The sequence below is a fragment of the Neophocaena asiaeorientalis genome, unplaced genomic scaffold (assembly GCF_003031525.2).
Source record: "Neophocaena asiaeorientalis asiaeorientalis breed wild unplaced genomic scaffold, Neophocaena_asiaeorientalis_V1.1 scaffold19, whole genome shotgun sequence".
NCBI lineage: Eukaryota > Metazoa > Chordata > Mammalia > Artiodactyla > Phocoenidae > Neophocaena > Neophocaena asiaeorientalis.
This window is the reverse complement of record NW_020173388.1, coordinates 6785709-6857797: the sequence shown is the minus strand read 5'-3', so window position 1 is coordinate 6857797 and position 72089 is coordinate 6785709. Positions and strand designations below refer to the sequence as shown.

The 72089-nt window shown below is 44.0% G+C and overlaps 2 long non-coding RNA genes and 1 other non-coding gene across 3 annotated transcripts; all 3 read right to left on the bottom strand.

Moving 5' to 3' along the window:
• Positions 1 to 6547: 6547 nt before the first annotated feature.
• Positions 6548 to 12738, bottom strand: LOC112400736 (uncharacterized). Its single transcript, XR_003003467.1, has 2 exons — positions 12601 to 12738; positions 6548 to 7478 (listed from the first exon to the last, which is right to left on the bottom strand). It is a non-coding gene; the product is annotated as an uncharacterized LOC112400736 (long non-coding RNA).
• LOC112400809 (small nucleolar RNA SNORA26) lies at positions 12232 to 12352 on the bottom strand. Its single transcript, XR_003003471.1, has one exon. It is a non-coding gene; the product is annotated as a small nucleolar RNA SNORA26 (small nucleolar RNA).
• Positions 12739 to 31143: 18405 nt separating the features above from the next.
• Positions 31144 to 48141, bottom strand: LOC112400737 (uncharacterized). Its single transcript, XR_003003468.1, has 3 exons — positions 47986 to 48141; positions 47615 to 47729; positions 31144 to 31393 (listed from the first exon to the last, which is right to left on the bottom strand). It is a non-coding gene; the product is annotated as an uncharacterized LOC112400737 (long non-coding RNA).
• Between the last annotated feature and the right edge of the window lie 23948 nt (positions 48142 to 72089).

Below are 72089 nucleotides of genomic sequence, written 5' to 3'. Positions count from 1 at the left end.
GGAACTTCATATAAGTGGAATCATGCAAGATCTGGCTTATTTAACTCGGCATGACGTTTTCAGGGTCCATACATGTCGCAGCATCTATCAGAATTTCATTCATTTTTAAGGCTGAATAATATTCCATTATATGTATATACCACACTTTGTTTATCCAGTCACATCCATCTGTGGGTATTGGATTGTTTCCATCTCTTGGCTCTTGTGACTAACACTGCTAGGAACATTGGTATACAACAGAGGCATATTTTACTACTAGGCTATACAAACCTATTTAACCAGAATTTGTGCAGGGTGAGAAACAGGTTTAAAGTCTTCCCTAATTAGTGGTTATAAAATTTGGCCATACATTAGAATCACCTGGGGTGTTTTAAAAACTTTCCAGTGCCCATGCTGCAGCCCAGACCAATTACATCAGATTACCTGGCAGTGGGAGGCAGGCATCAGTATTTTTTGTAAATCTTACTAGTTGATCCCAATGTGCAGCCCAGTTTGAGAACTAGTGCCCTAAACAGTGAGCTAGTAAACACTGTTTCATCTAAAGTATTCTTCCTTTCCCTACAATATCTAAATCACACTTAGATTTCCCATACTTTCAAATCCAATTTAGCTGAATTAAATTCATCTTTATATTTTTAGGGTCTTTTAAGGTCTTCTAGCCAGAGCACTTATAATTTAAGTTTGGCAGGGGGGTGGGTGGGGGGAAATCTCAGATGTACCTACCATTAGTACAGAAATGTGTGCTCCTATCAGACAAAATGAATACGTTCAAGAATACAAAAATTAACTTTTATGCAATTAGATCTAATAACAAAACTAGACACATTTTCTTTCATTTCAGGCATAAAAATTAGCTCCCACTTACACAATTATTTAATATTGCTTTGGAAATCCCATGCTAATGTAATTACACATGAAAAGAGAAAAGCACCATTATTTGCTGGTGATGCAATTGATAATCCTAGAAAATCCAAAGGAATTAGGTTTAAAAAAAAATCCTGGAGGTATAAAAATAAGTTAATCGTGAGAAAAAAAAAGTCAATAGGATCCTTGTATAACCAGTCATAACCAGCTGAAAAATAAGAGATCCAATTGAAAACAGTCACAAAAATATATAATACTTAAAACAACAAAAGATATAGTACATATTTATTTGTTTAGTCATCAACTATACTGGGTAGTGCTACAGAGAACAGCCTCTGGAGTAGGCTGCTTGGTGCCCACCCTGGCTTCCACCCTTAGTAGTTGTGGAAATTGGGAAGTTATTTAACCTCTCTGAGTCTTAGTCTAACCATCTGTAAAATGGAGATGATAACAGTATCTACCTCATAGAGTTGAACAGATTACACGATGTGAAAATGTAAAGTGCTTAAACAGTCCCTGCTACATAGTAAGTACCATTTCCGTGCTAGCTTTTAACTTTATTACTGGCAGTCTTTTGAAAAAGGAATTGGACAGATGGAGAACTATAGCATATTCTTGAACAGAGTGAGTTTACAAGCATAAAGGATGAAGGAAGACAGAAAATAATGAATCATTGGGTGCATAAGAAATGAAATCTGAACCTTGAGACTAAGTATTTATATGTCTGTTTACCCTATTTAATTTATAATTGCATAAATGTGTAAATTATAGCATTTAGATTTTAATATAATTCTAATTAAATATAGAGAGAATACTAAATATAAAATTATTTAAATGGAAAAATAAATGGATTCAAATATAATATATATTATACATAATATATGTGAAAGAAAAGGGCTATTACCAGCTTTTATAGCCTATTATGCAGCAATTACAGACTAGTAATGGTATAGTAGAACTCTACTTCAATTTAGAAGAATTCAGAAACAGGCACAACCCCAAGAAGTTTAAAGAAGAAAAAAACAGAAAACCTGGCTGTGTAAGTTTTCAAAATCAAAGGGATAAAGGAAACTCATGAATACATTTTGATAACTGGATAGAAATGTGAAGAATAAGAATTTAAACGTAAAAGCTTAAATTAATGGAGAATTATTAGAGAATGATTTTTTGAAACACATCAGTGGAAGAAAAGTCAATTTCTCTCTTCTTTGAAGAACTCAATAGAAAAAAGACATCTGAATTTTAAATATCTGTAAAATGGAAAACAAAAGCACAATAACAGAATAGGAAGTTTAAAAATCAAGTATGACACAGAGTTAATCGATCACTTCTCCCAGTCTTCACTTCGGCGATCCTGGCTCAGAGTCTCTCTTACCTTGACCTCTGAAATAGCCTTTCCTCTAACTTGTCTCTCTGGTTCCACCCTTGCCTTCCTAAAAATCCATTCTCTGCAATGACAAGCTGAGTGATCCTTTTTAAAGATCTTAATAAGACCTGGTCAACTCTCACACTTAACACTCTCCCTTGCTTTTCTGTGGCTTTTAAAATTTAAATCCCTCGTCAGGCTCACATGGCTGCATGTGATCACTCACCTCCCCCCAGTCTCTGCTCTTGAACGGTCCCACCTGAGTCTTGTACCAGCTGTTTCCTCTGCCTAGATTGCTCTCCTCAGCCCATCTTCACGAGGCTGGGTCCTTCTTGTCCTTTAGGTCCAGCTTAAATATGTCTTCCTCCAAGAAACTTTATCTGAGTCCCCAGTTTAAGGTAAAAAATAAAAAACTAACATTTGAGAAGTGTTTCTCTGTATGTCAGGCACTTTCGGACACTTTACATGCAAAATTCAAGCACTCTCACGAGAACCCAACAAGACAGACTCTATTATTATCATTCCCATTTTACAGTAAGGAAACTGAATCCCAGCAAAGGTATGTAAATCCCAATATACTGCAAGAAAGTAGCTTATCAGAGTAGTAGTGCCAGCTACTCACAATCATATCACTACCGCACTTTCCACAGTGTGATTCTGTGTGGGCTCCAGACTCGCTCTGTCACTAACACTAAATGTGCTGGTTTTCATCAAACATCTGGAGAAACTTCTGTACCTTTCTGTAAATTCTCTTTTAATTTCTCAGAAATGTCTAAAAGGGGAAGAAAAAAGTCCATGAAAACTAAAACTTCATGCTTTTAGCCAGTGAGAAGGTAATAAACCCTGCCTACAGAAGGTGTGTTTTCATGCAAACTATAAAAACAAACACACACATTACATTACATTCTGTCACCTCTTGACAGAATGTATACCTATGTCTGCCTCGTTCACTGGGGTATGTTCAGCTCGTAGAACAATGGCAGGCACATGGGAAATACTCAACTAATGTTTCCTGACTGTTGAACAAATGGATGAGTACATAAGGGAATAATTAAGAAATCAACTTGATAAGAAAAAAAAGACCAGGAGAACCAAAAGGTCACTTTTATTCTTTTTTTTTCCAACATTTTTATTGGAGTATAATTGCTTTACAATGTGTTAGTTTCTGCTTTATAACAAATTCACTTTATAACAAAGTGAATTTTATAACAAAGTGAATTCACTTTATAACAAAGTGAATCAGCTATACATATACATATATCCCCATACCTCCTCACTCTTGCGTCTCCCTCCCTCCCTCCCTAACCCACCCCTCTAGGTGGTCACAAAGCACCGAGCTGATCTCCCTGTGCTATGTGGCTGCTTCCCACTAACTACCTATTTTACACTTGGTAGTGTATATATGTCCATGCCACTCTCTCACTCCTTCCCCCTCCCCATGTCAAGTCCATTCTCTACATCTGTCTTTATTCCTGTCCTGCCCCTAGATTCTTCAGAACCATTTTTTTTTAGATTCCATATAGAACCATTTTTTTTTTTAGATTCCATATATATGTGTTAGCATACGGTATTTGTTTTTCTCTTTCTGACTTACTTCACTCTGTATGACAGACTCTAGGTGCATCTACCTCACTACAAATAACTCAATTTCGTTTCTTTTTATGGCTGAGTAATATTCCATTGTATATATGTGCCACATCTTCTTTATCCATTCATCTATTGATGGACACTTAGGTTGCTTCCATGTCCCAGCTATTGTAAATAGTGCTGCAATGAACATTGTGGTACATGACTCTTTTCGAATTATGGTTTTCTCAGGGCATATGCCCAATAGTGGGATTGCTGGGTCATATGGTAGTTCTATTTTTAGTTTTCTAAGGAACCTCCATACTGCTCTCCATAGTGGCTGTATCAACTTACATTCCCACCAACAGTGCAAGAGGGTTCCCTTTTCTCCACACCCTCTCCAGCATTTATTTTTTGTAGATTTTTTGATGATGGCCATTCTGACTGGTGTGAGGTGATACCTCATTGTAGTTTTGTTTTTTTTTTTAATTTTTATTTATTTATTTATTTTTAGTTGCATTGGGTCTTCGTTGCGGTGCACAGGCTTTCTCCAGTTGCAGCGAGCGGGGGCTACTCTTTGTTGTGCTGCGTGAGCTTCTCCCTGCAGTGGCTTCTCTTGCTGTGAAGCATGGGCTCTAGGTGCGCAGGCTTCAGTAGTTGTGGCTCTCTGGCTCTAGGGTTCAGGCTCAGTAGTTGTGGTGCACGGGCTTAGTTGCTCCGCGGCATGTGGGACCTTCCCAGACCAGGGCTCGAACCTGTGTCCCCTGCCTTGGCAGGCAGATTCTTAACCACTACGCCACCAGGGAAGTCCTCATTGTAGTTTTGATTTGCATTTCTCTAATGATTAGTGATGTTGAGCATCCTTCCATGTGTTTGTTGGCAATCTGTATATCTTCTTTCCCACCAGCCATTTTTAAACCATCTGCTAGCTGCAACCTTATCTCAAGGTTGTTCCCCCGTGTAACTGTGCAACCATTTCAGACCCCAATTAATCCTTATTTAACAAGCACCCTTACTTCCTGCCAGCTCCCATTATAATTCTTGATAAACAAGTTATGTAACAACTGTAACCTTGCAGTTTTTGCCTTAATAAGTCTTCCCTATTTGGTAGTCTGGTGGAACACAATTCAAGTGCTTCTTGAAGCTGTCTCCCATCTTAATTCTATTTGTAGATTAAGGTGTTCAAATCATTTATCATTGTAACAAATATCATTCAAAGGATTACTCTTAATTCTAACAGAATTGATTACAATGGCCCCTGCTATCTGGCATCTTTCATTGAGTCTTGGTAAATGTTGATAAATAATTCAATGAATTGTTAAAACATCTTGAGGCTTTTCAGTTGGCGAATAAACTCTTTTGCCAACTAATCTTGTGCTCCATCTGTTACAAAATGATGGAAAGAGAGTATCCGTCCTACAAAATAACTTAAGATCGAAGTATCAAAAATGTGTCCATTAATAATTTTGAAACTATTTTCTATAACTTTTCATGCCCTACGAACTTTACATAAGGAAGCAGAAAAGGTGCATATCCTTTAACGCAATATTGTGTGGCTAAACACACCTCAAAATCACTCATGCCAGTTGACAGAGTAAGACCTTATCCTTCCAAGAGACTTTTTCTAACATTCCAATTACTACACTCTCATTTCACTTTTCCTCCTAACTTTGTTAGAACTCAATGGTGTGAAACAACGGCTGAATAAGTAGATTTGCATATATGCATAAGGTTTCTAATACCCGAATACTTGAAAAGGGAAACAAAGCAAGCCATGATCAGAACTCCAAAATGGCATATAATCACCTTTATTCATAAGTTTTTGGAAATTTACATCTGACAACAACGAGTGCCAAAGTTCAAACCTGCTACTCATATTGGCTGTAAGTGAGCTCTATCTTACGTTTAGTTAAGCAATGCCCAAGGTCAGCTTTACATGCATTACTTAATCCTCACCACAACCCTCTTCATTGTGATTCAACAAATATGCTTGTCCTCGTGAAGCTTACATTCTACCAGGGAACAGACAACAGGTATACGAATAAGTTTATAATCTAGTGTGTCTCAAACCTCTTTAAAAATGACCCTTGAGCACTGAATCCCAAGGGTCAGTAGCTATCAATCTTCTCCTGAAAGGAAATTCGTTAACAATAAACTTTATATCAGTTTTTGTCAAAAAGGCCACGGAGAAAGCAGTGGTGGCCTATCAACCCTTTACCGTTTTTCTCCATTTTACAGAAGAAAATTGACATTGTGTCAAGAATCTAGATTTCTTTTCCCATCACTTCCCCCAATTGCTTAGAACACTCCTGCCACTCTAATTCAGCATCCCATGACCCTCATCTATCCAGGTACCACAAAATACCCAATACTGAAAGCGGAACGCTCATCTTTTAATGGTTTCTCTAGCTTCAGTGCAAGAGTTTAACTACTGTTTGCTTACACACACAGGAAAGGAACAATAGAGGAGTTCTGCTCAGGAGGCCCCCCTCTTACTATGCCCTGTATCACGGGAACAGTTTTCATATTTTATCTTCTTTTGATACCAATATCACTATGAACAATAAACCCGCCTCTAAGGATGTACCCAGAATCCTGTTCATTTTTTGGCACAGCTTGAAATAACTTTTGAAATCATTTTCTCTATGTGAAGTTGTCAATTTGCTATAACGTTCATTAGTTCGTTTATGTTCAACTTTCAGTTGTCTTTTTGCAAAGCTAAGTATATGGACGTATACATACAGGCATACCTCGTTTTATTGCTTCACTTTATTGCACTTTGAAGATACTGCATATTTTACAAATTGACGGTTTGTGGCAACCCTGTGTGGAGCAAGTCTGTTGGTTCTGTTTTTCCAACAGCATTTGCTCACTTCGCATCTGTGTCACATTTTGGCAACTCTCGCAATATTTCAGACGTTTTCATTATTATTATTATATTTCTTACGGTGATCTGTGAAATCACTATTGCAAAAAAGATTGACTTGATGAAGGCTCAGGTGATGGTTAGCATTTTCTAGCAAGAAACTAGTTTTAATAAAGGGATGTGCATTGTTTTTTAGACATGTGGCTACTGCATACTTAATAAACTACAGTATAGTGGAAACGTAACTTTTATTTGCACAGGGAGACCAAAATATTTGTGCGACTCCCTTTATTGCAGTGGTCTGGAACCAAACCCGCAATATCTCCAAGGAATGACTGTGTAGTTTTTCTTCTTTCCTCTGCTCTATGAAAGGTTGCACACTAGATACCAGTTCTGCAGCTTGCTCTTATTTTCAGTAATGGTATAGTCTTAGTTCCCCAACCAGGGATTGAACCCATGCCCCCTGTATTGGGAGTGCGGAGTCTTAATCACTGGACCACCAGGAAGTCCCAGTAATGGTATAATCTTTAGCAAGTTATCTACCCTTCCAATTTATTCATCTGTAAAACGGGAAGAACGCTGTGTGAGAATTAAACAGAATAATGTAAGGACAGGAGCAACGGAGTGACACGTACAATACGATAAATGCTACCTCCACTTGGTTCCTACAGCCCCCCTTGCTGCTGCTGTCCATAATCATAAGACAGCTACAACTCATACCAGACAAACGACCCTTTAGACCGTAGATTAAATGCTCACGGGAAATCAGGAGAGTACAGCAGATCATCCCAGATTAAATGGTCTACAGCTTTCTCCCTAAGGGAAATAAAGAGAAAGTTTTCAGTCAGTTATTAAACACACTGAGACAAATTTAAAAGGATTTCCACAGAGCCTGTGTACATGTACAGTGGATTCTTTCACCTTCCAACAAAATCAAGGTTTCCAAATTCCCTTGTATTTGAACACATTCTCTGGTGTATCCAGAAAAGTCTAAAAAGTGTTACTGGGACGAAAACTTTTTCTTTACCAACTTACGGTGAAGTACTTGGGGGCCTGTGAATTAACAGACGGATTAATAGGAGCCAAGATTATTATACATGTAGGCAAAAGCATGCTGTAGGGAGTAAGGATTTATATACCAGCTTAATAGGATGGGGGCGGGGTGGGGAAAGGTATTAAGGCCTCAGTGGGAAAGTATGGAAAGTTCTCCCAGGATGTATTTACACAGTTCCTTGGCAGGTCCTGATGCAAGACAGGGCTTACAGCAGCTGAATACTTAGAAAGACCTGCTTTACTTATCAAAGGGAAGTTCAGAGAAAATTTTTTTTTTGGTGTTTTTCTTTTTTTTTTTTTTTTTCCAGCAGCTGCTGTTTGTTCAGATGGCCTCAGTTTCAATAGTCATTATGCCATTTTGGTGAGGTTAGTCCCTTCATTTCCCTGTTATAACCTATCATGAAGTTTCACAAGCAAGGAGCTGGGGAGATTGCTGTGGGGAGACATGGATTAGAAGTCGGGAGGTAAGAGATCTGCGAACAAAAACACAAGATAACAAGGATGAATACGCATAAAAGAGCAAATCCCAACACACAGCCCCATCTTTCACTGAACCAGTCTCTTATTCTCGAGGTCAGTCCAATTAATCAACGGTGCTTCACTCATTTTATGTAGGATGTCAACCCGTTCCTTTATACGGTTCAAACTGTCCTGTACTTCTTTTGATTTATTTACATACAAGCAGCACTGTCTGCCAATGATGGCACAGTGTTCCCTGTTGGGCAGCCTGTGTAGCCAGGAGACGGCGATTTCAGAGCACAGAGGCGAAACTGCTAACCCCTGACAGGATGTGCTTTCAAGGTCTGCGGGGTGCCAGTGAATCCTTGTTCCATGACTTTGGAAACGTTCAGAATTGCTTCTTCTAGATCAGAAGTTTTCAAGCTTGGAAAAAGGGTCCTTACTGAATCAGTATTGCGATACATGAGTGGCTTGCCTACAATGTCTGGTTGGATGCGTCTACGTGGTGCTACTTCATGCCTGAAGGAGCCCAGGTTTATAATCCGGCTAGCATTTAAAGTGGGATAACTAGTGAGGGAAGGTACCAGGTAGCTGAGTCCACAACGCCCTGACCATTTAGGTGGGAACCCTTGATATACCTTATTGCCACATAAAATAAACAGACCAGAAGTGTTCACAAACAAGGTCAGAGCGGAACCTGTGACCCACCAGGTTGGAGTTTGGTGTCCATGGTGGCCTTTGTCATTAGTTATGTTGGCATCTGTATATCTCCATTTCCCATGTGCCTCTGTCAGGCTGTAAGAGCAAAACAGGCTACGAAATATCGGGTAAGAGGAGACCTTCAGTCTGGTTCTAGCAGCTACCGAGCAAGGTCATTCCAGAATTTTGGTCGACCCATTTGTGGCCTGGGGTATCAGGCGGGGAACGGCTGAGCTGTTCCAGGTCCTATTTTTGTGGCCTGCAGGCCAGGAATACTGTCCAGTGACTATGCAAACATTTGTATCATTATAATAATCAGTCTGGAACTCATTTATAACGTCTCTGGAGGATTTGAAGGTGTCATCTGTGGAATCAAACCAGTGTTTGATTACAGTATTGTTTTGGTATGTTACCTAGGAAAGGTCCAGTGCCGTTTTTATTTTCAATGCAAAGAGAAAATTTTCCCTCCAATACCCTCACCTGAGTGAAGGACAGACCTCAAGCCTCCATGGGGGTTCCCCAATGCCAAGTCACTCTGCCACAGGAGGAAGCAGAGTGCCTTCCATACATCCGCTGTCCAGAATGGGTCCACCAGGTGCTTGCACTGGCAGGGACAAAACCTAGTTCAGGTTCTGGTACGTTATTTAGACACTGACATAACCAGCAATTAGACTGATTAGTTAAGATGGCCAGGGTCTGAAAGATTGGTGTGAGTGGGTGCTGTGGCCATGCTAAAACTGTTGAAAAAGCAGTAAGAATTCGCTGAAGCAAGACATAGTCCGAAAGGGAGCCCGCAGTGGGGGAACAGAGGGAGGATAGGTTTAGACAAGCAACCTCCAGTCAGTCCTTCTGTAACTGAAAGAGGAAGAGTTTTGTTTAAATTTCTGTGTCAGAAAATTTTGCAGGTCAGGCAGAGGTTGCAAGGGAAGATAAACGGAAACAAAATTCTTGATCAGAGATCTTGGGTAAAGCTGTCTACTTTGTGGTGTCGTCTGCTTCTGGAGCCTGAGTAAGCTCTTGAAATCCTCAATTTGAGGTCACGCATAGGGATGGCCTTCTAATTGTCCGGGGCGGGGGGGTGATGACATGGATCTAGCTTGGTATCGCATGCGAATGCAGGAGGACTTTTATTCTGATGACAGGGTAGACGGTTAGCAGTACTTCCTAAGGCCTCTCCCAGCAAGGTGACAATGTACGTTTTCTTCTAAAAATGTTGATGTATACTCATCTCCTGGAAGAAAGGGATGGCAAGGCCTGTCAGTGAGGACCATGCTTTTTTTCCACCTGTTGATGAGATGCACCAAGTATAGACGTTCTTGTACATAACTAGTCAGAGTACTGAATAGTTCACTCAAGTCCCCATGTTGCTTGCCCAATCCAGGAATGGAAGGTTTAGAGATGCCAGCTGGCACTGGGGTGACTAAAAACTATTTCAAAAGGGATCCATTTGAAGTATACTGGATCTGTATAAGGGCCAGGGATAATGCTTCTAGCCATATAGGTCTAGTTTCTAGATAGATTTTTTTTTCCCCTCGGCATTCTTTTTTATGTCTACATTTTAAGGTCTTCCTTCCCCTGAGGATAAGGGATGGTAGGGACTATGAAATGTTAACAAATATCGTCTCAGAGTCTTTGTGAGCAAGTGATTTGTTTCTGCTGTAAAATGAGTTCCTTGGACAAACTAATGGTTACCAGTGGAGGCGGGGGGAGGCAATATAGGGGTGGAGGACTGGAGGGTACAAACTATTGGGTTTGTAGGCTGCAAGGATGCACTGCACAACGCGGGGAATACAGCCAACATTTTGCAACAACTGTAAATGGACTGTAACCTTTAAAAATTGTATGAAAAATTAAAAAAAAAAGTTCCTTCGTCAGATTCAATTCATAAAGAAATGCCAAAACAAGGAATAATCCAAGGTACTAGTTTGTTACATCTGTTGTGGCATCAGTATGTCTAGTTGGCTAGCACAGACCATCCACTAAACATGCAGACAATAACTAAACAGTGAAAAGAGCCTAGGGCTGGAGGTAAGTCTAAAAGTCCACCTGGAGTGCCATAAAGGACAGTGTGGGTCTTGGAGGACTTCCTGAGCTACACTGGTTCCCTCCAGAAACTTGGTAAGATTTATAGGTGGTACACTGGGAAATAATAAGTACCAGTACCTGCAGAGGTCAAGAATCTGTGGAACTGCCAAAGTGTGCTAACAGCCTGACAGACCCTAAAGGCTTATCTAGTCGGTATAAATGTTTGTAGCCTTCCCTTTTGCCAATGTATCAGCCCTAGGAAGAGCTATGGGTTTTGTAGCTTGGGCTGATTTTCTCGTGGGCAGCATGCAGCAAATGTTTGCTCTGGGATAGCCAGCTTCCCTGAAAATTTTGTTTACAAGAACCACCACATAGAAGAGCATGTCTGGCTTGCTAAAGGACACGTCCAAGAGGTCTTCTTGTGGTTTAGAAATCATCTCAATGGTTGTAAGGTAACCATGTGGAATGGCTCTTTATCATGAGGGGTTTAAGAGTATTAGAGGTCCAAGATGATGGAGGGGTAATTAACGGGCTTGTTCATAGGTGGTCTGTCATTGAGTAGAGAGGTGTTGTGTTTTACGGACTTGGAAGGACTGATACAGCATGGGAACAAAAAGGTGAAAAGGGGAAACTTGTGTAAGGCTACTGGCTTGTGAATCAGGGTGGCAGCCAAGTTAATGAACTTAGGCACAGGGGTATGTCTGATCCCATAGGGTCCAACTGACATGAGAAATATTCTATGGGGTGTATGTGAAAGGGAAAAGGTTGTCCTGGAATACCTGCATCTATCCCACTCTTCTCATGGCAATATAGGTGGAGAGGTTTGTCAAAACTGAGTAATCTGAGGGCTAGGAGATGGACAATGTGAATTTCAATGCTTCAGTAAAGGATTCTGTGGTGTATCTGGGAGGAAGGCATATAAGGGTTTGGCAGGGGCAGCAAAGTTGGTAATCCACTGGTGGCAAGAGCCAGCTACCCACAAAGATTTGCATAATTGTTCATCTTTGGGAGAGGGATGGACAAAATTGAGTCAAAGCATTTGGGGTGAGTTTTTGCATACCCTGAGATATTTCATGACAGGAGGAGGTAACTCTTGTTTCTACCCAGTGAAGTGTGACTCTGGAGGTTTTATGACCTTTGTCAGCTGGTGCATTTAGATGTTCTCAATTTATAGTCTTTATATCATTCTAGTGGGTTGTCACTGCCTTCAATGACAAATACCAACACTTGTACTATCAATGCTAAGGTTAAGTTTGAATCCACCGCTTCTGCTCGGAGCTGTGTAAAAATATCACAAAGGTGCTCACAATGAAAGGAAATTTTCTTCTGGTTCAGCTGTGACTCCAGACAGGATCCAAAGAGGAGTTCTACAATCTCTTCTCTGGGTTTTACGGAGACTTCTTTACCCTTCTGTGTTAGCCTCTTAAGGCACTGCGTCAACCTTAAAAGGGCACAGGAAAGGGTGATTTGGTTTTTCACAGGGTTCTCTACACTTTCCTGCATTCCTCTCTCGTCAATGTCCGTGGACCTCAGCAGTTTCTTTAACCGAGTCTGAAAACCCACTAGAAGCAGCTGTTCTGCTTGTGAACGTCCGTTTCCTTTGTTAAAGGAGAGCCGGAGACACGTGCTTGGGAATCCTCCGGTGGTCACTGACCACGTGCTCGAGCCCGCGTCATTTCATTTCACTCAAAGACAGGCACACCTGCGCTTAGAACTCAGGCCGCTGCACCCGCAGTCGCTGGAGACAAACTCCCCAGGCTCACGGTCGGTCCGAGACCTGCTGTTGCCGCCGCAGGCTGGGCCTGGCCCGAACCCGCTGCAAAGTAGCCGCGGCTGCGCCCTGGGGAAGCAAAGCTTAAACTTGTTACCACACGCGGGCCAGCAGGCCGGGAAGCCTCCGGGAGGCTGGGCGCAGTGTGTGTGCTTCGCGCGGCCCCGGGACGGGCACTGCCGTCCCCTCCCTCCCACCCCTCCCCGGACCGCCGAGGGCTGCTCTACTCCTGCGTTCTGACCGCCGGGAGCAGCGGAGCTCCGGGTGGGCAAAGCTCGAGGGGACGCGAGGCGAGCCCAGCCCCACCCGGGCCCGCGGACCGGCCGGGAATCCTCCCCGCCGCAAGAGGCCAAGAGACCGCATACTAGGTTAACACTCACCGCCCAACTCCGTGGGACAAAGAGACCCGCAGAGACCCAGCAGGTGGGGCGGGACCTGGAGGAGGGCTGCGGGGCGGGCAGCCAACCCCCGGGACGGTTGGGGAGGGGGCAGGACGGGAGGAGGGCCGTGGGGTAGGCAACCAATCCCAGGGAAGTTTCTGGCCGAGAGGGGCGGGGCCCCCGGCCTTTCGACTTTGGCTGCGGCGGGAGAGCTAGCTGACTGTGAGCCGAGCGTGCTTTTTGGGGCCTCAGGGAGTCCGCGCGCGGAAACCGCATTTATCTGGCGCTTCCCCAGGCCTTAGCCCTCGTGCATCTGGTTCTCCCAGGCCAACGTTCCTTCCACAAGAACTCTCCCAGCGAGGCCTTCTCCTGTATCCTCTCCTCAGGTTAGCGCCTGGTCCAGGGCTCCCGGTCACACAACCCCCTAGAATGCTGAGCTGCTCGTTCCTATGCCACAGTTTAATTTGAGTGCCTACTATGTGCCATGCACCCTTCTAGTCTTTAAAAAGGCGAAACAAAGGCCTTAGATATTCTAGTGGAGAACAAAAACAGAATCAAGTTGTAAAAATAAAATGTCGTAGGGTTAATAAGTGATAAGGAGAAAAACCTAAGTATTTTATTACAACTTGGAAAACTAAAGATAGAGACAGTAGTCTTTGCTGTGAACAAATGCCCCTTACGGCACTAAGAAACAAAGAAGCAAAACTTATCATGACTAGCGTTACTGTGCTGCTTTGGAAAATATATTTCACTGTAGAAATAACTGAATATGATGGAAGGCTCTTTACCAGAGATCCCGAGTAGGGTCCTATTTGGATCCATATTGCAGAGGGGACCAAGATGGACAAGGACAATGGCCCTGGGCTGCGGGACACATGGTCCACAGTCCTGGTGGCAGTCACTAGTGAGGGGCTGCTCGGGAAGGAGGCTAACTGTCATGGGGATGGGATAGTGGTCTTCAAACCCTTCAGATTCCCAGGTCTCCTCTCTCAGCCCTGAATAGGCCTGCAGCCTGCTTTATCCTTCCCAGTGTTCTCTCAGCTGGGGGGAACCCTTCTCCCAGAGCAGCACCAATCCCACTGCTCTGGTCTGGGCTCCAGTCCTATTGGCTTCCTCAGCCCTCCCAGGCTATTTATTTTTTATCTCCTGCCTCTTCAAATTTCTCTTTTGCTCTTCAGTCTGGCTCAAGAAATGGGTGTAACCACTATTCACACTGCCCTTTGCTTATGCTGATTCACTGCCCCATTTATAACTGTTTATTTCATTGATGTCTCTTTTCCTCCCTCTCCCTTCTAAATTAAATTACCTTTTATTTTCCCCAAGCTATTTTTACCTTCCAAAACATGTGTGTTTTCACAGTACAGCTGAGTAAAGCCAGGGGTGAGGGGAACAGTGATTGTGAAATAAAGTGGAAAGAGAGAAATGCTCAGTCCTTGGAAGGAATTGCCTCCTGTTGGGCTGTGTTTATTCATTTATAGAACTCATGTGTATTGAGAACTACCATATGCCAAGCCCTGTGGTAGACCTAGAGGCACACAGTAAGAAAAAGAAAAACAAACAGAACAAATCATGGACCTTGCCCATGTGGAACTGTTAGTCTAGTGGGTAAAACATATTAATACAAGAATCACCTTCTTAAAATGTGAAATTACCACTTAAGAGCTAAGATGGAGGTCAGAGACTCAGCTGTGAGGTTGAGGAAGGGGTGATTAAGCAGAAAATTGAAGATGAGTTTATGAGGCAAAGCAGAGGAGCCTGGGGTTTAGTTCCATGTAGAGGGAAGAGCATTGTGCAGAGTGTGGGCTCCAGGAAGGAGCTCAGTGCATTGATGGGAATGTACGAAGGCTGCTGTGACTTCTGCACAAAAAGCCAAGGGATGGGGATGGAGAGAGATGCAGGATAGGCATGATATAAACTGGGCTTGGGGGTAGGGGACTGGGGTGTGGAGGGCGGGGTTATCTGGAGATGCTGGTGGCTGCCAGAACTTGTAGACCATAAAATTGCCCATATATTAATGCTCATTAACAATGTGTTGTATACATGCAGGTCAGTAAAAGTTGATGTTTGCAAGGCTGGCATGTGTTCGGGCCAGCATGTTGAAGACAGTAAGAGCTAACCTTTATTGCCCACTTACTACATGCTCTGAACTCCTTAAACTGCTCTATACAGATTAGCTTATTTACTCCTTTCAGCCACCTACCGGGTACACAATTTCTCATTTTGTACCAGAGGACCCACATATTGCTAATATTTTTTGAGAGCTGTTCTCCTGCCACTCTAATAGTTTAGGTGGCTGGTAAACATATTAGGAATTGTGAGCACATCCAAACAGTGGGTCAGGTTCCTCCCCAACACGTGTACACAAACATAACCTTAGGGAAGGAAACTGAAATCATAGCTGCAATGGCCAAATGGTGGGCACAGGATGGCAGCATGGAATTCTCAATTTCTGTAACTTTGAACGTGCTTTTCCCTAAAAGTGATTGTGGAATTTCAATTAGAACTCTGAGAAAATCTAGAATTATGTTGATAGCCATATTAGAAGTTGCATGTTGACGAGCTGAACCTGAACAATGGTACTTGCTGTCCTATAGTATTTGATTATACAGGATTTTAAATATTGCTTTTTCTTAAAAAAAAAAGCGCTCTTTAAAATAATTACATGTTATCCATGAGAAATGGAGTATTGCCTGCCATTTCAGTAAACAAAGGATGTCACAGTCATCAGCGATTGCAGCCGCAGCCGAAGGTAACCTGGTGAGCCCCGAGGGAACTCAAGAAGGAAAAGAATACCTGCCATCTAGCAGCCATCAGACTGCAGCCACTCCCTATGGTGAGTCCTGAGGAAACACCGATGTGAAAACACTGGATACTGGCCCGAGAGTTGAGCTGCATATCAAAGGAATGATTTCAGTGAGCCCAGATTCTTGCATCTTACTATGCATAGAAAAGCGCTAAATTCCTTAACTTGAGATATCTGGTTTTCTTTAATTTACAATCATCTTTTGACATTCAGACTACCTGCCCTTTGTTGCAAAACTCCTATATGTCCTGGCCCTTACCTCATCTCCTTGGAGCAGTTCTCTCAGGGTTACTTGAGATGCTACCTCCCGGGCTTGAAGTCCTAAAAAGTTCCACCAAATAATACATAACTCTCAACTTTTAGGTTGTGAATATATATTTTTAGTCAACATCCATTATGCTTAGCATCCAATGTACTCTATGAAAGTAGTATATAAATTATATTTGGCCAGTTAAACTAATTAGCATAATGTATCCAATTGAAAGAACAGCAAAAAATGGACTATTTAATTCTATTAAAGAAAATGGAGTGAAGAGCTAGACCTGCTTCTTCAGTAGCACAATTTAATGAGACTGCTTCAGATGAGTCCTGTTCTACATCAGAAAAGGAACACAAATCCCTCCAGCTTCTATTTCTGGCTCTACCACACACAGGCTTTGCTATTATACCCAGAGCAAGATGGAACCTGCTTTTTTTCCATCTGCAAAATGTAGGCAATGCTTTTAGCCTTTTTCACAGGAGGGGCAGGATTAATGAGAGCCACAAATGACCTTGACCTGTTTTGGAACTGCAGATGCCTTTTTATTGCTACATTTTCATGAAAAATGAAAATCTGGATTTTTTTTCCCTGACGAGTTAATATTAGGCTAAAACTTTAAAGTCTGGAATATGTACTTTATCAGCTGCTCTTTAAAATTCCAGTATCCAAATTTAAACAAAAGGAGAATAAGATAAATCTTTCAAGTGATAATCAAAACAGTAGGAAGTGAAAGGGTTGCCTTATAAATTGAGGTCTATTTGTTTTTTCAAAACTGTTATTTTCAGTAAGATTAGTAAGACTGAAATACATTATTAAAGCCATGTTGAATGAGGCTAGCTTGCTGGAAAAAACATGCCAAAAGTAAGTTGGCGTGTCAGGATATGGTCCACGTGTTTACATGTCAAGCCAGTTGAGAAGTTTGTGATAATCTGCTTTAAAATGATTGTTGATCACTGTGAGATCTTTCCATCAATCCCAATACTGATGCCGCAGGCCTGGGATTGATGGTACATGAAGGAAGAAAAATTCTTAAAAGTGGTGCTTTTGCAGAGCTCTGACTAGTCAGAGAATATCTTTTCCATCCTAGGCAATGTTACTGGTCTACATCACTGTAGGAGAACGCAGTCCTTATTTCAGCAATTAGGTCAGACACACATTATGATTTACTTGTTTTTGAAAGACAGAATCTAAGTCAGAATCATAAGGAACAAAACCAACTATTTCAAAATACACAGCTGGTTAGTGGGAAGTGCTTAATTCCCTATGCCTATAGGTTCCAGGTGGAGGTATTTCTAGTAGAATAACATGCTTGTCTGTCTCTGCTCCCTTCCTTCCTCTTCCCCAGGGAAGGTAGGGCTTCTCTCCTGGATGAGTTTGAAGAAGGAGCAGAGCAGGAAGGGGCAGCCTCTCCCTACCTCCAGGGCTCTGAGGCCAGCTGAGCTGCAGTTGCTGATGTGAATTCTGTTTACTGCAACTGAGTCCATGTAACATATTTGCTTTGTGCTTCTGGCCATGCTATTATTAACCCCCGCTAGGGGTTCTCCTTCTCCTTCCCCAGACTCCTGGGGACTCTCATTTTCAGCCTCATGGGTGAAGGGTGGTCTCACTTCCATTCATGCACTTAATTGGGCAACAGGCACTAACTGAGCACCAGCTGTGTTGAGCACCGGGCTACATGCCTGGGATACAAAGATGATCCAAACATAGTCCTGGTTCTCCAAGAGTTCATGGATGATGGTCAGACAGTAAGTGATGTGGTCGAGGTAGCACCAGGCACTGTGGAGACAGAAATGAGACACAAAACCAGCCCCAGAAGAGTTCCAGGAGCAGGGCCTCCTTCCTCAGGTTGCCATGTCCCAGAAGAGATGGAGGTGGAGGTAGGCTTGAGAATTTTTTTTTTTTTAATTTCTATTTTTTTTTTTTTTACAATAGGTCCTTGTTGGTTATCTATTTTAAAAATAGCAGTGTGGGGCTTCCCTGGTGGCGCAGTGGTTGAGAGTCCCCCTGCCGATGCAGGGGATACGGGTTTGTGCCCCGGTCCGGGAAGATCCCACATGCTGCAGAGCGGCTGGGCCCGTAAGCCATGGCCGCTGAGCCTGCGCGTCCGGAGCCTGTGCTCCGCAACGGGAGAGGCCACAACAGTGAGAGGCCCGCGTACCGCCAAAAAAAAAATAGCAGTATGTACATGTCAGTTCCATGCTCCCTAACTATCCCTCCCCCCCCCACTATTCCCTCCCCACCCCGGTAACCATAAGTAACCGTAAGTTGGTTCTCTAAGTCTGCTTCTATTTTGTAAATAAGTTCACTTGTATAACTTTTTTTTTAGATTCCACATATTAGCAATATCATATGATCTTTGTCTTTCTCTGATTTGCTTCATTTAGTATGATAATCTCCAGGTCCACCTATGTTGCTGCAAATGGCATTATTTCATTCTTTTTAATGGCTGAGTAGTATTCCATTGTGTATATGTACCACATCTTCTTTATCCATTCCTCTGTCAATGGACATTTAGGTTGCTTCCATGTGTTGGCTATTGTAAACAGTGCTGCAGTGAACATTGGGGTGCATGTATCCTTTTGAACCATGGTTTTCTCTGGATATATGCCCAGGAGTGGTATTGCTGGATCATATGGTAGCTCTATTTTTAGTTTTTTAAGGAGTCTCCATACTGTTCTCCATAGTGGCTATACCAATTTACATTCCTACCAATAGTGTAGGAGTGTTCCCTTTTCTCCACACCCTCTTCAGCATTTATTGTTTGTAGATTTTTTGATGATGGCCATTCTGACTTGAGACTTGAGAATTTTGAACAAGTTCCAGATCCAGAACAAAAGGCTTTGTGAAGCTGAGTTTGTGCTCAGACGAAGAGGAATAGTTAGATGTGGGCTCAGCAGAGGAAGGAAAGGAAAGTTCTGCAGACGTTACAGAAAATGTCAGTTTAGATTTGGGGGCTTAGAAACAGCACTCATCCCTCTTTTTGATGGGGCCTTATTGGCACTTTTTTAAAATTGGGGTTAGAGAATCAGGGCTAAGGCATAAAAAGGGTCCATTTACTAAAATTCTTATAATACATCAGGAAAAATTATGTGTGTGCTTTAGGTATTTTACTGCCATTTTAGAGGAGGTTTATGGTTTCTTAACAAGCTTCATTCATTATAACGTGCATACTTGTATAAACAAGTTGAGGAGAAAGCTTAATTGACATTAATCCCAAAGGTGTTGATGGGAAGGGCTTTTTTTTGTTTGTTTGGTTGTCTTTGAAGTGAAGATCAGAGGTGATTCTTTGTCACCCACAAAACTTTGATGTTTTCCTGCCCTAATGCTCACAGTCAGGATGTAAACACAAATATACACTGGCAACATCCACAATCACTTTATGACTAGGTGAGAAATTTGTTAAGGAAAATATTTGTTACTGCTCAATGTGGCTTTGAAATGTTCCTGGGCCCCCTGGAGGGAAAGCTGGTTCTAGAATAGAAGTATTAACATCCATTAACAAACAAAGTCTACGTAAAAAGCCAGTTTAACACACTGCAAATGAATGTATCAAAATGGCAAAGAAAAAATAAAAAGGTTGGTGGGGGGATGGGGGGGACACTTGCTTTAGTACAGTTGGAGTGGGAGTGTATAAGGATGTGAATCTGACTGAGTTTTGGAGCCGGACAGGCTCAGCTTTGAATCCTGGCTCTGTTATTTGCTAGCTGTGTGCCTTCAAGCAAATTACATCTTCTCAGCTTCCTCATAAATAAAATGGAGATAATATTGCTGTTAGGATTAACTGCAATTACATAGTTAAGGTGCCTAATATATAAGTGCATGCTCAAAATGGTAGATATGTCGATCTTGAGCAAAACAGTCATTTCACAAAATTTTAACTGATGTCTTAAAGGATATGGTATGAATTTTAAGTGTACTAAATGCCCCCAAATGCCCTACCTTGCCAGCTCTTCATGGTATGATATTGGCTTATGTGTTTCATTGTTGCCATGGATGCTGAAGATGCCAGAGAGGATTCATCAAAGGATATGGATGAAACCTGGTAGAGAACCTGAGGACCAATTTATTCACACACATAACTACAATTATTCCATATGTTGTATTAACACAAGCATCGATGAGTTCTGGTTATATCTGGCTGTCTCTTACAAATATTATCCTCTGCTTAATTTATAACCTGATATACCTAGGTGGAAGTAGTACTTTTGTTAGGTAGTTAGACATTAGCAGCAAGGAGGTGACAGTGGTGAGAAAACCAAGACGAAATCAAGTCACACACGCAGTCATCTGGGGACTCTCCCTTGACACCACCCAGACAGGTAAAACTATGGTCGTGTGGTGGGCAGTTTATCCTGATAATAGAGGGGCACAGTAACACAAGGGGAGGTCCCCCGGCTGCGCATGCCCAGACCAGATAGGCGTATAACCTATAGTAAACCCAAACTCATTATATCATAATTATAAAAAAATCTACATGTGGTTTTGCCGCCCCACCCCCACCCCGTGGGCGTTTCTTAGCGATTCAAGGGTGAGAGCATGCGCAGCAGTAAACTTGTTACATAGCTCGCGACTGTCAATCAAATAATGATCCCCTGTCACTCACCCCCGCCTTCCTGCAAAATGCTCCTTAAAAGCACCCTTAAGCGTGTATAGGAATGCTGTTTTCCATTCGCAGAAACAGCCCGCTCTCTCTCCCTCTGAGAGTGTACCTCTGGGTCGATAAAATTTGCTTTGGCCTTGCTTCACTTCGCTGAAACAGCCCGCTCTCAGAAACAGCCTTCTCTGTCTCTCTCTGTCTCTCTCTCCCCTCCTCCCCCTCCTCCTCCCGCCTTCTCTCGCCCCCCTCCCAGAGTGTACCTATGCTTAAATAAACTTTGCTTTGTGCTTAAGCTTAACGGGGTAGTTTGCAATTCTTTGCTTACTATCGTGAACCGAGATTGCTGGTCTGGGCCTTCCGTTGACCTCCTCGGCTCAAGCTATTTTGTTATAACGTACGTCCACCCCGTGACACTGCTTTTACCGTCCACCCCGTGACACTGCTCTTACCGTGAGTCGAATCCGCAACGGTACGTTTGGGCCACGGCCTGGTAGCTCCCCCGGCTTCCTGATCAGAGGTATGTTTGCGACGCCTACTTTGCGGCTTCCCCATGCCTACTTTGCGGCTTCCCCGCGCCTGCTTTGCAGCTTCCCGCAGCCTGCTTTACGGCTTTCCCCGCTTTCATGTTCGCAAAAGGTAGGATTGCGGCCGCCGGCTGAGTACCACCTTCCCGGGGTTTCGTCCATTTGCATGTCAGTTGCCCCGCCTGTCTTACATGCCTCTGCTCCTTGCCTCATTCACCTGAGAAGGGACTACTCTGTCGCTGCTAACGTGAAATGGCCCTAATGCTGTTTTATTTTCCTACAACTCTCCTTCCCGGCCTCTCGCTTGCGTCCTTCACCACTGCCGGCAGCAACGGTGGACGAATTGCCACCTTCTGACTCTGTTAAGTGTTTACACCTCTCCTGTCAAATCGACCTCCCTGATCAGCTTCCTTGAATCACGGCTATAGAGAAGGCTTCACACCTCTCTCTGGCTCAGCTTACTAGACCTCCTAATCATTTTTTCTGTCACTGACTGGAACCGAGATCAACAGTGGGACTCTGGGAGGTCTTTTTCCCACTTTCATTTCGGGGCCCTTTTTTCCTCTTCTGAGACTCGAAGGAGCTTTCTTCTGTGGATAGGTCAGGCTGATGGCCGCCCCAAACACCCAATCTGTTATATTTGTGAGGACTTCCAGCAGTTCCATACACCACTTTTTGGCCAGACCGCTCTAATTTGGGATCCCCTCATTCTTTTCCTTGTCGTCTCAAACATCTGTTTTACATGGTCCCTAAGGAAAACCAACTCTTCCTCCCCTCAGCCACCCAGAACAGTTTCCATCACTTACCAGACCTTGCCGATCGCCAGCCTGTCAGGAATCTCCAGGGACTTGCCTTTACGGTCCTGATCACCTGCATAGGAGCCTTGGCCCACTGGCAATGGGAAAGAAGGAATAGCCACGCTATTATGAGATTCAGGAGCCAGAGAGTACAAATAAACGGCTCGTTAAGGAGAGGGAATCTCTCTTGGTGACACAGCCTCAATGCGGTGTATTCCCTCTACCTAAAAACCAATTGCTCATCCAGGTGAAAGAATCTCTATAGGTGACAGAACCATTGGCACACGGTCTGTTCCTCTTCCTGAATGTTGTGTGTCCTCACTGCCAGCAACGGCAAGGAAAATGGAGTGAGATTCCCTATGTTCAAGACTATTTCGCTCTTAGAGATAAGGAAGAACTCTGCAAGACTTGTAAAATTGACTCTGGTGTGCTAGTCCTGATGAGACAGCCCCCATCCTCTCCTCGAGAGGATCCATCTGAGTCGGGGCATGCTAAAAGGGAACCTGAACCAGATAAGAGCCATAGGGAGAAAATCTTTAAACCTGGGGATAGCACTAAACCCACCCCATTCTCCATCTATATCCCCCTTTGCCACTGACAGCCCCCTGAACGCCTTACCTGGGAGATCTGACTCCCACAAGGCCTCCCCCTAGAATTTGCCCTTTGGTGGAGACAACGGGTGAATTTGGACCCCAACTCATTCAGAAGACTTTTACTCTTCTAGAGTTAAAGCACATCAGACAGAAACTAGGTAAATTTTCTGATGATCCTGACCACTACATTGACAACTTCGGCTTTTGACTTAGCCTGGAAGGATGTCATGATAATCTCAGAGCGAACTCTATCAGATACTGAGAAAGTAAAGGTCCTAAAGGAGGCCTGCAACTTTGTGGACAGCCTCCATTTATCCAGCTCAAAATATCCTGTGGGGGAAACCACCATTCCCCATAAGGGCCCTCACTGGGATTACAATAACCCCAATGGACAATGGGAAAAGGAACATTTTATAATCTGTATAAAAGCTGGACTCAAAACAAGCAGAAGGAAACCCATTAATTCCTCAAAGTTTTCTGCTGTCAGCCAGGAACCCAATGAAAACCCTACAGCCTTCCTGGAAAGGCTCAAGGAGGCAATAATTAAATATAGCAACCTAGACCTGGACTCCCTTGAAGGAAAAAACATTTTAAAGGATAGATTCCTTACCCAGTCTGCACCAGACATCAGGAGGAAGCTCCGAAAGCTTACGCAGGAGCCCAATGTTAATCTAGATGAATTTCTAGCTACAGCCACCACTACCTTTTATAATTGGGACCAGGAGAAGGAGGTCAAGGCTCAGGAGAGGGAAAAGAGAAAAAAAAATAGGCAGGCCCAATTATTGGCAGCCCTACAGGGGCAAACCTCATCCAGAGAAGCCCGGACCCGTCCCAACGGAAGCCAAGACCAGTGCCGGGTCTGCAAAAAGCCTGGCCACTGGGCGAGGGAATGCCCCAACAAGGACAAGCCTCCTAAGATACCCTGTCCAAAATGCCACAGAAGTGGCCATTGGGGAGCCAACTGCCCCTGGGCTGAAAGGCCGAGGGGCCAGGGGCAACCCCTTGGATGGCTCTAGATTGACGGGGGCCTTCCACTCCAGATGGACCCCCTGTTTAATGTCAGTATTACTGGACTGGAGCCAAGGGCAAACCTGGATGTGGCAGGGAGGACCATATCTTTCTTATTGGATATGGGGGCTGCCTACTCTGTCCTAGTTTCCTTCTCTGGACCCTTCTCCTCCGACTCCTGTCAGGTTACAGGCATCTCGGGTAAACTTACTACTAGGCCTTTCACTCTCCCTTTGTATTGTTACTGGGAAGGATATACATTCTCTCCTTCCTGGTCATACCTGAATGCCCCCACCCACTGTTAGGTAGGGGCATCATTAACAATCTGGGAACCAGACTGCTATTTGGGGGAACCACTGCAGTAACACACCTCCAGTTCTTAGTCTTAGAGACACAGCCCCCTCTGAGGACTGGCACACCAGCTTTAGCTGAGTTGCCAGTAGGCCCCCAGGTCTGGGCTGATGGAATGCCAGGGGGAGCTATAACCGCCTCCCCAGTGCTTAGCTTATCACCTTAAAGGAGCCAAACTCTTTCCCCAGTCAGAAACAATATCCAATTCGCCCAGAAGCCCCAAGGGGACTGCAGCATCTCATATCCAAATTTTTACAACATGGGCTACTTATTCCTTACAGTTCTCCCTGCAACACCCCTATCTTACCTGTTAAGAAGCCAAACAGAAAAAAAAAAAAAAAAAAAAAAAAAAAAAAAAAAAAAAAAAAGCCAAACAGAGAATACAGACCGGTCCAAGACTTAAGAGCTATCAGTGAGGCAGTTGTCCCACTCCATCCAGTAGTCCCCAACCTGTACAACTTGTTGGGGACCATCCCAGGCACAGCCTCCTGGTTCACTGTGTTAGACCTAAAGGATGCCTTCTTTTCCATACCTCTGGACCCGCGGTCCTACTACCTCTTTGCCTTTGAGTGACATGGGGAAGGGAATAGAGAACAACAACTCACCTGGACAGCCCTACCCCAAGGGTTCCGAGACAGCCCTCACCTTTTTGGCCAGGCCCTGGCCTAGGACCTCCAAGATCTACGCCTGGAAGAAGGGACTGTCATCCAGTATGTGAATGACCTTCTTATTTGCTCCCCAGACCACAAGAGAGCCTTAACTCATGCTACCCAGACCCTTAACTTTTTGGCCAAATGAGGCTATAAAGTCTCTAAGTCCAAGGTCCAATTGGCACAGCAGGAAGTCAAATATCTGGGAGTAATCCCCTCCCCAGGGCAACGCAGGATCTCCCCTGAGAGAATACAAGGGATTTTAGATCTGCCAGAGCCAGCTACCCAAAAACAGCTCCGAGCCTTTTTAGGCCTCACAGGTATTGCAGATTATGGATTCCTAATTATGGACTAAAAGCACAACCTCTTTATGAGGACCTGAAAGGAAAATCTGACTCTGAACTTCTGCTCTGGGGCCCTAACCAAACCCAAGCTTTCCAGCAGCTAAAGACATTACTGTCTCAGGCCCCAGCCTTGGAAATCCCAAGAACTGATAGACCTTTTCAACTACTTGTGGCAGGAAAACAAGGGATGGCTTTAGGAGTCCTAACTCAAGAACTTCTCCCTGTCCGGAGACCTGTAGGATATCTGTCAAAGAGACTGGACCCGGTGGTCACTGGATGGCCCAGCTGTCTTAGGGTAGTTGCTGCTTTGGCCTTATTGGAGGAAGAAGCCTCCAAGCTTATGTTGGGGCAACCCCTGACAGTATATACCTCCCATCAGGTTACCTCTCTCTTGGAAGGGGAAGGCCATTTCTGGCTCACAGATAGCAGGATCCTCAAACGTCAGGCATTACTGTTGCAGAATCCAGACCTCCGTGTCACGGTCTGCTCCTCTTTAAATCCAACTACACCCTTACTTTTCCCTGAGGAAGGTCTACCAGTTCATCAATGTGAAGATATAATATTTCATTCCTTGTTGCCCCGACCCGATCTAACCGATACTCCACTACAATACCCTGAGGAAGTTTGGTTCACTGATGGAAGTAGTTTTGTTTCCGAAGGATGTAGAAGGGCAGGGTATGCAGTGGTCTCCTTGACACAGGTTATTGAGGCCCAGACTCTTCAGAACCTGGAGGGATGGGGACACATCTTGGGTTGGTTAAAGGATTCCTTTTGTAACTATACCCTCAACTTTAATCAGACTAGCCTGGGGTGGGATTCCTGGTCAGAAGAAGATGAATACAAAGTGTACGAAGGTAATTTCACTTTGTATTGGGGAAACTCAAGGAAAAATGCAACGATGCATTTTCCCAGCCGCTCCGCGGCATGTGGGATCTTCCTGGACTGAGGCACGAACCCGTGTCCGTTGCATTGGCAGGCCGATTCTCAACCACTGCGCCACCAGGGAAGCCCGTGATGATCATCTTTAATCTATTTCCTAGAGCTAATCATGGCTCAAGAATCTTGGAAGGCTACAGCAGCAGCCATTGAGAAACAGTGCAGGAAACACAACGACCTTAGGGTATTTCGAGAAGAGAGGCATTTAATATAGTCGGTACTCTCACTGCTGCGGCCTCTTCCGTTGCGGAGCACAGGCTCCGGACGCGCAGGCTCAGCGGCCATGGCTTACGGTCCCAGCCGCTCCGCTGCATGTGGGATCTTCCTGGACTGAGGCACGAACCCGTGTCCGTTGCATTGGCAGGCCGATTCTCAACCACTGCGCCACCAGGGAAGCCCGTGATGATTATCTTTATAATCTATTTCCTAGAGCTAATCATGGTTCAGAATCTTGGAAGGCTACAGCAGCAGCCATTGAGAAATAGTGCAGGAAGCACAACGACCTTAGGGTATTTCGAGAAGAGAGGCATTTAATATAGGGAGTTAGTTAACCATTAACATTTTGGTGTATTTCCATTAACATTTTGGTGTATCTCCTTAAGGTCTTCTGTGTTTGTGTGTGTGTAACAATAGTGAAATAATGCAGTACATAATTTTACGTCTTGTTTTATTATTCACTTAACATTATATCATGAGCAATTTCCTGTGTAAAACTTAAAAATATTACTTTTAGTAGTTGCTTGATGTTCCATTCTATAGATCTATTAAATTAATTTTTGCTAAACATTTAGATTGTTCGTTTTTCCCTTTTTTTTTCTTTTAATTAATACTAAAATAACATCTATAAACCAAAAATTGTACCCAAATCTCCTTAGGATTTCCCCTTAGATCGCTAGAAGTGTAATTTCTGGGTCAATGGATATGAAAGTTTTATGGCTTTTGCCCAATAGCTTTCCAGAATAGGAAAGATTCCATTCTAGAACATCTGGAAAATTTTAAAATCGTTTAGCTCAGTGTTTGCTGTCATGCATATCAATCACAATGCCATGTTTGGCTGAATGACGGTGTCTTCTTACAGGTTTGGACACAAGCTTTTTAAATTATAGGTTTTGAGAGGGTGACTTTGAATGAACCATGCTGAAAACAATGGACGTTTTTGGTGTTTTTCTCTCTCTTTTTTCTTTCTTTTTTTCCATTCCTTACAGCTCACCTTCCTCATTGCATTTCTTACTCTTCTTACTCATATCATTTCAAACCCTCCACCCCATTTCCATGCCTCCACCTATGCTGGTAACCCATCCTTCCATGTTTTTCCTCAAGCTCACATAATCAGATACACATTTATGCAGACACATGCATGCACATGTGTGCACACACAGTCTTGTTATTTTACAGAAATGCTATCGCATTATATTCACTTCCACATAAACGAAAGAAAAAGAAAGCAGTGCCTCTGGTGGTGAGTTCAGCAGGGTTTTCTGGGAATCATTACTGGAGGTCCAGCTTAGAGCCAACTGTCCCAGCTCTTTCAATAATAACTTCTGGTATTAAGTTTCTAATTAAAGCAGCTAGAATGGTGCCTCTTTCTAATTAAAGCAGCTAGAGTGGTGCCTCTTTTCTTCACATGAATCCTGGCCTTATTCAAATACTCTCCTGCCAAATCCCATGATTAATATATGTCACTGCTCTTTAAAATTCTTGCCAGTATGATGGGTATTAGTGATATCTTGGTATTGCTTAATTTTGGATATGAGTCTAAGCATTTTTTTTCTTTCTTTGTCTTTGCCATTTGTGTGAATTGCCTATTCATATCCTTTGCCATTTTTCTTTTGGGTTGTTTAACTTTTTCTTATCCATCTTGAAGAGCTCTTAATAATATATTAAATTCTAAGTCTTTATTAACAGTAATTTCCACCCTCAATGTATTGCTTTTTAAATTGACTTTGTTTCCTAGATATAGTCAGGTCATTTGATGCACAGTAATAATTCCTAACCCTTTCTAAATACTTCCTGATCACAGGAGCTGGAAAGAGAAAAACACATTTTACGGACTCCCTTGCAGCTAGGAATGTGATGTGAATTAGGTTGAACCAATGAGACGTACTCATGCGAGGTCTGGAAGATAGAAGTGCTATTTTTGCTGGAAAGCAAGTTGGAAAGACATGAATATTTGTAGCCTTACTTTGCATTCTGTTGTCTGATCACCAGCTTCCTGATCATGAGAGTTGAGGAGGCAGTAGTGGTAGCAGCAACAAATTTCTCACATCTGGATTGTAACTCTGTTAATGTGCCCTTGAAATCAGTCACACGGTGGCAGCCACCTTACGCTCACTGGTTCTCCTGGCCCTCTCGATACTTTTGTAAACAACTAATTCCCTATATTAAATGCCTCTCTTCTTGAAATACCCTAAGGTTGTTGTGTTTCCTGCACTGTTTCCTGACTGATACACTTTAAGATATCTTTTACCTTGAGAAGTTTAAAATTTTTATATGGTCAATATGTCTACTACTTTTATTTTATGAAAGTTTATGAGATTCCTGACTTGGTTAAGAAACATCCATGACCCTAGATTACGTGGAGTCTCCTGGATTATCATTTAAGATTTTTATGATTTAATTTTTATAATTAAGTTTTTCTATCTTATTCTATAAGATAAGGGTTGAGTTTTACTTTTTAAGGTGGTGTTATGGACTGAACTGTGTCCACCTCAAAGGCATATGTTGAAGCCCTAAGCCCCACATGTGACTGCATTTAGAAATAGGGCCTTTAAGGAGGTAGTTAAGATTAAATCAGGTCACAATGTGGGTCCTAATCCAATATAACTGGTGTCCTTATAAGAAGAGGAAAAAATACCAGAGATTTGTGTATACAGAGAAAAGGCAATGTGAGGACACAGGAAGATGGCCATGTGCAAACCAAGGAGAGGGCTTAAGAGAAATCAAAGCTGCCACCACCTGGGTCTTGGACTTCCAGCCCCCAGAACTGTGAAAAGATAAACTTCTGTTGTTTAAGCTGCTTGGTATTTTGTTATGGAAGCCTTAGCAAACTAGTATAGGTGGATAGACAATTGTATCAACATTACTTATTACTTAATCAGCATTCCCTCATTGAACTGAAATACCATTGTATCATGTATAACTTTATATATATATAAAGGGGTCAATTTATGGATTCTCTAGTCTGTTCTTCTCTTCTGTTTATTACTATGTCTCTTCAACACTGATTAGATTATACTGGTTTTATGGTATGTTTTGATGTTTGATAAGGCAACTCCCTGCTCTGTTCATCTTTCTTCCCCCCCCCCCATGGGTTACTCCTTGAGAAATATCATGATACATGTATACAGTTGGAAAAACCAAATAGTGCCATAAAGCTTGTAACTGAAAAAGGAGTCTCTCTTTGGCCCTTAGTGGTATGCTTGTGAATGTTTAGCAACTGACTGACTGGAAAAAGAAAAAAAAAAGCTTTGATGTATAGTGTTTTCTGTTCCACTGATACAAATACTACTACCATGACTGATTTCAAGGTCGCACTGTGATACCACTGAATAGGGAATTGGGAAGAGATGTGCCCAGCTGGCTTCTCAAGCCAGAATTAAGTCAGCTGTAGCACACCACAGCCCACTCCTGAATTCCTCTTCTGAAACTCTTTCTGGCTTATATCTGTACCTTTAAACAGTGTGCTTCCATTACTATTCCCAGGGTATACATTTTAGGCTTTATCTATTGATATCCTATGATGGATGATGGGATACCATCGAATACTTTTCTATCCCCATGCTCTCACATCCTCTCCCAGTAAAGTTCTATCACAATTTTTGTTTAAATGAATAGTCAGTGTTTATTTTATTATAATTACCTATTTATATGCCTAATTACATTGCTGAGTTACAATGTGATTATCATGACTACATCCTACTTGGTGAGGCAAGTAACTTACCATGATAAAATTTCCCTTCTTATACATTTCTTATTTTTTTATTTTTTATTTCTTATTTATTTTTTAATTTTTTTTTTTTGCGGTACGCGGGCCTCTCACTGCTGTGGCCTCTCCCGTTGCAGAGCACAGGCTCCGGATGCGCAGGCTCAGCGGCCATGGCTCACGGGCCCAGCCGCTCCGCGGCATGTGGGATCTTCCCGGACCGGGGCACGAACCCGCATCCCCTGCCTCGGCAGGCGGACTCTCAACCACTGCGCCACCAGGGAAGCCCTATACATTTTTTAAAGCTCCTTTTTCCTGATGGCTAAGTTCCTCAAGTCCATAACCTGTTTCTCCCAAACTTTCCAGGAGTAAAACCTGTGGTAAAGCTAGGAGCTTGATAGGCTGACATTAAGTGAGAATGAGGACTCACCTGCTTGCTGCTGCTGCCACTTGAGGTTATGAGGAGAACCATTTGTTTCTAATCATTATTCTGGGTAGAAAAAATTAAAAAATTATTTCACGTGAAAAGTGACAGCACCTCCAACACGCGGCTGTGGGATGTAAATTTGAATTGCTAGTGCAGTCAGGGGGAACCCCAAACTCAGAACTGACGTTATGCGGCTCGCAGTTTGCAAAGGCCTCCAGGCGTGTGGTCAAGCCTCTGTAGAGGAAAGCACCTCCCACTGGGCTCAGGGTTTCCCCCAGATCAAGTGCAATAAAATAGAGGCTCATAATAAAACATCACCCAGCACAAAAAATGACTCCTCAGAACGAGAGGCAGCAAAAATGCTAACAAAAAAATAGACTTCCCAGAATTTAAGATATTGGCATTATTAGCTGCAGAACATACATGATGCATAAACATTTAAAGATAAAAGATGAAGTGAAAATTGAGAAAGAGAAAATTTTAAAAATTAAACTCTGTTTGAGGAAGAATCAAATAGAACTTCCAGAAATTAAAAACTATATATATATGTATACATATAACCATTGAAATTATACCCATCCTCTTTGAAGACTTCCTTCTCCTTCTTTGTTATCTTCCCCAAGGCACTGCCCTACAGCCTTCTCCAGAGCTGGCTGTTTTTACTCCCATACCTCTCCGATGTGTCTGAGTATCACTGCCACTCTTTCTCCCTCCTCCCCAGATTTTACCACCCTGCTACCGTTTGCGGTTGGTATCTTCTACTGATTCATAGGTTTCCCCCCTTCATTTAAAAATTATTTTACCTCCTGCTTCCTTGATACTCTCTCCAACACTACTCCTATCTTAATTCATGGTATGTCAGTATCCATGCAGGCAGTACTTCCAGTATCCTCACCTCTTAGTGTTCATTTCTTTCAGTTGCTGAGTTGCATTTCATTGTATGTATATAGCATCATTTGTTTATCCACTTACCTGCCAGTGGATCTTTGGTTTTTTTCCAGTTTTTCACCCATTGTAAATAAACCTGCTATGGACATTCATGTTGGTCTTCACAGTCAGATACAGTGATAAACAGACTCAGAGGTCGTCCACAGATTCCAGCAGGCCCTTGCTCTTCTTTGCTCGGCTTATGGCTGTTTTTTTTTTAAATTGAAGTATAGTTAATTTACAATGTCATGTTAGTTTAGAGTGTACAGCAAAGTGATTCACATATATACCTAAATCTACCTATCTATCTATCCATTCTTTTTCAGATACTTTTCCAGTATAGGTTATTACAAGATATTGAATATGGTTCCCTGTGCTATATAGTAGGTCCTTGTTTTTTACCTATTTTACATATAGCAGTGTGTATCTGTTTAATCCCAAACTCCTAATTTATCCCCACTATCCTCTTTGGTAACCTAAGTTTGTTTTCTGTGTCTGTGAATCTATTACTGTTTTGTAAGTAAGTTCATTTGTATGCCTCTAGCTCTTTGAGAGCTAGTCCTGCTAGCTGGCAGTAGCCCCCAGACCCACCGCAAATGCTCGGTGGTGGACTCACAGCAGGGATAGCTACATAAAGACAGCAGCTTCCCACAGACCTGTCCACAAGCTCCTTCTTTATGATCCCATTGCAATAGCTGGCCATGTTTAGCTTCTCAAGAATTACAGACTTGTCTACTTACACCAGGGCACAGAGCAACTGCTTGTGGCTTTTTCTCTGATCCACTAACTCCACCTTTTAGACTCTCTCCCCAATCATTAAGATCTAAATCCTATAATAAATCCCCTATTCCATAACACCTACGGTGGCTTTGCTTCCCTGACCAATATATGCCCCCAAAGCTGAAATAAACCTTATTTCTTTGGTGTTCATTTCCTTTTCCTTCTTCTTTTTTAAAATGAGAATGATTTTAGCAGCTTGATTTGTGATAGCCTCAAACTGAAAATAGCTCAAGCATCCATCAATAGTAGGAAGGGCAAATAATGTATATTTTATTCATAGAACGAGATGCTACTTAGCAACAAAAAGAATTACTAATATCCTCAGCAACATGGATAAATCTAGCAGACAAATGCCGAGTGAAAGAAGCCAAACAATAAAGAGAACATACTGTATGATTCTACCTATATGAGGTTCAAAATAGAGAAGAGTGATTTATGGTGACGGAAGTTGGGACAGAATGTTCTTGGAATACCCTTTGAAAAGGGCTATGGACTGGGAAGGGACATGAAGATTTTTTCTAGTGCTTGAAATGTTCTATTACTGTGGTCTGGGTGATATTCACAAGGATATATACATATGTTAAAATTTTAGCAAGTTGTTCAATGTTGATTAGTGTACTTTGTATATATGTGGAGAGAGGGAGAGACAGAAAGGGTAGTCTCCTAGTCTCTTGTCTGGACTCAAGCTTGTTTTTAAAAAAAAAATTTTAGGGGGCTTCCCTGGTGGCGCAATGGTTAAGAATCCATCTGCCAATGCAGGGAACAATCAGGGACCAGGGTTCAATCCCTGGTCTGGGAAGATCCCACATGCCGTGGAGCAACTAAGCCCATGTGCCACAACTACTGAGCCTGCAAGCCACAACTATTGAAGCCCGTGCACTCTAGGGCCTGTGCTCCGCAACAAAAGAAGCCACCACAACGAGAAGCCCGCGCACCACAATGAAGACCCAATGCAGCCAAAAAAGAAAAAAAAAAGGCAAATTTTTAATTTGAAATTATTATAGATCCACAGGAAGTTGTACAGATAGTACAGAGAGGTCTCTCGTACTGTTTACTAGATTTCCCTCATTGGTTACATCTTATGGTGTTCATTTCTTCAGAATCATTTCCATCATCATCATTTGGCTGTCCACTACCAGTGGATTTGGAACAGCAGTGTCATTTCTTGAAAAAAAAGTCCAGAAAAGCTTGTTTCATCATTTATCAATAATGGTTAACATTTTTTAAAATACATATTTTAATTCCCTAATTTAGTTAATAACAAATAAGTTATAAAACAACCTTGATTAAAAATTAAAATGATTGTAAAAATAATGAATTATAAAAGTAAGTAAATGCTTACATTTTATCAGATTTTTATACACATTTGTGTTACCCTTGACAACCTAGCCTCAAAATGTCACATATTGTCATATGGTTCTACTGAGCATGCCTAATACTCGGCTCCCTCACATGTGGCGGAAATCTGACAGCTCCTGACAGGTCTAGACCATGCTCACTGAGATACGTCCACAAGTCACACACCTAGATGTAGCAGCAATGTCAAATTGCTATAAAGTTTCTTAGCGCTTACTCAATTTCTTTACTGGTAACAAAGAATATGCAGACAGGGCTGGTCAGTAGACTGATCTAGAACATTGTTAGTTCTGGTGCCAGAGGGGAAAAAAAGGCTCCTGATGGGTTGTGCGAAGTCAATGAAATGCATGGCTGAAGTGACAGGCAAAGCTGTGGTCACTGTTCTACCTCCAAGCTCCCTCTGTTTTTGGAACTTTCTTTCTTTTGAGGATGGCCATTTTAAAGTGCTCTTTTTATGTTTATCCACCATATCTATGTCTTTGTATTTTGGATTGGGGTCTGCATTAGCTCGGTAGTCAGATTGCCTGGGCTCTAATCCTAGCTCTACTAGATCGTAGCTGCATGACCCAGGGCAAGTTACTGCATCCCTCTGGGTCTCTGTTTCCTCACCTTTAAAATGGGAGAGAAAAATAAAGTTATGGTAGAGATTAAATGTGTAAAGCACTTGGAACAGGGTATGGGACATAAGTATCAATGAATACATTATTGTTATTAATGTTATCAGAAGTACTACCCTTAGATATGTTATGTCAAGCCCTTGGAAAATTATCCAAGTGTTAACTTTTTAAAATCTAATTTGAAGGAAAAAGCTGAGAATGTCTCTTCTGTACTAGATTAGGTTTTGCCTTTTCCAGGAGCCAATGAATACTGTTGGTTTAATGGAGGGTGGTGGGCGGAGCTGTGGGAAGCTAAGAACTAAGGACTCTTGGGAATAAGATTACATAGGTTTAATATCCCCAGCTATCTTCAGAATATCAATGTTTGTTTGAAAATTTTGGATACACTCATCTTTATTGACTTTGTTAATTTTTTTTGCAATGCATGATTTAGTAAAATATTAATTTAGACACAAACAAAATAATAAGGTGTAAGAAGGGATGAATGACCTCTGTAATCAGATTGGGCTAACATGAAAATGGAAAGATTTTTGCTGTTGTATCTATCAAGGTAAAATATGTGAACATCAAAGCTAAGAGATGCCTTTTGTTGTGGTGTGGTAATCTTGGTTCCACTCTCCGAGAAATAATAACTATCATTTACCCAATAGCCTCCAAAGTCAAAGACAATCCTTCCTTTGATAGGGTTTTCCCATGCAGTCGCTAGATGTGTTCCTGATAATATCAGAGCTCTGATCTACATACTGTGTTTCTTTTCTGTGTTTCAAGAAGTTGGCACTCATATTCCCTTTGGTTTCCTTGTATCTGTAGCAGTTAATTCTCTTTACTCTAAAATGATAAAAAAAAAATGCCCCCAAGTACTTAGTGTGTTTTTCTGGTGAGATAATAAATCAATGAAGTATCTATGACTTATACCAAGGTTTTCATTTGGTCACTATTCATTTTGCTTGGGTACTTTTCATTTTTCAATGTGGTAGAGCCTATTTAAATACATTTATTATTTTTTAGTCTCTAGCACAGCATAAAACTCTAGCTATTTAATGGGAAGTGGGTCAAAAGAGTTATTCTTTTAAATTATCTATCTATCTATCTATCTATCTATATCTATCTATGTATCTATCTATCTACTAAGGAAAGAATTTGCAATAAAGGTTTAGGGAAATCCTCATGGTGATTTTTGAACTGGAAATTGTAGAAAATGTGTCCAGTTTCCTCATTACTTTTAATTCCCCATAACTTCCAAATGCCTCCTGAAATCTTCCCTCTCTCATCTTCAGGGAGGCTTCGCAGAGTAATTAGGGGAAGACAGAGCCGCCCTATCATATTCCAAGTTCCTACAAAAGCATTGATCTCTTTAGGAGCTTCCTTCTTTTTCCATGGATATTTTGTCTAATACTATTATAGGTTTAAAATACATCTTCATGTCCTGAAGAGTGATTCTCCCAACTATCTCAGAGTTATCTTGGCTCTTCTCAAACATTTATTGTTCCATATAAATATTATTATCAGTTTTTCAAATTCCCCAGAAAATCTAACAGGAAATTGGATTGGGATTGCAGTGAATGTATAGCTTAATGTGGGAGAATTGAAATATTTGGAACAATTTTATAATTGATGATTTGGCAAAAGTTGCCCATAAAAACCATTTGAACATGCTGTCTTTTGGGGAGAGGAAGAAATTTTTAAATTTTCTTTAATATATATTTTTTTTGTTTGTTTTGTGGTACGCGGGCCTCTCAGTGCTGTGGCCTCTCCCGTTGCAGAGCACAGGCTTTTTTTTTTGCCATCCAGCATCTGAAATACCTTCCTTTTGGGGAATTCCTTATTGTTTGAATCTTGGCTAAAGGCAGGACCTGTATTCCATTGTAAGAGTTGAAACAATCAGATATACACTTTCCTCTGCCCTCTAGCATCTAGGACCTGGGAATATGTTTTTGGCTCAGCTCATGGGACCATCGTGCCCAGGATTTTAAGTCTGGAGCCAATAAGCAGAGAATCAAGGACATTCTAGAGAGGTTTTTTTTTGTTTTTGTTTGTTTGTTTGTTTGCACGTGGCAATGGTATGAGAAATAGCATCGAATGTTTAGGAACAACAGTGCCTAGTGGTATCCTGGTGTCCTTTCCAATTATGGCATGATTTACCTTTGGATCCTTTTTTTAAAAAGTTCATTGCTGCATTCAGTGAACTAATATTTTATTTTGGCTATTTGTAGGTATGTTCATAAGAGATATTGGCTGGTAACTTTCCTTGCACTATCCTTTTTTCATTTTTTTTTTAACAAAGCAAAATTATTTTCTGTTGTTTGAACATAGGAACCATGACTAACAAAGTATTCTCTTCAGATCTTCTTTTTCACATTGAATAAATTTTAGTATTCATATTTTTCTAGAAAATTATTCCACTCTGGGAGGAGACGAGTGTGTCCAGGTGGAGGACTGTCCTTATGACTGTATGATTCAAGAGTGGTGGTCACACAGAGGATTAATCCAGCGAGAGTGTCCCCACGCTCTGTGTTCCCTTCTCCTGCCCTGGTCTAGCTTTGTTGCCTCAGCTTCTCCCCTGCCCCACATTGAGGAGAGTCGTGTCTTGATTTGTTGATTTCTGGGTCTTTGGGATTCTACATGGAGAGAGTGCGTATGGGCGATAGGGCAGGAGAGGAGGGAGGAAAGACAAAAGAGAATGAAGCTTCCAAGAAAGAGGAGAGCATCAAGATTCTGAAGCAGTGTCAGCATGTGAGCAAACAAAATCCCTTAATGACAAGGAAGTGTTGCTGTGGGATATGACTCAGACTCTGTTACTGATCTTTGAAAATACAATCAATGACTAGAGTTACTTTTTAACTATTTCTGGTCTTCAGACTTTTTCCTTCGAATGTGCTTAATGTTTAATTTAGCAATATGAGCCCCACCTTACATCCAGGTTACAATTGTATAACCACCCCCTTTATTTGTTCGGGTCATTGACTCTTATCTCTGACTAGTTGATTCTTCTCACCCAGCGGGGAGCTGCCCAGTATTAGGGGGTAGGGAAGCACCTTTAAGGAGCCGAGAGTAGACTGGCTCCTCCTTACTTGGCTGGCACTTTTAAATTTTTATTTGGATGAACTTTCCAGTGAGGCTCAAGAATTCTAACTACTGTAGTTGACTATTGTTGAGTAATTCTTGAAATGTATTTTAATCAGTGTCATGGGAATTTTCAGAATTTATATTTCATTGTTTTTTTTATTTATGTATATGTGGCATTAATTCCTAATTATCCCCAGTATCCTTTTCCCTTTTTGCCTTAATAATAAAATTCCCAATGTTTTAGCTCTCCAGAATAAGGACCACATTGTCCAGCCTCTGTTGCAGCTAGGTGTGGCAAAGGAATTTGAGTGGAAGTTAATATTGTCCTTCTAGGAAATGTCTTTAAAAGGAGAGCACACCCTTCTACAGGCCTTCCTGTCTTTCTGCAGGTTGAAGTGTGGCACAGTGATTGGAGCCAAACAGCCAACTTGGACCATGAAGCACAGAGCCTCCCATTTAGGATGGTGGATAAATGAGATAGACATCTGGATCCTTGATGATTGTGGAGCCACCCTATCAGGCTGGCCTGCCGCACTATGGGCTGCATACATGTGTCAAAAGAGAAATACATTTCTGTCTTTTAAGCTACTGTTATTTGGGTCTTTTGTCACACACAGCCAAAGCTAATCTGAAATGATACATGTATCAGATATGTAACCATATATTGTTTGATGTGTCAAAAAATTACTCTCTAATTTTGTTTTTAATGCACATTCTTTAATCACTGGGAACCCAAAAAAACATGGCATCATAGTTATAGACTAGATAGCTACTTAAGAGTATAAGCTGCAAAGGAGCCAAGGTTATTATCATTAACACTGATGGTGGTCTAACCAGCAGGAGAGTCCAATCTTCTTTATTTTTTAAAATTTATTTTCATTTTTTATACTTGGTTGCGTTGGGTCTTCGTTGCTGCGCGCGGGCTTTCTCTAGTTGCGGTGAGCAGGGGCTACTCTTTGTTGCAGTGCGCGGACTACTCATTGCGGTGGCTTTTCTTGTTGCGGAGCACGGGCTCTAGGCATTTCAGTAGTTGTGGCACGCGGGCTCTAGTAGTTGTGGCTCGCGGACTGTAGAGCACAGGCTCAGTAGTTGTGGCACACGGGCTTAGTTGCTCCACGGCATGTGGGATCTTCCTGGACCAGGGCTTGAACCCCTGCCCCCTGCATTGGCAGGTGGATTCTTAACTACTGCGCCACCAGGGAAGCCCCAGAGAGTCCATTCTTCTAACAGAAACTTAATTTTGTTCAGATACCTACTCACTCCTGTTCAACACAACCTGGGATAAGCAAACTTCACCCCCACTCTAGGGAAGGCCTGGGGAACTAAATGTTATGCCACATCTCTGCTCAGAATCTCTGCTCAGAATTTGGATCATCCAAAGTGGGTTCTATCTCTGGCCTTCCAGTGAAGGGAGCCAATCAACTTCCCTGTTATTGAGGGAAGATAAAATTGGGTTTTCTATGACTTGCAGTTAAAAGCATTTTTGTTGCTGTTGTTTTTTAATTGTAAATTTTTTAACCTTTTTTTAAAATTAATTTTTATTGGAGTATACTTGCTGTACAATGTTGTGTTAGTTTCTATTGTACAGCAAAGTGAATCAGCTATATGTATACATATATCCCCTTTTCTGGGGATTTCCTTCCATTTAGGTCACCACAAAGCATGGAGTAGAGTTCTCTGAGCTATACAGTAGGTTCTCATTAGTTATCTATTTTATACATAGTATCAACAGTGTACATATGTCAATCCCAATCTCCCAATTCATCCCACCCACCACTTTCCCCCCTTGGTATCCATACGTTTGTTCTCTACATCTGTGTCTCTATTTCTTCCCTGCAAACCGGTTCATCTGTACCATTACTCAGATTCCACATATCTGCGTTAATATACAATATTTTTCTCTTTCTGACTTACTTCACACTATATGACAGCCTCTAGTCCATTCATTTGTGTCTACAAATGACCCAATTTTGTTCCTTTTTATGGCTGAGTAATATTCCATTGTATATATGTACTACATCTTCTTTATCCATTCCTCTGTTGATGGACATTTATGTTGCTTCCATGTCCTGGCTATTGTAAATAGTACTGCAATGAACATTGGGGTGCATGTGTCTTTTTGAATTATGGTTTTCTCTGCTTATATGCCCAATAGAGGGATTCATGGGTCATATGGTAGCTCTATTTTTAGTTTTTTAAGGAACTTCCGTACTGTTCTCCACAGTGGCTGTGTCAGTTTACATTCCCACCAACAGTGCAAGAGGGTTCCCTTTTCTCCACACCCTCTCCAGTATTTATTGTTTGTAGATTTTTTGATGACGGCCATTCTTACCGGTGTGAGGTGATACCTCATTGTACTTTTGACTTGCATTTCTCTAATAATTAGTGATGTTGAGCAGCTTTTCATGTGCTTCTTGGCCATCTGTTTGTCTTCTTTGGAGAAATGTCTATTTAGGTCTTCTGCCCATTTTCTGATTGGGTTGTTTGTTTTTTTGATATTGAGCTGCGTGAGCTGTTTGTATATCTTGGAGATTAATCCTTTGTCAGTTGTTTCATTTGCAAATATTTTCTCCCATTCTGAGGGTTGTCTTTTCATCTAGTTTATGGTTTCCTTTGCTGTGCAAAAAGCATTTTAAAGTAATATGGCCACACGGTGGAAATAAACCCTCAGCTGGAGGAGAGAGTACTTGGTTCTATTCCAAGCCTTGCCACCAATTAGCTGTGTGACCATAAGCAAGTCACTTCACCTCTCTGAAACTCAACTTCCTCATCTGAAAAGGTGAGGCTTTTGGACTAGTTCAGTGGTCCTCAATCATGGGTGGCTCTGCTCCCATGAGATATTTGGGGAAATGCGGGGCATTTTTCATTATCACAATAAATGTGAGACACTGCTGACATTGAGTGGGCAGGGAACAGGGATGCCAAATATCTACAATGCTTGGGATGATCCAATACAATGAAAATTTGTCTCACCCAAAATGCCTCTTGAGATACTGTGCTAGATATTCCTCTTATCTCTTACTTCTCTTCTGACTCTGGGTCATTTATTCCTTTCTCTTGATTTCTGCTTTCCTATTCTTTGCCATCCGCTGGTCTCCCTTTGACTGCCTAGACAGAGACTTTATATCCGTGTTTCTCAGTTTTGGTCCCAAGGACAACATGCATCAGAATCACCTTGGGGAACTGCTAAAAATTCAGTTTCATGGGCCCAACCTATGCCCTACTGAATCAGCATCAAGATCCCCAGGTGACTCACATGCAGTCTGTAATTTGCTTTACATGTTTCTGCATGTCACCAGGCCACAAAATGCCAAAAATATAGTAGTTTTCTTAAAAAACTTGAAAATCTTTAAAGTCACTTATAAGGTTTAAAAAAATAAGGTTATCACCCATCTTGGTATTTGAGTTCTTTGCATAAGTTATTTCACTAACCCTCACAGAAACCTAGTGAAAGAAGTCTCCTAAAAAAAAAAAAAAAAAAGAAGTCTCCTATTCCCATTTTACAGGTTAAGGAAAGGGCTTCCTTATCATTACAAGTTAGCAAATGCAAGCGCTGGGACTTGAGCCCAGATGTGCTTGACCCCAAAGCCTGAACTCGCTCCATTATGCTATATAGTCTCTCCATTATGCTATATAGAACTCTCATGGTGTTCTCTGTCTTTGTGATACTGGCTACCAAATAGACACACCAGACAAATGCATGGCTGCTACTTGCAATGATGCTCTGTTCACACCAGTGATGGACATCTATAATACATGTGACAGATGTGTGATTTGATTTATTGTTAACAAAGAAAGATCCAGGTCATAAAATAGTAAGTGTATATAGTATGATCCAATTTGTTAGCTATATTCCAAATGTTAACAGTAGGAGGCATTGCAGAATATATTTTTAAAATGTAACTATATTACACAGTGTGGCATAGATGGCTGGCTAACCCTTCCTTAGCTCAGAGTTATTACTTGGACACAGCTGCCCAATGAAGGATTACATAGCCCAGCCTCCTTTGCATCCAGATCAGGACATATGGCTAATTCTCACCAATGGGATGTGAACAGAAGTGCTGTGTCACTTCTGGGTTGGGTTTTAAGTAATGAGCTGTGCCTTTTTTTGGCTCCCCTCTTCCATCTGTCAGCCAGGTGCAGAGGACTCTAAGGAAACTGGGGCTATTTGACTTGGAAGGTGCCCAGATCCCTGAATGACCGTGGGGAAGAACACCTACTGTCACATGAGCAAGAAACAAGCTTCTGTTGTGCTGTCTTGTGGAAATTTGGGGTTTGTTATGGCACCCTACCTAATACAATTAATGGTGCTACCCTATCTAATACAAGTTATACAGACATCAATAATTATAAAATTTATTTTCTTCTTTTTATAAATGTGTGGTTTAAAAAAATAACAATAACATTTACAGGCTTCAATGCTCTAGTTATAGCAATGAGCATCCTCACTGGTTTTTAACTCTCAAAACTCACATCATCTAAAATATATTGGAGAGATGCATAGAAGAAGGAGTAAAAAGCTGGCAGGGTGACTAGCTGCCTCTTTCCTTTTACATAGAATCAGACCATATATAGAAAGTCATTTAAACATCCTTGAGTTATTACTACACCAAAGGGACAAAGAGGCGTCAAAGATTCCGAATCAACTACCAAAAATTTGTTTTTCGTCGCATTGAGTGGCACCTTATACACAATAAGTATGTATAAACACGGGACAACAGTTTGCAAAGTGCTCTTAAGTCATAAAGAAGAATGGATAAAAGATTTGCCTATCCTTTATCATTATACCTTGTATAAGTAAAGGAAGCTGAGTTTAATACCTAACTGGCTGCAAAGAATCACAGGTTTTTTAAAAGTTGGGCAGTGCCTTGGATTTAATTTCCAGTCAGTTATGCGTCTTATCCAACAGCTCATATGAACTGCAGTAACATAATCCAAAGGCAATTACAAACAAAGCTGGCTTAACCCTGAGGTTTGACAAGAACCATGAAGAGTACACACTGGAAGCATTTTAATAGGTTTAAGATTTCATGAAACATTAAAAAGAAGATGAAGGAAAGGTTGGGAATTGCTTGAGGTAACAGAAGACATCAAACTAGTTTAACTGTTTAGAATGAGAATTAACGCACGAAATGAAAATTTTGTGAGAGGGTTTAGCTCTAAATATAAGAGAATATTTATTTTCATGGACAGTATCAAGGTAAAATGGCGATGACATTTGGTTTCTCATAGTTCCGTGATTACTGTGTTCTCTCCCTTAGTATCTGTATGGGGATGGAAACAGACCTTTGTGGACAGAGACTTGATTTTAAATGGATCCTTCACACTGCCTGGTTATGTCTACATGAAACCAGAATATCTAGATCAGGAGTATAAAGCTTTAAAAATGCCAAATGATGCCAAGGTTTCTGATGTTTCCAAAGATCCAAGCGTTTGTACAGATGTTTCCAAATATGTAGATGCTGACGTCGACAGTTTAGTTGACAAAATTCAGATAAGTGCTGGGACTTTTTATTTTTAGCACAGCTATTTTTAGCACAAGCTTCTATCAGTGTTTAGTAATGGATGATAGGGTAACTGCTTCAAATTCTTGACCCCAGGAAAAGCCCAGGTATTCAGGGAGGCATTTGGAAACGTGCCCATCCCTCCAGGCTTCTTTGGGTACCACTACCCCTGTCCCTTGAAACTTAATAAGTCCTCTAAACATTCCTGAGTTATTCCAGAGAGGTGAAGGCATGTCAAAGCTGTGGGGAACCTGACAAAATGATCTGATGGGCAGCCAAGTGCTGGACATGCAGTAGACACTCAATAAGTACATGAGAAAATGTGGCAATCAGAAGAAAAGGTTCACGGCCTCCTTTTACCACATCTGCCCACTGACGGCATCTGAAGCCACATCTTGATATAGGGGCATTTCCTACGTTCCCGTCTAAAGCCAATTCTTCCACTTCGTACTAGAGCCCATTCACTCTTGCCTACTCAAGATTCTTAACCTACTCTCATCAGGCTTTTTGTTCTGCCCACTCCATCAAATCTGCTGTCATCTGGCGAGGCTGCAGAATCCATATGAACCCATCAGTTCTCCGTCCTCATCCTAACTTGACCTCTTTGTAGCCTTTGACCCATTGGATCACTCCTTCTTCCTTGAGCCTTTCTCTTCACTTGGATTCCAGGACTTCAGACCCTCTAGTTTTCTCTCTACCTTGATGCTGGCTCTTCTCACTCTCCTTTGCTGTTTTTTCCTCTTTCCCCAATCTTTTGAAGGTGGGTTATCATCAGAGTTCAGTCATTGACCTTTTCCTCTTTTCTAGGCAAATGCGTTTTCTTGGCGATTTTACTTAATCTTGTAGTTTAAAAATTATACCTATGACTCCGGAAGTTACATCTTCACCCTAGCCCTGTCTCCCAAACTCCGAATTTTCATCTTTCTAACTGCCTTCTCCATGTCTCCACTTGGATGTCTGACTGATTCCTCAAACTTAGCACTTTCCAAACCCCACACCTGATCTCTATCTCAATGAAAGGCAACTCCGTTCTTCCAGGTGCTCAGGTCAAAAGCCATGGAATAAATCCCTGACTCTTATTCTTCTCACACCCCACAACCAATTCACACCCGTGGGGAAATCCTGCTGGTGTTACCTCCACAACAGGTCCAGAACCTGCCCACGTTGGGCCACCTTCACTACTTCCACATAATCAGAGTCACTATACTCTGTCACTGTGGAGGCCCCTTAACAGACTCCCTGTTTCTACCCTTGACCGATACAGTCTGTTCCAACACAGCAGCCAGTGATTCTTACAACACGGAAGCCACCTCAGGCTGCTACCCTGCTCAGAAGCCCGCAGTAGCTCCCCACTCCATGCAGGGGAAGAGGCCCTGTGTGGCTCCACGTGATCTGCCCCACACCTCTCTTCTGTCACCTCCCCTCTTGCGCCTCTGTCCCCACCAACACTGCCCCTTGCCAGCCTCCGAGGCTCCACCACACTCCTGCTCTGAGCCTTTCTCCCGTTATCTGCTTGTCTGCTCTCTCTTTGCTCAACTGTCACTTTCTCACTGGCGCCTCTTCTGATTACCCTTCTTAAAATTCCAAGCTGAGCCCCCAAATTCCTGAAAATCCTTCCGCTGCCCTGCCTTGTCTTTTTCCATAGCACGCTCATTATCTTCTAAAGTACCGTACACTTATTTCTCTTTCAGCTCTATTATTTATTGTCTGTCTCCTCCTCCCTGCCACTAGGATGTGAGCTCCCACTCAGGCCACGATCTTGGTCTGTTTTGCTCACCGATGTACCCCGAGTGCCGAGAACAGAGCCTGCCACGTGGTGGGCACTCACTAAGGATTTGTTAAGTGAATTGAATCGATGAGTGGAAGAACCATCATCCCAGGCCCAAGCACTTTCTCTCATTTAATCCTCAAAATAGCCACATGACATAAATGTATGTGTTTCCCCCATTTTTCAGATGAGAAGTCTGAGGCACAGAAAATTTCTATCATTTGCCCAAGATCGCATGATGGGAGGGAGGCAGAGCCCAGGTTCGAGCCCAGTCTGCACGTTTGACTTCCCCACTCTCCTTATCCATTCCTGGAGTGAGTGTTAATTGGTGCAGCTCTTCTGGAGGGTAATTCTGCCTATGGATAAACAGCTTTACAAATGTTCATACCCTTTATTTTAGAGAACTGATCACGGAGATGCACAAAGACCTATCAAAACCATTGTTTGTAATGGCAAAGAAGCAAACAAAAAACCAGGAAAGAAGCCAAGCGGTGCATAGCAGGGAACTGATTTTTTTCAAAAATCATGGTACATTCACACAACGGAAAACTACGTAGGCAGCACTAATGATGGTATAGAAGAACGAATGATGAAACGGAAAAACCTTCCCAGCATATGTTAACTATAAACAACAAAGACGACAAAGCAGGATACAAAACTGTATACACATCATCATGCCCCAATTTTGAAAAATTACATCATCTATGCACACACACAGAAAAATGACTCGAAGGGATATACCAAAATGTTAATAATAGTTCTTCCTAATGGTCTGATTATGGGTGATTTTTATTTTCTCTGTAAATTTCTGTGTATCTTTTTATAATAAGAAAACGTCATTTTTAAAAGGAATCTCTGCCTCAACATTAAAATATGCCTATTTATATGCTACATTAATAAATGTTATGAAAAAAAATTCAGCATACCTGAATAGGTGAAATGAAATACTAGATCCCTGTGAAATACCCAAGGGTTCTAAGAAGTTAGATTGTTACAACTGTATTTCATATAGCCGAGACTAAAATAGTTTCATTGTACTGCAATATTCTTATCCAGGTAAACTGTACTCAACCATTTCATTTAAGCCCACTAGATTTGCCAAGTTTTAATAAGGTTTAGTTTTTCTTTTCCTGTCTTTTGGAGATATCCCCCAAATAGGCGTTATATTCTTTTTCTCTTTGAGCACTAGAATCTCTTAATTGGAGAGAAGTATCTCATTCCACAGCACAAAAGTACCGCAAGTTGTTTCAAGAAATTGCAAACAGAACGTTTAGACTGTGTCATCGCATTAAGAAATCTCTGTATTAAGGCACATTCCTAGGCAATTACTTACATGTAACTTTTCTCTTTTAACTCCACTCCTGGAGAATAATCTTTAAAGCCCATCTCGGAAAATGTCACTTGTGGGTTTTTTTGTTTTTTTAATTTTTTCTGATCACAAGCCATTTTAAAAGCTTTCAGAAACCGATATAGTGTGAAAGATTCTGTGGGGGTTTCTTAACATCGAAAATGAGGACAATGCCAGAATGATTAGTTAACTTACTAAACAAAGGAAAAGGACACATTTAGGTTTGCTTGCTGAACAACTGGAAAGATTCAGAAAGGTTAATGTTTCTACATTAATGGTCATGCAATTGGAAGTGACTCTTAAAATAGGTAATTCCTGAAGCCCAGATAGAATCTTAACATTCTTGTGGGTTTAAAGATAAAATGTTTCAAAGGACTGGGATGAATTTATTAAAAGAGAGGCTGCGAAGAGAGTGGAGGGGCTGACAGGAGGGGCCACGCTGGAGAAAGACACAGAGGCACACACACATGTGTACGCACGCACACACCCGACTGTGCACACGGGCCCCCAGCAAACTGGCCTCACTTCTGAGACCTGAATATGAGCTAAACGCCTGCTCAAAAGAGTGTGTTTAGCACACGTCAGCGTAGCCCAAGAGAAGGGGACAGCTACTGAAGAGAGAACAGATGCGCCATCAACCTTGAAACGGAAGACAGGGGCTTCGGCCTGAATGCCACGGCTGGAATAGAGGCTATAAATGAATGGAGAGGTGACTGCCAGCATATCACGCGGCTATAAACAGGGATAAGAGAAGAAAACTAATTCGCTTGGGAGAACCTAGTGGTCCAGTGGTTTTCAGCAAACGCCCGGGCAGGGCTGGAGCCTAATAGCCGCCCACCTCCCACAGCTCTGTTTTCACTCACACGCCCTCAGCACAGTCTTACCTTTTCGGGTGCCGTCAGGGCCACTGCCCTTCTCACCTCAGGCCCCCTTCTGACCCTCCGGCAGAGGTAGAAACGCCTTCCTAGGAGACCCCTCTCCCCGGGGAGGAGTAGGGAGCATCGGGCCAGGCCATCAGGCTTCCTAATCCCGCAAGGGGAGGAAAGGCCCACCTGCGTCCTCTTGGAACAGCCCACGCTGTGGGGCACACAGCCTGTCCACCAGGTACTATCACACCTCTTTTTACTCTCGAGGAAACGAGGTCTATCCTAGCTCATTCAGCTGACAAGCAGCAGCGTCAGGACTTAAAATCAGTTCTGGGGCTTCCCTGGTGGCGCAGTGGTTAACAATCCACCTGCCAATGCAGGGGACACGGGTTCGAGCCCTGGTCCAGGAAGATACCACATGCCGCGGAGCAACTACACCCATGTGCCAAAACTACTGAGCCTGCGCTCTAGAGCCCACGAGACACAACTACTGGGGCCCGTGTGCCTAGAGCCCGTACTCCACAACAAGAGAAGCCACCGCAATGAGAAGCCCATGCACCCCAGCAAAGAGCAGCCCCCGCTCGCTGCAACTAGAGAAAGCCTGCGCGCAGCAACGGAGACCCAACACAGCCAAAATAAATAAATAAATAAATATATTTTTAAAAAAAAATCAGTTTTGCTTTCCTCTAAAACTCAGGTGCTTTTAATCACCCCATGATGCCACATCAGAGTTCTAGTCCTAATGGCAAATCCTTAACAAATGGTGGCAAGAATTTCTGACAGAAGCTGGTTTTAGAAATTCTGGTTGTGCTTTTTCTTTCCCCCCTTCTGTCCATTCATCCTCTCCCTCCTTCTAGTCTTCTCTCTCCCTTTATCTTTTCTTTTTTGTAATCCGAAGAGGCAGCTTTAGCCCACAACTCTTAATATCCAGCCTTCCATCTCTGATCTGGACAGCTGAAGTTTTCTGCCTCCTATATAAGGTGCGGCCTCAGAGCCCTTCCCCTCCCCGTACACCCTCTATCAGCCTGGCTGGCCAACCCCATGTTTGTAGAAGTTCTGTGCCAGGCCCACATTTCCGTGCACCTACTACCTGCTTTCAGAGTATCCGGAATACTGTACCTCTCAGGAAGCAAGGCACATCACCCAGGCTGCCTGCACTATTCCTGCTGTGCCCTTTCTGGATCCTTCTTGCTTGCAACAGGCTAAAATCCCAGGCTTCTCATTTTTCTTTCCCCTGTTGAGAAAGAAAAAGAGAAAGAATGTTCAGGTGGGTGGATGCAGGACATGGACCCTTCCATGTAGGACTCCCCCAGAAAATAATTGAAAATTGAACACATGCTTTAATTTTTTTCCATTTCAAGCCTTGTGTTTTCCAACAGAAGAAAATGTTCTCCATGGAAACAACTACTGGGATAAAATATGGGAGTGAGGGTCATAACAAGCTTGTGGTGAAGAAACGTGAATAGCAGAAAGAACAATCTGGTTCACACCTGGGGCCCAGGCTCTTCAGATGGGCGGAGAGCGGGGAGTGTGGTGCGGGGCCTGGCCGGGCAGGGAGGCCCAGAGGGGGCGGGCCGCCCCCAGGTGTGGGCCTCTCTCTGTTCTCTGGATGCTTATGTGAGGCTGCCTTTTGCTCCAAAATCTTCTGGAACCTAAGAAGAAACAAGATAAAATAAATGGGCTGACCCATAAAATAAATGGGCTGACCCAGGAAAGGTTCAGCCTTTCCTGGGGGCTCTTTTCTGGGGGCTGAGTTTCAGGAAACCCCACCCAGCTGTCCTTACCAATGGTCCCTGGAGCTCTGTTTATAAATAAATTAGGAAAATAGGACTAATGGATCAGAAGGATGTAGTGTAAAGCCGTAATACCTGTGTACACGTGTGTGAGTATGAAGCCTACTATTTCAGATACGTCAAGTGTGTTTGGATCAGGGACCTCAGACGTGGCTCATGCATTGCCTCCTCCGGGAAGCCTTCCCTGACTGCCCCCAGCACAGTCTCCAGGGTGGATTAGGCCTTCCTCCCGGGTACGCAGCAACCACTCAGCATACCCAGCAGCGCCTTTACCTGGTGTACTTCTCCAGCTGTAAACTTCCTGAGGACCAGCGCTGGTTTTGGTTTTTGGTTTTTTGTCTTCACGGTACAACACCTAGTCCAGGACCTGGCACACACTAGGCCTTCAAGACCTGTGTGCTTGGAAGTGAGGCATCTTAAGACTTTAGGTAGCTGGATGCAGGGTAATTAGTGGTTTATATTCAATTGCTCTGGAGCCAGACTTCTTGGAACAAATAACGCTCTTAGCCTGTAGGAACTGTGGACTCTTAGACCTTAATTGCCTCATCTTTAACATGGGGGCATGATTGGCACCTGCTTCTTTGGACTATTGAGTGTTGAATGAGGTAATTATTTCAAGAGCTTAGCCCAGAGTCTGCCACTTAGCTTAGTAGGCAGTCCATAAATAACAGCTAATCTTCCTGTATTGTTAGGTGGAGGGGAACTTTCAGAACAAGAACCAATGAACTCTAGTTCTGTCCCTACTTTGCCTCTAAACCAGGTTTTAGAGACCGCCTCATCCTAAATCCTGTTTCTCTCTGTGTGGCGTGGTCCAGCTTTCCTGGAAACGACATTCTAGTCACTTACCAGCAATCTGAGCTCTGTGACCAAGGCTCGTGACTGCTCACTGCTCAGGGAGCCAGTCAGTTTAACTTTGGCATTTCCAAGGAAGCTGACGATATCAGCCTAATTCTGTCCACTTAAGGACAGTGGACGTTATCGCACTTCTATACACTTAAGGACTTCTTGCTGGTTGCTGGGTTATAGGATGAACATCAGAGAGATGGAGTGTTGTTTGCTTCCTTGGTGCTTCCAAATTTCTAAATACGTCACAGATTGGGAATTTCTCAAAATTAACATCCTCCATTACTCACCCCTACCCCCTGCTAAGCCCATTAATTATTACCTCACCAGCTCACATAACAATTTTATGCGATGGGCAGGCTAGCCTCCCTTTTGTGGATGAGAAATCAAAGGCCCAGAGAAGTTAAGGGAATTCTCAAGGTCACCTTGAGAACAGTAGTGGGGGTGGGCACTGTAGAACTCAGGACTCTGGACAAAGAAACCAGTGTCTTATTTTATAAAATGTTTTGGCAATGTTAGAAGTATTCCCTTCCTTAAAACCTTTCAGTACTATAGCAGAGGCTGCTATATCCATTCTCCCCTCTTTCTTAGTAATAACGCATCCAATTTTTAACCAGGCACACGGGCAACGGGAGAAAGACTCTATTTCCCAGCTTCCCTCACTGATAGATGTGGCTACATGATTAAGTTCTGGCAATGACAGTAAGTGGAAATGATGTGTATCCCAAAACAGAGAAAACATATCATCCCTCCTCCTTTCTGCTGACTGCCATGTAGATATGATAGCTGGCACTCAAGCATCCATTTTGAACCATGAGGTAGGGGTAAACTCTGTCCTGAGGATGGCAGATGAAAGATTGAAGGTGCTAGTCCCTGATACCGTGGACAGTCATCCTAGCCTCTGAGGGATCATGCAAACCTTAGTTCATGTGGGGAAGTGATATATTTCTGCCTTGTTTAATAGATTGCTATTTGGGGTTTCTGTCACTTGCAGCTGAACCTAACCTAAACAAAACAAGTGGTTTCTACTGCACTAAGAAAAAAATCTTAGATACTCAATGAGGGCTGCCATGCCCTGCATGACCCAGTCCTGGCTTACTTTTTCAGTTTCTTCTTGCATCCCTCTCTTATCCGTACATTTTAACCCCACTCTCTTTTTTTCTCATGCGCTGTTTCTTCTGGGTGGAATGCTATTCACCTGGATAACTCCTGCTCATCATTGGGGTCTCAGTCTATGTGCCCCATATTCAGAGAGGCATTCTTTGACCAAGCTTCTTATATGCTCTTCCTTTCTGGCACCTAGCTTTCCAATGTGGAAATATATATTTTATTGCATGGTTAATTGTTTAATGTCTGTCTTAACTACTAGATATTAGCTCTAAGGACTAAGGGACCCAACGCTGTATACTCTGGCTGTACACAATGCCCACCTGTGGCAGATCGTAGTTTCCAACGATGCTGGTAACAATATTTCCCATCCCACATACGCTTCTGCAGTGTGATTTTCCACTCTCCCATCAAGGAGTAGAAGCTATTTCTCCACCTCCTTCAATCTGGGTAGGCCCTGTGACAGCTTTCACTCATAGGCTATGGCAGAAGTGACACTGTACCTGCTCTAGGTGTGGCCTTAACTGGGCTGGCAGCTTCCACCTTTGGAAGCCAGTTGCCATGTAAGAAGTGCAAGTACCCTGAGACCACCATGCTGTGCGAAGCTCACGCCAAGTGGAGAAGGCCTGGAGGGTGAAATACCGCGTGAGGCACGTGAGGGGAGAGGGAAAGTCCATGGGGCACCTGCTGTGCGAGGGAGCTGCCCTGGTCGTCCAGCCCAGATGAGCCTTTGGATAACTCTAGCCCCAGCCACGACCTGATGGCAGCCACGTGAGACCCAAAGCAAGGACCCCTGAGCTGAGCCCAGCCAAAGGACAAATTTATAAGAAGTAATAATAAATAGTTGTGTAAAGCCATTTTGTTTCGGGGTGGTTTGTTAGGCAGCGATAGATAATGTGAACCTGGGCACAGAGTAGGCAACTGGTAAATGTTTGTCAAATGAATGACGGATAGATTTGTTCTTTTCATTCTTTGATTGCTGGAAGCTAAAGGTCCACAGTAATGCTGAGACAGACCTAGAACCAGTGTGTCTTCTAGGGTGGAGCTCTGGCTCTGGGCCACACCCTTCCTGGAGGCCTGTGATTTGATCCTTGTGAGACTAATGCAAGAGGATGATTTCTCTGCAGGAGTGGGTCCAAGAGTTGAGGACACACGTGGGAGAAAACACTGGGGGTGTCAGCTGGTTGTCACCGGCCTCCTTGCCTCCTGTGGCACATGCCATCTTTAAACCGCCCTAAACACACCTAAAATATCTGAACAAGGAGTGAGATGGGCGGGACGTGAGGAAGTTCATGAGGTACCAAGAGGTGGTGGTGAGACTCAGCCTGAACGATGGCCACGACTGTCTCTGGGCAGTGGGGTTATAGGCTGTTTCAAATACTTCTTCCTTTTGCTCATCTGCACTTCCCAAATACCCTTCAAAACAGCTCTTACTGTTTTACTAAAAATAAGAAATATATTTGTATTTAAAGACTTCATTTGTGCTCTGAACTTTGCAGAAGGTGAAAACAAGCAAACCAAACTGAGATAAGACAAAACAGCTACACAAAACTCAGGCTCCAAAGGCCATTATTTCAGGAAATAAAGAAATAAACATACCCCAACATAGCTTATAAAGGACAAACAAGAGTGAGCATCAGAGCGGGGTGCAAAGGGGGAGGGGTGAGCTTACATTCCAATGGGAGGGGAGAATAACTATAAACCTTATACATAAGCAAATGATAGAGTACATTAGAAGGTGGCAAGTACTGTAGAAAATAAGGAAATAGTAACAGGATAAGGGGTATCAGGAGGACCTGGTGTGTGTGTGTGTGTGTGTGCATGAGAGTTTATAGTTTTGCAGTTATTAAATAGGGTGGTGTCGTGGGTTGAATAATGTCTGAAAGAAATGTCTGAATCCTAACCCCTGGAACCTGTGAAAGTGACCAACCATATTTGGGAAAAGGGTCTTTGCAGATGTAATTCAACTAAGGGTCTTGCATTAGAGTTCTCTAGAGAAACAGAACCAGCAGGATAGAAATAGAAATAGATATAGGTATATAGATGGAGATGGAGATAGGAGTTGTAGATAAGAAGAGATTTATTATAGGAATTAGCTTACACAGTTATGGAGGCTAAGAAGTTCCATGATCAGCCGTCTGCAAGCTGGGGAGCCAGGAAAGCCAACGGTATAATTCAGTCTGAGTCTGAAGGCCTGAGAATCAAGGGGCTGATGTCTTAAGACCGATCCGAGTCTGAAAGCCCAAGAACCAGGAGCGCTAATGTCCGAGGGCAGGAGACGATGGATGTCTTAGCTCAAGGAGAGAGAAAGCAAATTTGCCCTTCCTCCACCTTTTTGTTCTATTCGGGTTCTTGACAGCTTGGTGGGTGATGGCACGCTCCTGTTGGGGAGGGTCATCTGCTTTACTCACTCTACTGATTCAAATGCTAATCTCGTCCAAAAAAGAGGTGTTGCTGGATTTGAATCCGGACATTCTGGCTTTGAGGCTAAGGCTATAAAGTCCTACATTCTCACCAGTGGTGGACAGAGATTCCTCAACAAACCTGAAAGCTCCTATTTGCAAAGAATTACAGAGTGTCACAGTTGGTGCATATATACATACGCACATGGCATAGAGCTGCCAAAGGTGAAACAGTGTTCAGTTTTGAATTTTAGTGCATTTGCATGTGTGTGTGTTTTAACTTCTCTAACCCTGAGCAGATGTGTTGCAATATGGAGCAGATTGTTTCCAAGATGGTTATGACAATATCTGCCATCTGGCAAGCCCTTTGCCTCTCCTCCAAGGAAAAGAATATGAAAAGAATGTATATACATAAAATACATATATATACATATGTATGTATAACTGAATTACTTTGCTGTACAGCAGAAACTAACACAACACTGTAAATCAACCATACTTCATTAAAAAAAAAATAAAAGAGAGACCATCACTAAAAGTTATACAGACATCAAAAGAATAATAAGGAAATGTTATAAAAAATCTTATATCCATAAATTCAAAATCTTCGATGAAAGGGACAAATTCCTTGAAAGATACAAACGACCAAAGTTCATTTAAGAAGAAATATAGAACTGGAATAGCTCTCTATCTATTAAATGATGTGAATTCGTAATTTAAAACATTTCTACAGGGCTTCCCTGGTGGCGCAGTGGTTGAGGGTCTTCCTGCCGATGCAGGGGACACGGGTTCGTGCCCCGGTCTGGGAAGATCTCACGTGCCGCGGAGCGATTGGGCCATGGCCGCTGAGCCTGCGCGTCCGGAGCCTGTGCTCCGCAACGGGAGAGGCCATGACAGTGAGACGCCCGCGTACCGCAAAAAAACAAACAAAAAAAACATTTCTACGAGGAAAAAAAAGAGATAGAGTCTATTTCCCTTCCCTTGGATCTTGCTCCAGCTAATTAGAAAATGGTGGAAATGACATTCGGGAACTTCCAAGGCATTCCTTAAGCTGCTTTTAGTTTCTGCTTTCACCTAGGAAGAGCAGCCACCATGGAGAGAACTCGAGGCTATTCTGCTAAAGAGAGAGGACGCCTGGAGAGAGAGGCCCTGGAGGACCAGACAGAATGAATCCAGAGAGGCCACAGGGAGAAGCACGGAGCATTCCAGACAGATGGGTGAAGCCATCTCGGATCTTCCAGCCCAGCTGACCTGTCAGCTGAATGCAGCTGGTGGAGTGAAGGAGCCAATGCCACATGAAGTAGTCTTCACACAGAGCCTTGCCCAAATTCCTTACCCACAGAAACATGAACAATAATAAATGGTTGTTGTTTTAAACCATTACGTTTTGGGTGGTTTGTTATACAGCAACACATAACTGATAAACTCTATCCGAATCTCCTCTTTCTATTCCTGAGGAATGGAAGAAGTCAAGGTTGAGCCTTTTACCTTGACTCAGAAACCTGCGAAAGACCTGGGCTGACCCGCTCTGTCTCCACTTATCTTCATGTACCCAATAAAGGAGATCTAACTTCGTTAAAAGCTACTGCTCTGACACCAAAATATTATCAGTGGATTTCTCTGGAAGATGTGGTTATAGGTAATTGCCTGCATTTTTCAATTTTTCTAGAATTAGCAAAAATTGCTTCAATAATGGGGGCAGATATGCCATAGCTCTCTTCCATAATTACGGCAGCCACTCCCAAACCTTTCCTTCTTTCCTGTAGGGCCTTAAAGAGACAGGTACTCACTTTCCTAGTCTCCCTTGCAGCTTGAGGTGACCGGGCAACCAAGTATTATCCAATAAGATACAAAGGCAAGACTGCTGAAGGGCTTTTGAGCAACAGTTTTCCTTTCTGGAAAAATAGAAAAGAGAAAAAGAGCTACACAGGAGAACTTTCTCTTGCTCTCCTCCCTCTGCTTCCTGGCTTCGGATGTGGTTATTTAAGATTGGGATGTTTGGAGCTCCAGTACCCATCTTGTAACCATGAGGCAATAAGTCTATAGATTAAAAAAATGTCTGCTTAAGAAATAAAAGAACAGAAGGATGGAAAGCACCTGGCTTCTCCATATCTTGGTATCACCAATAGCTGCTAAACAACCCTGAGATTTTCTACCTGTTCACTCCTTGTTAACTGACAAATGTATTGATACTTATGGCTTAAACCACTGTAAGATTTTTTTATTACTTGCAGCTGAAAGCATTCCTAGCTGATACAATAATCCTGTGGGTATTTAACATTCCATTACCAGTACTAATTTTTTTTCCATGTAGCTAAATCCAATTTCTTGCACTTGTGAATTAATCCTTTTCCTCTTATTTTGTCTCAGTGGAGACAAGGACTTGCTGGTAATCCATCTTTGCATTGTTAAACCTGTTAGATATGTAATGGCTCTTGTCAAGGGATAAACTTTAGTTACAATCCAGTTTATGGGACCTATTTGTCTATCTTCAGCTGTGGTGGTGATAATGTCGCTACTATGTAAAACTCCTGGTGGCTTTGGTAGAAGTGGGTAGGTGGCATGTGTCCTGTTGCCTTTTATCTTGGATTCACCAAGCAGGATGGCATCATGCCCTCACTGGCCACTACACCCCCGTACAAGTAGGCACACTCAGGAAGGCACGCAGAAGGTCTGCACAATTCTCCAGAAGCAAAGGTAAGGGAAAACCCAGGTTAATCTCAGCCACAATGACCTAAACCATTTAGAAAACCTAAAATAGTTTTCTACCTTTATTTTAACTTTAAGTTATGGCAATTTGCAACATATACAAAAATAGAAAAGTATTGCACACCCTCACGTACCTAGCATTCAGCTTCAACGATTATTAAATCATGACCTTTCTTTTTTATACTATACACCTCCCCACTTAACTATTTCCCATATTCTTCTTTTTTTTAAAATTAAAATTTTAGCCATGGCTCGAGGCTTATGGGATCTTAGTTGCCCGACCAGGGACTGAACCCGGTCTCCTGGAGGTGAGTGCCGAGTCCTAACTGCTGGACCGCCAGGGAATTCCCTTCCCGTATTCTTTTGAAGCAAATCCCACACATATCATTTCATCTATATACATGTCAGTACGCATCTCTAAAAGCTAATGAGTCTTTAAAAAATATAACCACAATATCATTAGTACACTTAAAGATAGTTCCTTAATACCATCAAATATTCTGTCAGTGTTCAAATTTCTACCGATTATCTTTTTCAGATTGATTATATTATATATCATGGTTTTTAGTTGACACAGAAGTAGCACATACTCATTGAAGAACTTTGGGAAATCATGAAAAAGCACATAGAAAACAATTTAGACTCACGTTCCCAAAGCTAACGCCAGTCTCTATGGTGCCATGTATGATTAGAAAAAGATGGCCCTTCCCGGCAGGGCCAGCCCTGTGCCAGGGTGTCAGCCACTGCTGTTCTCCCAAGGAGATGCCCTTGCATGGCGTACAAACTGGCCATTGTGTGTTCGTGGCCCTGAGTATTTCATCGATGTCTACATTTTGGCGTATAGCCTTCCAGATTTTCAATGGATATATACCTAATTTTTGCATAATTGTTTTCATACTGTACATTCTGTTTTGTAAGCAGCTTTTTTCACTTAATAGAAGACCACAAACGTTTTCTCATGTCCTTAAATTTGCTTCCAAAGCGTGACGTTCTGTGGCTGCCTAGGGGTACACTGTGTGGCTGTACCGTAATTGCTTTAAGCAGTGGCCAGTTGTTTAGACCTATTGCCTTTGCAGTGCAGTGCCTGCCTTTGGTAGATAAAACACAGGCAAGAACATTATGTCCTTCTCAGGACGAACATTAAAACACACAGGGGAGTCTGCACACACACTGAATGATCACGATGTTTTAAATTGGTTCCACCCACTGGTTTGGGAAGAAAGCAAAGGTATGTTTCCATTTAGTTCAACTCATGCCTATGGGGAAGGGAGCATTGTCCCTTGATGTGTTTAGATTCCTAGCAATTCCACAGTAAACAAGAAGCTTTGGTGAAGAGCAGTGAGGAAAGAAAATAGAACACATCTATTAGAACAGTTATTCCCAAAGTTACGCGATCAGGAGATTTGGGGTTTGGGCAACTAACCTCAGCCAATGTTTGAGGCTGACAGAAAGCAGTGGGCTCAGGGGTTCTCATGGACCAGTATTATGGGTGTTAGCGCACGAACACAGCCACCCCTGGATGCAAACCACCAACTGACTGTAAGAAACCCCACAGACCCGGGAGCTGGCCCATGGATTCTTGGAAAATTGCCGGCGCTTGAGAATTAAGAAAAACATTAAGGTTAATTGCAAAGCATCCATTTGCCCAAACCCCCAGCTCACAGTCAGGCCAAGCCTGAGCCACAGTACTTTTATGCCAGCTCTTATCTTCTGTACTAAGTCCACTAAATGAAAGGCCTCAGTTTAATGAAGTCATTGGGACAGGGTGAGGTCAGAGAGTAGATGTAAACCAGGAATTCCTAACCCCAGAGGCCACTCCCATGGGTCACAGAATTTGATAAGTGCCTTGAAATCCCTCAGAGGGGAAGGCCACTTACATGCAAATGATCAGAATTATATTGGGCAGCCTAAAGGAGGATTAAGAGGAAAAGTCCTCCAATATTACATCAATTCGTAAATTAAAGTTCAGAAATTGATAAGGAACCCAGGGCGTCTCTGGAGGGCACTCCTCCAGATAGGAGGAGGTACAGAGTGCCAGGCCCTACTCAAAGGCGACTTGCACACTAAACATGGTCTGGTAGGTAATCAGGAGTCCAGACCCATAATAAGCCATCTCTCATCACTTCCAAGGAGCTGTGTTTTCACCCAGAATTTCACTCACCTCTCGCATCAGAAACGCTATTGGATGATGTATTAGTTTCCCAGGGCTGCTGTAACAAAATACCATAAGCTGGATGACTTAAAACAACAGAAGTGTATTCTCTCACAGTTCTGGAGGTTAGAAGTTTGAAATCCAGGTGTTGGCAGGGCCATGTTCCCTCCAAGCCCCTACTGGAGGACAATTCCTTGCCTCTTCCCGTTTTAGTGGCTTCTTCCGGCTGTTCCTTGGGTTGTGGCTGTGTAATTCTAATGCCTGCCTCATCTTCAAGTGGCTGACTTTCCTCTATGTGTGGCCCTCTATCTACATTTCCCTCCTCTTATAGGAAACCATCATATTGGATCAGGGTCCCCGTAATGACCACATCTCCACTTGATTCCATAGGCTGAGATTCTATTTCCCAATAAGGTCACATTCACAGGCACCGGAGGTTAGGACCTCAACATTTCTTTGGGGGGATACAATTCAACCCATAACAGATAGAAAGTCAAAGGTCTGGGGTGATAGATGCAGCTTCATCGCCAGTTGCTGTGTGATCTCGAGCAAGTCACTTACCATCTCTGGGCCCCAGATGCCAAGGTATCCTTGCTGCCTGCAGATTCAATGCAGTATGAATAAAAGCCTAATTTATTGCAGATTGGTAAAAGAGAAAGGACTCACTGTGGAAAGGGTCTGCCGGGGTGGGAGCAGTATCACAGCTGCCAAGTCAGGGTGGAGAGGGCCGTGGAATGCACCTCCTAGCATGGCAGATCCGGTACCTCGAGTGGGGAATCAAGGGCACAGGATCCCTCCAGCAGCCAGGCCCTCAAGTAAAGAACATCAGCAGAATTGTTCTTGCTCCTCCCTCAGGTACCCGGGGCTGCTAACCGCCGGGACAGCATCCATGATCATCAGTCCTAGAGCCCAGTGAGCACAGTCCATGACTCTGGGCTTCCAAAGCTCATCGTGAAGCCAGCACTAACAGGTGAGACCCACTCAGCTCCGACAACTCAGTGTAATCAATCCAATTACATATGTCTCCCCCTTAGCCCAGCTTAAATATTTAGACAGCCACAGCGAATATGCGTTCCAAATGCAGAGGCTGGGAGTAGGTGAAAGGGTTTTAGCTCTGGGTGAGATTGAGGGAACTTGACATGTTATTGAATCGAGGGCCGCAGAAGGTGAAGCCGGGCAGTTACACATCCCAGGAATGCGGACGTAGCGCTCAGTGTGTATCTGAGGCCGACAGGGTTTAACAGTCTCCATGTGGGAACAATCACCCGCCAGCGGCAGGCCGATCCGCCGGGAGGGCTGCCCTGGCTGCACGCCCCCTCCCCCTACCAGGCCCTCTTCCTTCTCTCCCTGTGCAGCCGTGGGCTGTGGACTCCGAGTGGGATGGGGAGGTGGGGAGGACGCGAATGTCCCCGTTACTCTGCGGGACCGGCTGCACGCGGGAGTCCTGGAGAAGGCAGGGCTGGGGGCCGGCTCACCGAATGCCTGCAATTCCAGGAGCAGCGGGCTGAGGAAAGAATCCATTCTCCCCCCGTCCGGGAGACCTGGGTGGAATGCCACGGGGGGAAGGCCGTCTGGGATGCCAATGGCTCGCCCGGTCGGCTGCAGCGGGCGGCAGTGAGGCCGGTGAGGGTCGGGGCGCTGTGTTCACGTCCCGTCCCGTTTTGTACCTCGGGCTTTCTTTGTGCGAATGGGGGAGGGGGCTTTCATCTGTGAAGTTCAAAGCGCCGTGTACGAATTTCCTCTGCTAATCCTCACTCTGATCTGAATTTTGTTGTGTAACCAAACTGATTACAGGAATCTGGTGAATCGGGCGAGGCTGGGCCCCTCGGATAGGCTTCCTCAGGCTTTGCCCCAACGAGGCCCACCAGCCCTGGGGAGGCTGATTTATGGCCCGGAGATGCTCGGAGGAGGAAGGAGGCTCCGGGAGCAGGTCCCATAGCCCAGCATAGCCCTGTTTTATACATGATGCTGAGGGTAGCCAGTGTGAGAAGACGGATGTATGACTTCAAAATCTCCTTTCTGTGCCCCCGAATGACAGCTCTGACTACCTCCTGGTTAGCTCCACAGGCCCTTCAAACACAAGCTGCCCAGCACTAACGTCAGTATCTCCTCGCACCCTACTTTCTCCGGCCGGTACTGCCCTTACACCCGGGGTCCTGGGACCTCTGCCCCAGGGCACTTGGAGGCCCCCCTCTCCTGCTGACTTTTGGCTGTGCCCCTTCCCACTGGGACGTGCCCACCCTGAGCCTGTGCTGACCCCCGAACCACCTTATGTTCCCAGGCCCTAGAATTCCCTGCTCAAACAGCTTCAAGCTTCTCCCAGAGTCTGCGAAGGCCTCTGGGCCGGGTCAGTCCCCCGGAGGATGCTTTCTGCTTCAGGAGAAGCTGTTCGTGTGACAGGTGGTGTGCAGGGGCTGTGTGGGCCGGAGTGTCCACATGCCTGACTCCTCATGACGCAGGGGAAGGGGCAGGCTTCAGCCACAGGCCCTGGCCTGTTCCGCTGTGTTATCCAGCCCTGGGATACACCACCAGCCAATTTCTGAAGCCGGGAACCCTGAGCCAGAAACCCGCCTCAGGTCTGGATGCCTCCTCCCGTTCCAAACAGACGATCCTCACCAACCAGTCACCACGTTCTCTGGATGCCACCTCCAGGATGCCTCTCGTATGCCTCCCTTCTCGCCATCCAAGCTGCCTCTGCCTCTCCTGCTCTCCTGGATGGAGCAACAGGCTCGTCCCTGGTTTCCCTGCCCCCACACTTGCCCCTCTCCAATTCCTCCTCTGCACTGTGGCCACAAGGATCTTTCATCCTTTGATCTTGTGACTTCTTTGTTATTCACAGTCTGAATAACCCCTGCTTGAACTTCAGCTCTCAACTTGGAGGTCACCCCTGTGGAAGCCTTCCTGACACTCCTGGATAAGGTCAAAGACCTGCCGAGGAACTGCCAGGGAGCCTCACACACTTGGCCCCCAGCACCTCTCCATCATGTATTACCAGTGCCTGTGAATTTCCTATACTGTGAGCACCACGAGGGCACTGACATTGCATGTGTTGGTTCCCAGGTCCACAATACCTAGCACAATGTCTTGGGCAGGTTAGATGTTAAACAAATATTTGTTGAATGAATAAAGGATCCGGACTGATGGTGTCTTTGCTAAGACTAAGTCCTAGGTCTCTTGTCAGAGCCAGGTAACTTCTCAGACCAAGAGTTGAGGGGAGTTTAAACATGGCTGTTAAGCTAAAGCATCCTTAGACATGTTCTGATATGGAACAAACTCTATTAGAATTCCTCTGTAGGAGAGTATAGTATAACAAAGATGGGAGAAATCTTAACATTCTCTGGGGGAATATTTGAGCAACAAGTAAATACGGTGCTTTATGAAGTGGTTTTTTTTTGCTAGGTGGGTGTGCAAGTTTGGGGCCAGAGCAGAATTGCTCAGGACAGAAAACTGGAGGCTGTGCTGCTACTAACAGTCCTCATTCTCCCCTTTCCCTCAAACCACTCTCAGTGTCTCCGTAGGTAGCACAGCGTCTTTCGCAGTCAGGAACAGCTGTGTGGCTGAGCTCTGGCTATTGAGATGTAAGCAGAGTTGTTGTATGGGACTTCTGGGAAGGCTCTGTAAAAGGTAGAGCGTGTGAATGCTCTTTTTGCCCTTCCTTGGTTCCTCCTTCCTGTTGCCTGGCATGTGGATGTAATGGCTGGAGCTCCTAGCAGCCATGTTGGATCATGGAGCAACCTTGAAGGATGAAAGCAATGAGCTAGGATGGTGGAGCAGAGACCTAAGGAGTTTGTGGAGCTGCTACAGAAGCCCTCTAGACTTCTTTTATGTAAGAGAGGAATAAACCTCTTCTTGAAGGTACCGCTAAGATGAGCAATTAAGCGCTATTTCTTTTTTTTTCTTTTGCGGTACGCGGGCCTCTCACTGTTGTGGCCTCTCCCGTTGCGGAGCACAGGCTCCGGACGCGCAGGCTCAGCGGCCATGGCTCACGGGCCCAGCCGCTCCGCGGCATGTGGGACCTTCCCGGACCGGGGCACGAACCCGTGTCCCCTGCATCGGCAGGCGGACTCTCAACCACTGCGCCCCCAGGGAAGCCCTAAGCGCTATTTCTAATTGAGTCAGGAGCCAAATGGTTAGCTTGCCTGGGGTGCTATATGCCTCAGTTGGGTGTGCTCCTGATTCCCAGCCCAAGGCTCTCTTACTTTTTCTTCCTTTACTTCCCTCTTCCCGTGCTGGCACAGCCCCAGGAACCCAACGATTCCTGCGGGCTGCCTATAAGCAATTCCCTCCCAACTTGGCAAGGTGCACCCGGGCTCAGGTAGTGCACTTGCGTGCAGCAGGAGATGGAGTGCCAAAACTATTACTAGTAGGGGAAATGCAAACATAAGCAAGACTCTACAAATGTTGTAAACAGAGACTCTTTCTCAGAAGTTTGGGGCTTCTCGTCACTACGGAACCTGTTTCCTGGAATAAACAGATGACATGTGATTGTTTTCTTGAAATCGTAGACAAAGAACACCACCAGGATAGGCTGTTCAGAGCACTCTGTACAGCTCCTGCAGGGACTCAGGGTGTAAAGGAGAAGTGGGGGGACTGGAGAAGATACCTGTGTTCCAGTGGGAAAGGGAAACAGAGTAAGGGGAGCGAGGGCAGCCTTGCCACTTCCCAGCCCCTTCACCTCCTGTGTGGATACCCCGCCTTCTGACGGTGCCATCACACTTCCTGTAAGGGCCTCAGCGGTCACTGGGCCTCTCAGATGTGCGGCTGTGGAGTTTTCCCCACTCTCAGAGCCTGGAAGGGAGGGCTGTTCATGGACTACTGTGAGAGCACCTCCGAGGACAGGAGCCTGAGGGCTTTGAGAAGTGGGGCGACTTGCCCAAGATCACAAAGCTAATTGGCAGGGTCAATTCAACAACAACAATAATAGCAGCAACCAAGAGCTATACGATTGCTAACACAACATGAAATAAAATATACCTTAATTTGTGACAGACGTTCTTCTGTGTACTTTACCCATTTCAACTCCTTTAACCCTCAGAATGACCTCATGGGGCACTCAGATACCCATTTCACAGATGAGGAGACTGAGGCACAAGTAGGTAAAACTTGCTCCCGAAGCCAACCTGCTGGTTCATGGCAGAACCAGGATGGAGGGCCTCTCACTCCAGTGTTCCTTCTGCCACAGCACAGGTGCTTTAAAAAAGGTCTCCAAACTAGAGTAACTTCTGAAAAGGCAAACTCTTTTAGTGTCTTCCTGTGATGGCATGCCTCCGTCTGCATGGGACTGGGAGAGACAGAGAATTCAGTGACAGGCTGGACTCACACGTGGTGCTGGGGGACAGGGCCCAGAAGCACAGAAAGCTTTGCTTCCTCCCTCGCTGCTCTGCCGCCATCTTCTTCCTGGGCACAGAGCGCCTGGATGGGCAGCTTGGCAGGTAACATTCCCACGGGGTGGTGTGAGCGGTGACCTTTGCATATCTCCACTTGGGGACCGGTGACCCTTTGAACAACAGGTGCACTGATAAAAGCTGGTGCCTTATTTTTACAGACAGGATCCTGTTTGAAATGCCCGAGAGGGTTGTGTGTGAAGCTTGACTGATAGCAGGTCTGTGGGGACTCATTCACACAACCTATTATCACCTCCTACTTTATCTCTCTTGAAAATGTAGGTTTTTGATGTGATTGTTTAAATTTGAGTATCTCTGTATTTATGATTCTGAAACATAATCACCAAGGGTGGGGGGCTTCTGGAGATCAGTGACATTCCCTGCAACCGGTGAGTGCTTGGGGGATGTAAAAGTGGATCTGGCCCAGGCCATTAGGGAGACACCCCTATGTCCAGTGGGGAGGCCCATGCTCAGCGTGCTTTGTTTGACAAATATTACTGAACCCCTTCTCTTTTGCATCTCGACTCACTCCCTGTATGATCTCATAGCTTGAGTGACATCTTTTCACCCATGACTCCCAAAATTATATCCAAGTCACTCAACACTTCCACTTGGATGTCCACACATCCAAGTTGTTACACACCAACATGTCCAAACGGAGCTCCCATTGGACAGCAAAATGAAAATGCCTCACCCACAGCTTCCCCATGTCCGTTAATGGCAGCCATCTTTCAAGATTTCAGGCCAAAATCCTTGGAGCCAACCTTGACTTTCTCTCTCTCTCAAACCTGATATTCAGATTCTCAGAAAATCCCACTGGTTCGAATTTCAAAATATTTCCAGGATCTGACCACTCTCACCACCCTCCCTGCTACTGCCCTGGTCCAAGCCACTCTCTTCTCTCACTTGGATTATTGCAGTGGCCTCTGATTGGCCTCCCAGCTTCCACTCTTGGCCTCTTCGTCTACTCTCAACATGGCCGCCAGAACAAACCTGTTAAAACGAAAGTGAGATCATGTCAGGCCTCTGCTCAGAACCTTCCAGTGGTTTCTTAACTCCCAGAAGGAAGGCATAGTCTTGCTGGATGCCCAGGTGCCCTGTGGTTTGCACCCCCCCTCCCCGTTCCGTCGCAGACCTCCTCGCCTGCCCCCCGCCCAGCGCTGCTCTGCTCCAGCCTCCTTCCTCTACCTGTAGCGCCGGGACCACATCAGAGCCCCGGCACTGACGCTGCCTCCTGGAACCGCCCCCGACGCCCTCCCCACCTTGTCCACCACCAGCTCCCTCACCTCCTTCGGGTACTTTCTCAGCGAGCTCTCCCAGCCTATCTAGGATTTTACCTTCTGCTGACACTTTATTCCCCCTTCCCCCGCCAAGGTAGACACTGTTGTCGCCGCACCCAGATTGTTTCCTGGGCCGGTGCACTCACCCCAAGCTGCTGTGAGTGTGGCCGCCAATGGCTCCGAGATGCCCTGCTTCTCTGGGGAATTGTCCTCTACCAACAGGCTCTGCCTTGGCTGAAAAGTTACAGCCCCTTCCTCACCCAACCCAGGGCAGCCCACAGCCAGGAAATGCCCTCACAGAAAACAGTATTGTTCGCTCTTACTGAAACCAAAGAACATATACTGCCCAGAAACCAAGCCCAGGAAGGTAACTAGGTCGCTGACAAGTCAATAGCGCAGAAACTTCAAGATCTGAGCCCCACCTGACTGATTCCGCATCTCCAGTCCCTTAGTCACTCCTGGCTGGCAGCAATGCAGCCTTGCTGGAACACAGCCCTAAGACACCCCTGTGAGATGTGCCAGAATTAACCTCTAGAATGAGTTAGGCAATGGCCCTCAGCTGGCTTTGGCAGGGCTCCAGCTCAGGAAAAAAGGAGCTTTCCCCCTTGCCTGTGGCTGTTCCTAACTCTGCCATGCGTTCTGATCGCTAACCCCAATGAGGAAGCACAGCTTCACCTGGGTGCCTTCTACCGAGTACCTTTCTTCATCCACCTAGTTTTCAGATCACATCTGGAGGCAGATGAATAGACTTCCCTTGTTTACCTTATCATTTGACTGAGACCTGAGTGGGCAGACTGTGGGAGGCCAGTAGTCCCAAGAGGAGCTGACAGATGCCTTTGGACAAACAAGCAAGTAAGCTGGGTTGCTGGCAAATCATCCCAGATAGGGAGGAACAGCGCACTGGGATCAGAAGCCAGCTTTCATAGGCTGGAGAAATTAGATGAGAAGGTGGAATGAGCTTGTGGTCAACAGCATTAGCAGCTCAAGACTCCTGGCTTGACCACCAAGGTCAGGATTTGTGCAAGTCCTGGGATGCATAGAGGCCTGAGGACTCAAAAAAACAACAGGAAGGTCTTAGGTTGGGTTCCCTAGAAGCAGAGCCTGAGACAGGGATTTGGTGAAGGTGGGTTTTTTTGTTTTGTTTGTTCATTTATTTTGAGCGAGAGTTCTTAGATGAAAGGGAGTGAAGGAAGCAGATAATGAATGGGAAAAAGTCATGAAGAATGTGGGCTTAGGTCTGATCCACGAGAGACTCTGGAGTATTCATATAACTCTTACACAATTGTCCCCACCTTGAAGCATGAAAGCCAGCACCTTGGGTCCCCTTATCTTTCAGTCATTGGCTGTGGGCTGCCCTGGGTTGGGTGAGGAAGGGGCTGTAACTTTTCAGCCAAGGCAGAGCCTGTTGGTAGAGGACAATTCCCCAGAGAAGCAGGGCATCTCGGAGCCATTGGCGGCCACACTCACAGCAGCTTGGGGTGAGTGCACCGGCCCAGGAAACAATCTGGGTGCGGCGACAACAGTGTCTACCTTGGCGGGGGAAGGGGGAATAAAGTGTCAGCAGAAGGTAAAATCCTAGATAGGCTGGGAGAGCTCGCTGAGAAAGTACCCGAAGGAGGTGAGGGAGCTGGTGGTGGACAAGGTGGGGAGGGCGTCGGGGGCGGTTCCAGGAGGCAGCGTCAGTGCCGGGGCTCTGATGTGGTCCCGGCGCTACAGGTAGAGGAAGGAGGCTGGAGCAGAGCAGCGCTGGGTGGGGGGCAGGCGAGGAGGTCTGCGACGGAACGGGGAGGGGGGGTGCAAACCACAGGGCACCTGGGCATCCAGCAAGACTATGCCTTCCTTCTGGGAGTTAAGAAACCACTGCAGCTTGGTTCTCCATCAGTTCTGTGTAAACCTAGTTTCCTTCAACACATTTACTTTTGCTTCAGTTAAGCACAAACTCTGGAGTGAGAAAACTGGATTCAAATCCCAGTTCCACCACTAGCTAGTTCCACAATCTTGGGCAAGTTGCTTAAGCTCTCTGTACCTCTATTTCCTCCTCTGTAAGAATGTGTACAACCAGACATACTAGTACCTACCTTATAGGATTACTGGGAGGATTTAATAAGTTAATATACAGCAACACTCAGAACTGGTCAGCCTTATTTAATATGGGGGTGGGGGGACCGTAAAGGGTGTGAATACCAGAAGGGGAGGCTCATGGGACCATCTGGGAGACCAGTTGCCATGTTCCTCGCAAGGAAACCAGTGTGTGGTTAGGAAGGGGGATTAGATGCTGCAAACCCCAAACAGAACACCACACACACACACACACACACACACACACACCAGATATCTACTGGTTTCCTACCAGTAAAATGGGGAAATACTTGTATCAACCTTGCAGGGTTGTCTGGAGAATTACTGTGGAGCCGGTTGCTTGGCACACTGAAAGCAGTAAACAGATGTTAGTTGTTTGTTATAGTTATCAATTTGCTAGTCCCTTTCTGCCCTGATTGAATCCACCCTGTCAAGTTTCAGCTGTGCTTTTGCCCTAATTGGCATCTGCTACCTTCACTTCTCATTTTCTGGCCCCTCGGCCCTCAGCACCCACTGCAACCACGGCAACTGTCCTGCTGCCCTCCTGTCACCTGGTCCACGTCACCTCCTCCTTCCTGAGAATGTGTGAGCGACTCAGGCTATCTTTCCTTTTCTCTCTTTGAATCCTTCTCTCTACCCAATTTCTCATCTTCCCCTTAATCATTTCTCCCTGTGAGTAACTGGTGTAAGTTATCCCCTGGAATTTCTATCTGTGCTAGATGTTAATAGGTCTTAGAAAAGAGGAACCCTAAAATCCTTCCAAGGCACTCTCGGTAGATGCAGAAGCGGGGCTTACTCGTGTAAAATGTAATGAACATTACTATACTCTCTAAGATAAATGCATTATTTTGTGATGTACAAAATTATTTCATATTCACCAAGGGGCAAAATTCTGTCCTGGTAACACAGTAAGAGCTGTTTAAATTCTAAAATCCCACTGAAGTTGCATGAAGTTGAGCTCTTGGAAGGTCGACCCTAGGGGCTGGGTGATCTCCTAGACTTTATGGAGTGTGTGGTGAGTTTAAGTGCTACTGTTTTTAGATTTTAAATCCTGCAGGCTCTACTCTGAGAATCCATTGCTTGCACGATGGGCAGTACACAACAATTCATTCAATTATTCTTAACAAATGCACTAAAGAATCAGCTAGGAATCACTTACCATGCTGGGTGCTGTGTTACAGCAGTGAATAAGGCCGACTCTGTCCCTGCGTTCATGGACCTCAGGGTTTGCAATGCTGGTGGTGTGGAAGAGGTGGAAAAGATATTAAACTAATAATTACGCAAATATTTAATTCTGTCGTTTAACTCTGGTGGTTGCAGAGGGCAGAGCACAGGAGGTAAGGAGACTGTTTCACAGAATATCTGACCCCCTTCATCTGCCCCAACTTGCACTGCCTTGTTCCGCTTCCCCTGCCAGGGCCTGACCCCTGAAGACCGTACGCCAGGAGAAGGTCGGAGGCGAGGGCACAGGGAGAAAATCTAAGATACTTTTGTACCCTTTCCCTCCCCGCCTGGGTGGTAGCTGCTCCATGATCCTAACTCCCACCAGACAGGCCTGCTTTGGTTTTGGCTCCTGTCTGGGGGCTCCTGCCTCGGCTCTGGTTCTCCCATCTCCCTTCACCCCACGCCTCCCCAGCCTTCAGGTGGTAGCTGCTTCCTGCTGTTGCCAATTTCAGGACTGTCTCACCCCTGTAACAAATTCCTCGGCATGCACTCCCTGTTTGAAATCCACAGTGGTTTTTCTTTGCCTAGTTGGACTCAGACTGATGGAACGACTGTATTTTCAACCCCGTCTATCGCACTTGCTGTAGAGTCTGCTGCTCATGCAGGGCTGGGCTGTGACTTTTCATGAACAAGCATGCAGCCCTGGGCTGTGGGCAGGGATGGCCCACAGCGCTGTGCAGAAAGCACTCGGGTGGCACAGGGACTGGAATCGTGATATTGACATTAATTCCCTCCCTTTAGAGGTGAGGAACCTGTTCTAGAACCTCACGTTTCCTGATTCCCAGCCCCTTTCCTTTAGGAACCCACCTCCAGGGTCCCACCCATTATCCAAGGCCCTGCAGTCCTTACACACCCACCCCCCGATTCACCTGACTTCATTTCCATCCAAGAGAGGATTATTTGTCTGAGCCCACAACCCATAATTCCCACCCGGAAGTGCTGTGGTTTCCATGGTGTCCTGGGATGAGGGGGTTGGACAGTTATTTAAGCAGAACAGAGGTCCCAAGTCCAGGGGATCAGCCTGCAGCGTGATCAGACAGCAAGCTGGGACTGCCGATGGAAGGGCAGGAAGAGGTGACATGCCCGTCAGTGATTCTCTTGTCTCCGAACCCCAGACCCTCCCAGGCAAGTGCCCAGTGCCCTGAGCAGCAGGTTAAAATCAACTAACACAGTAAGTCCCCTACATATGAACGAGTTCCGATCCGAGAGTGTGTGCGTAAATCCAACTTGTTCCCAAGTCCAGCAAAATTAGCCTAGGTACCCAACTAACACAATCAGCTAGACAGTACTGTACTGTAATAGGTTTATAATACTTTTCACACAAATAACAGCACTCTGTACAGTCCTGTAAAGTACACAAAAGCACAACCACTTGTAGAGGATGCACACAGGTGACCATGTACACCAGACACGTGAACTAATTTATGTGATTGGACATGTGGACACACATTCGCATCTTTGGAAGTTCACAACTTGAAGGTTCGTATGTAGGGGACCTACTGTACAGTCTCTTGGTCCCAAACTGGCTGCTAGAGCCCAAGGGAGGATGAAGACCAGCCAGCGTTTTCCACTGGGGACAAAGGTTTCTCTCATCCAGCCCTGTGTGCAGAAAGCCTGACCGCCTCAGACACGGCAGCCAGAAAAATCCACACTCCTCATAATCCTACAGTTTCTCGCTAATCAGATGTCTAGACAAGAGCGGTCTCTGCCCCCTTTCCGGTTTGCAGATCTGCCTTGACAAGTCGTATCCTCTTGACAATACCATTAAAATGCTCTTTTATTTGCTCTGCGGGCCTTCGGCGACTTGGTTGCTGGAAATGCTATTAGTTTCTGGATCAGCTCACTTCTCTGGAAATCACGCTCTGATATTCCTCTGCTTAAGTTTCATTCTCTTGAGAGGAGGTCTGTTAACAAGGCAATTAGTACTCTTTGAGCATAAGTATAGAGTACTGTGGGGTTCACGGCCAGACGGCCTGTGAATCAACTTGATTCAGGGTTACGGTGACTCTGGAGAGGGTGCCGTTCTCACTGCAGCCCTGACAGGTTCAGAGAACACAATGTGCTTCTTTAATGCAGTAAGGAAAACAGGGGAGAGGGGTTTCAATTTCCATCCATCCACTGGAGACCAGGAGAGGCTTTCAGTTAATTTCTCTCCCTTGGTATGCTCACATAATGAAGGCTGAAAGCAAGATCTATTTATGTATTTTAAAATTAGCAATAGGATAGTAGGGATCAAGGTCTGCTAGAGAATCAACCCCAGCTTCTCAAATAAGAAGCTGGGGCGGGGGACTTCCCTGGTGGCGCAGTGGTTAAGAATCCACCTGCCAATGCAGGGGACGGGGGGTCGAGCCCTGGTCCGGGAAGATCCCACATACCGTGGAGCAGCTAAGCCTGTGTGCCACAACTACTGAAGCCCATGTGCCTAGAGCCCATACTCTGCAACAAGAGAAGCCACGACAGTGAGAAGGCTGTACACCACAATGAAGAGTAGCCCCCGCTCGCCGCAACTATATATATATATATATATATATCCTCATGCCAAAGAGAGACATTAAAAACAAAAAAACAAGCTGGGGGACCTAGGCACTGGGCTCACATTCCTCCCCACCACCACCTCCCTCCAAACCCCACCCAACCCACCCCTTATTCTTTGAGAACTGGACCCAGGGGTGGTGTCACCCTCAAGGTCTGAGACGGCTGCAGCAACTTCACTTGACATAAAAAAAAAAAACCAGCATCTTTAATATTTTTAAAAACAGTACGTGCATAGCATATTTGGAGCCTCTCTACTTGCAATCAAATGCCTGCTCTGTCACGTACTAGAGGTATACACTCTCTGTGCCTCAGTTTTCTCATCTGTAAAATGGTCATAATAAGAGTTCCTACCTCTTAGGGTATGGTGAGGATTAAATGTGTTTAAACGTGAAGTGCTACAACAGTACCTGGTGTGTAATGTGTGCCAAATCCGTGTTAGCAATGGTAACAATACTTTTTAAAAAGTTTAAAAATTCAAACACTATAAATGGGTAGAGTGAAAAGTAAATGTTCTTTTGAACTTGATCTGAAGCCTCCTAGTTTTCCTCCCCAGAAACAATCACTGTTACCAGTTTACTAGTTATCCATCAAGAGCTATTCAAAGCATATTTACGCACAGATATAGTTATTTATATAGGTATACACACAATGGAGAGAGAGAAAGTTATAGATACAGATAACTCCCAATTAAAAGAAAAAAGTAGATATTATATACTGGTTTGCATTTTTAAAAAAGAGTACAAGAAAAAGGTTTGTTGCAAATCAGAAAACAACCAAAAGATTGTTCCTTATTAATCCCTACAGATCCAGCTCATTCTCAACAGCTGCCTAGGCCCCTCTGTCTGGATGTGTAGGGACACCTTTAACCAGCCTTATGGCATTTAGGTTGTTTCACCTCCTCTGCCTGGATTGCTTTGGCTCCTACCCTGAAGCTCCTTCCGTTCCCTCATGTTAGTTAAGTGGGAGGGCTCTTCATGAGTCTTTTCGTGAGGAAGTTGAAGCAGACCCTTGCAGAAATAATCAGGCCTCAAGCTGACTCCAGAGGTGAGCCAGGCAGCTTCTGGAAGCAACTCCATCTCCAGGTTGCCAGCCCTAAAGTCCACGAGGAAGAAATTCACAGACATTGAAAACAAACGTATGGTTACCAAAGGGGAATGGAGTTGGGAGGGATAAATTAGGAGTCTGGGGTTAACATACGTACATTACTATGTATAAAATAGGTAAACAACAAGGACCTACTGTACAGCACAGGGAACGATATTCAATATCTTGCAATAACCTATGGAAAAGAAGCTGAAAAAGAATATATATATACAACTGAATCACTGTGCTGTACACCTGAAACTAACATGACATTGTAAATCAACTATCCTCCAATTAAAAAAAATTCAGAACACTTGGGTCTGGTCAGCCTTCCAAAAGTTTGCTGAGTTTTAAAATGGATTTGAATGATTTTCAAGAAACCCTCCCAAGAAGATAGATGTTGGAAGTATAAATAATTGCAGATCATAGACAGGTGAAAGTCTGCACATGTATTTGTACATCAAGCTCATTTTTCTGGTCTTTGGGAACCCGAAAAACAAGCCATTATACTTGCACAGCCATTTACCTCACTTTCTGAATTAGGTTTTTTTTTTAGTTGCTCTAAGAGAACATTTAATTTTCATTTTAACATCACAATAATGAGAGCTCTGGAAAATAATCTCCCTCCCACCCTGACAGGCTTTGCTGTGCAGTAACTTCAGGTACAAATAACAATTGGTATGTTAGAGTATTGTCCAAAGATTAGATAATATGACCGGAAGGGAAAAATACTTCTCCATTTCTCTCTAGGATGGGGAACATTCCGAAAGCTAAGCCTTGACGCAAAATTTTGAACGTTGGTAAATTTGTTTGAAATAACCAAAAGGTCACCAGGGAGGCAGCTCGGATAATCAAAGGTCAAGGTTTTCAGCCAGATGGGCCTGCATTCGAACCCCCGTGGGCTGTTCCACCATTTATTAGCCTTGTCACCTTGCTGACTTGACCTCCATAAACCTCAGAGACCTGAGCTTTGACGCGGGAATGAGGTAAACCCTGAGATGAG